Here is a 60,948-nt window from a genome sequence, read left to right on the forward strand (position 1 = left end):
CTCCTTCCCTCCCACCTCTGGTAGCCAGTGGGCCCCCAAGCCGCTGGACAGCTTTTCTACCCTCACGAGCCCAAAGGCTGTTGCCACTACTGGACTGGCAGCTGCCAGAAAGTAAAGTATCGGGCTTCTGGCCCCTTCGAAATTGCCCCCCAGAGCCACCGTCTGGAGCTGCGATGGCAGGTGCCACCCTGCTTCTCCACACATGGTGTTCCCTTGTCCACCCCAGGGAGCTCCAGCCCTTCAGTTTTCTTGTCACCTGTTCCTGCACAGTTCCCAACTTGTGCCCACATTGCGGTGGACCCTGGAGAATTTGGGTGACCCCAGACTTTGGACATGCTGTGTGGGCTTCCTTCCAGGAGATGGATGAGGAGGGCTGGAATGCTGGCTCTCAGCCTTTAGACTCTTTTTCTTCCCCATTGCTCCCCCACCCGTTGCAGCCAAAATGGACGATTGAGCTGAGCCTCTCAAAAGTGACTGTCTCCCCTCTGTTGGTGCACCCAGGACACCTTTCCCATTGGGGACCTTCAGTGGACCTGTGGGTGCCCACTCTGGCAGTTCCCTGCCCACCTGCACCCCCTGGGGCTGCTCGGCCACATTAACAGCCTTATGGTATTTTTTACTGGAGAAACATTTCTACATCCCCTAGAGATTTTCCTATCTCTTAAGTCATCTATCTCCATTTTTCCATGATACACTGCCTTTTTCAAGATAATTTATCCCCACACTTGTCATATGTGTGGCCAAAAACTTTGCAATAGGTCCAGGTTTCTCATATTTCTTTAAATCATATTCTGAAGATAGATTCCCACCGCCAACACTCTAAAGGGGGGTTGGGCATACTTTTTCTGCAAAGGGCCACATAGGAAATATTTTCAGCTTTGTGGGCTGCCACAGCTATCAGACCAGGACTCTGTGGCGCAAAAGCAGTCATAGGCACTGCACAAACAAATGGACAAGGCTATGGTCTAATAAAACTTCATTTATAAAAACAAGTAAAAGGCCAAATTCAGCTCCAGGCCCACAGTGTGCCAACTCCTGCTTTAAAATTCAGAAGTTTGAACTGTAAACCAATGTGGAAATTTTTGCCTAAGGTATCTGGGACAATAGAAAATAATTTTGTAAGAATAAAGCTTACATCTAATCATTAGGGAAATGTCAATCAAAACCACAATGAGATACCACTTGTACCCTTTAGGATTATCCAAAAACCGGAAAATATTAATAACAAGTGATGGTGAGGATGTGGAGAGATTGGAATGCTGGCTCGTGGCTGGTGTGAATATAAAGTGTGCTGTTACTGTGGAAAATGGTAAAGTGGTCTATCAAAAAGTTAAAGATAGAATTATGATATAACCCAGAAAATTCAATTCAAAAGAATTGAATCCAGAGGCCCAAAGGGATATTTGTTTATTACGGTCTTATTCAAAATAGCCAAAATGTGGAAGCAACTCAATTGTCCATCAACATGTAAGTGGATAAACAAAATATCATATAGCTATACAATGGAATATTATTCAGCCAAAAAGAGGAATAGAATTCCACAACATGCTACAACATGGGTGAACCTTGAGGATGTTATGCTATACAAAATAAACCAGTCACAGATATTACATGATTTCACTTATACCAAGTACCTAGAACAGCCCAATTCATAGAGTCAGAAATGGCATGATGTCACCAGGGGACTGACTCCAGGCTGGGGGAGTGGGTACATAATCTTTCATGAGTACAAAGTTTCAGTTTTGCAAGATGAAAAACGTTCTGCAGGTGCATGGTGGGTGATAGTGGCACAACGATGTGAATGTTATGTACTTAACACCACCAAAGTGCATGCTTAAAAATGGTTAAAATGCTAAGTTTTATGTTAGGTATGTAATATTTTACCACAACTAAAAAGCATGAGGCAATTTAAAAAATTATGGCAAATCTGAAAAAAGCTTTAATGTTGTCTGAGGGTGGATTGGTAGCACTATGCCTCTCACAGTGTGTGCAAATGTGTTCTTTGGAGCAGGGAGCTGCTCTGCATGTTCTGCTGTGAATGAGTCTTATGATATGAAATCTTTTGTGCCCGGTGTTGACCTCGTCTATAAGAAGGCATTTTATGGAGCCACAATCTGCATACAAATTACAGATTTCAATTACTGTTAAGTTCAGGGAGAAACTTCAAAAGAATAACAGGCATAAAAAATAGAAAAATTCAGACCTGTCATCACCAAGAATTGTTTACATTTCTACATCAGTTTGTTGCCGATGCAAAATAAATATTTGAAATAGAGACTTGCTCAAGAATTTTCTCTCATTCTCATTGCACAGATTGCCCCCACAGGGGAATGAGAAACAGAAAAAAATAAAAAATCATCAGGGAAATAGTTGGCTTCTAGTATTTCAAAGACTTATCTGAGAGGAGGGAGTTTGATGACTTTTTAGCGTAGGTTGATTTGTAGAACTGTGAGGAATTGAGTTGCATAGCAAAGTATGAAATGTCAGTCCTGTTTTGAAGCCTCCTGTGTAACTGAGAGGTAGAGAAATCCATAGCTCAGTGAACTTTTAATCAGTTGTTCCTTTAGCAGGAGAAGCCAAGTAAAACCAGCTGTGTGTGTGTGTGACCACTCCAGTTACTCAAATTGTGAAATATGCCCTCCAAGGAAGAAACCAGAGTTTTCTGTTTACTTTTTTTATGTTTAGCTCATGTTTTCTTAAAAGCGCAATGCATCTCTATTACATAATTAAAGAATATTTCTTCAAAGATCACCCTGGTTTGCTCAAGTCAACAGATCCTAAGCATGCGCATCTAGTCTTTTCTCAAAAATTGCTGTTACAGGTTGAATTATGTACCTTTCCCTCCTAATTTATATGTGACAGTCCTAAGATCCAGTACCTGGAAATGTGACCCTTATTTGAATACAGGGTCTTTACATGGGATTCAAGTTAAAATGAGGTCATTAGGGTGGACTCTAAAGTGACTTGTGTTCTTATAAACAGGGGAAATTTGGGCCCCAAAATAAGCATAGAGGGAAGAGGGTGTGAAAACACCTTGAGCGGAGATGGCCAAGGAGGGAAACCACAGCAGAAACCAACCCTGTTGACACCTTAATCTTGGACTTTCAGGCTCCAGAACTGTGAGAAAATACACGTGTGTTGTGAAACCCCCCACTCCGTGGTCCTTTGTCACGGAGGTCCAAGAGAATTGATACACCTTCCGATTTGTTCTTTAGGGCGATGCGACATGTAAAAACATATATTTCTAGGGGAAAGAACACACTCATTCGCGTGCCCTCACACACGAGCACATGCACACAAACGTGCCCACTCACAGATACTCACGCTGACATGCACACACACGCTTGCACACACACACCCCACACACGGAGTGCTAGAACTTCTTTTGCTCTTACACTAATTAGCTTCTTCCCGCTTTAGGGGTGAGACTGCAGTCAAAGCTGGTCATGAAAAATGAGGGTGATGTGCTTCTTTCAAATTTTCTCTCTTTCTCTTCCTTAAATTAACTACATGCAAGCTTACATTTTACAATGCTAAAAAGAGACACAGTTTTAAGAAGCTTGTATCAAGAAAACACAGTAAATAGAAAAAGAAAATTCCAGTATACATTTTAGCGTGTGCTTTCAGATCCTTTGACAAAATTGCAGAATCCTTTTCAGGGGCTGAGAATGTGGCGGTAATTCACAAACCGCCACAGTAGCCATCTCTAACTGTCTCTGCACAATTACTGTTAACCACAGGGTGAATACGAAGGAACAGATGAGAAAGATAGCGCCAGAACATTGCATGAAGCTTGGCCCCAGCTCGTCCTGTAGGGGATGCTCCTGTCCTGCACTCCCCAGAATTATAACAGAGCTTCAAAAAAAAAAACAAAACAGTGAAAAGTTGGGGAAATAGGACTGCATTTCTGCCCTTGGTGATTCAAGGTAAAAATAATTTTCAGCATAATTAAGAATGTTATCTGGATTTTAATGGTGTTTCTCTATTCAAGGCTTTGAAGCTAAATGTGTTTTAAAGAACATTCTTTGGCTTTTCTGTTTTTATGTATGAACCCTTTTTTTCCCCTGGGAAACCAACCATAAGTTAAATTATATCAAATTGATGATTTTAATGTCAGTTTAATTTTAAAACGCCCCCACAGCTCCCCTCTGGCGTGCATAGTTATGTGGGATAACAAACAGCGTAGGCCAATAATAATGAGCTAACTAGGTGAAAATGGGATTATTTATCTACAATTGGAAATAAAAGAGGGCAACGTAAAAATGCAGCATAAATAGGAATCCTCTAAGGGGCAATATATGATAAATTTAGGGTAAGAGCCCAGCTTGGTGCCTCACAGCTGTAATCCCAGTGCTTTGGGAGGCCAAGGTGGGAGGATCACTTGAGGTCAGGAGTTGAAGACCAGCCTGGGCAACATAGTGAGACCCCTCTATCTCTACAAAAAATTAAAAAAAGAAAATTTGCTGGATGTGGTGGCACATTCCTATAGTTTCAACTACATGGGAGGCTGAGGCGGGTGGATCCCTTGAGTCCAGGAGTTGGAGGCTGCAGTGAGCTATGATCATGCCACTGCACTACAGCCTGCATGACAGAGCAAGATCCTGTCTTTAAAAAAAACTGAACAAACAAAAAATTTAAAAAATGAGAAAGTAAACAGCAACACTTAGTGCACTGTTGCATGCTTCTATGAATGAGAAAATTCTTCCTTTTTAATGAGGTAAATGTTCTGTCAACTTGCTTGAAAATAATTATATATAACTGAAATTATCGCCCTTGTACTATTCAGTTCTTGTTCTTACTTTAACTATTTGGAACGTTTTTCAAAATATAAATTTTATCGACGAAGGTATGCTGCCATTGCAATTCCATCAGATTTTTGGCTTGTTGCATTTCATATTTATTTGTGTGTGTATATATCTCTCACACACACATACATATGCCATAAATACATGCATATAGAGGTATATACATATTTATCAGATATATTTACATATTTATTCATATAAACTCATGAGTGTATGTGCAAGTAAAGATAAGAATGCAGTTCTCTGTAGGCCTTAGCTATGATAAAAATGACTAAGCTACAGCTTCCTTTTTGTTCACACTCCAAAATACTCCTTCACTACTAACAGACTAGAACCAATGGATTACTGGCATTTATATAAATCTTTATAGTGAGCACTGAGTACTCTAGGAAAAGTTTTGTTTTGTTTTGGGGGGCTATGTGTCAGGCACTATTCTATCTAAGCACTTTAAGTTAGTTTAATCCTCACAATACTGTAAAGGTAGTGCTATTATTGTTCCCATTTTATAGATGAAAAATTTGAGGCACAGAGATTTAAAAATTTGCCTATATCTAGTAAGTACAAGAGCTGGAATACAAAATTAGCAAGTCTCTTAAGCTTAAACTCTTAAGCTTTATACTGTACTCCTCTTATTTCTGGATGTGTTGGTGTGTATATGTGTATACATATGGATATATATGACACGTATTATTTTAGTGGCTGTATAATATTTCATTGTATGGATACACTTTAATTTACTTAATCTATTCCTTTCTGAGGGACCTTTAGGATGTTTCCAACTTGTTTATATGTGTGCTGTGATAATTAGTATGCACTGAAATATCTTACATGCATCTTTACACATTTAAGTATACCTACAGTTAAAATTTTGGTTGGGTGCAGTGCCTCATGCCTATAATCCTAGCACTCTGGGAGGCTGAGGGGGGAGGATCGCTTGAGCTGAGAAGTTTGAGACCAGTCTGAGCAAGAGTGAGACCCTGTCTCTAACAAAAAAAAGAAAAAACATTAGTCGGGCATGGTGGCATATGTGCCTACAGTCCCAGCCATGCAGGAGGATAAGGCAGGAGGATCACTTGAGCCCAGGAGTCCAAAGCTGCTGTGATCTAGGCTGATGGCACAGCACTCCAGCCTGGGCAACAGAGTGAGACTGTGTCTCAAAAACAAATAAATAAATGAAATGAAAAAATTTCTAGAAGTGTAATTACTGAACCAAAGAGCATGCACTTTTAAAGTTTTGTTAGGTGTTGTTAAGTTATCCTCCAAATACTTGTAACAATTTACATTCACACCAACAAGCTATAAGAGTTTGTCAAACAACTGAATTTAAATCTAAACTTGGGAGAAGCCATGTGGCCAGTGATGAGAACTGTCTGTCTTCAAGAGCCTTTGGGGGCACTTATGTGCCTTTTTAGCATTCCCTTTCTCAAAAGCAAATAACTTTGGATTTTGATTGTTGGTTACGTAACTATTGGAAGAAGGAACAGGGTTTCTGTAGTGTTTTTTTTTTTAAATAAAATGTGGTATATGTATACCATGGAGTTCTACTCAGCCATGAAAAAAATGGCAAACTAATATGTCTTGTATTTACCTGGATGGAGCTGGAGTCCATTCTTGTAAGTGAAGTATCACAAGAATGGAAAAACAAACAGCACATGTACTCATCATCTAATTGGAACTAATTGATTTACACTTATGTGCGCATATGGAAGGAACATTCATCGGGTGTCAGGCAGGTAGGAGGGGGAGGAGGGGATGGGTAAATTCACACCTAGTGGGTACAATGCACACTATCTGGGGGATGGGCACACTTATAACTTTGACTCAAACGGTACAAAAGCAATTTATGTAACCAACACTGTTGTACTTCTATAATATTCTGAAATAATAATAAAAATAGTGAAAGTAATCACCATTTTAGCATATTCTTTATTCACATCTTTCTATTTATTGCCTGGGCTACCCTATTCTCTTTTCGTTCTCTAATATTATTTCCTATGTCCTGCTTATGTGGGGCTTGAGTCATTCTTCTCCAATTTCTTAAAGTGGAAGCTGGAACTCACTAATTTAAGATTTTCATTCTTCTTTAAAATAGTAATTCAGAGACATACTAATTTCTAAGTATTGCTCTAGCGTCATCCTACTAATTTGATACGTTGTGCTTTCATAATCATTTTGTTCAATGACTGTGTGACTGCCCTTCTTTGACTATCCGCATAGATATTTTACAAGTGTTATTTATTTAATAGTTTCCATTATCTGTGGATTTTCCAGACATGTTTCAATTATTGGTTATATTTTAATGCCACTGTGGTTGAACACACGCATTCTAGTCACTGGATTTTCTTTCAATTAATTGAGATTGCTTTTAGGCTAGAATATAGTCTCACCTGGTACATGTGCCTGTGTCCATTTGAAAACTTACATGTGTCTTAGAAGTGAGCTCAAGTATACATGTAGGATACAAAAATATTGAAGCACAAACAGGGTAAATTTAACAAAGTCCTGCACCCAAACATTGCCAGTCATGGGAAGCAGTAGAAAAATATAGCCAATACGGTAAAAAGAATCAGTCAATCTAGACCCGGAAATGACACAGATGTTACATTATGGGTCATTGACATTAAGCAGTTACTATAATGGTATTTCATGTGTTCATAAAGTTAGATAGAGACACAAAAGATATATTTAACATCTAGATATGAAAACTAGTGTGAGATGGAAATTGCATAGAGCAGAATTAACAGTAGATTAGTTTGTAGGAATAAAAGTGACTTGTGAATTTAAAGACTTCACAGTAAAAACCTTATTCAAAAAATTTTAAAAAGATACAGAGAAAAGAGATTTAAAAGAATGAATGCGGGATTTATGGGCTGTGGGGAATTTTTAAGTTATACCATACTAATGTTAATCAAATAAAATTTGGTATGGCTGTGATAATGGTTTTTGTTTTACACAATAAAAGGATCAGTTTATCGAAACGATGTAAAGTCCTGAACATTTATGTACCTAATATCAGAGCCTCAAAATGCACAAATCAAAAGCTTATAGATGTGCTAGGACAATCAGAGAAATTCATAAGTTTATGTAGGAAATTTAAATATCTGTCCCTCAATAATTGACAGAAAAAGTAGACAGAGAAATCAGTAAGTATAACAGAGATCTGATTAACAATATCAATCAAAATGACCTAATTGATATTTGTAGGAAAGTCCACCCAATCATAGTTCTTTTCAGGACAACATAAAAAATAATGTGGGTGAGGCCGGGCGCGGTGGCTCACGCCTGTAATCCTAGCACTATGGGAGGCCGAGGCGGGTGGATCGCTCGAAGTCGGGAGTTCGAGACCAGCCTGACCAAGAGTGAGACCCCGTCTCTACTAAAAAAGTAGAAAGAAATTATCTGGCCAACTAAAAATATATATAGAAAAAAATTAGCTGGGCATGGTGGCACATGTCTGTAGTCCCAGCTACTCAGGAGGCTGAGGCAGGAGGATCGCTTAAGCCCAGGAGTTTGAGGTTGCTGTGAGCGAGGCTGACGCCACGGCACTCACTCTAGCCTGGGCAACAGAGTGAGACTCTGTCTCAAAAAAAAAAAAAAAAAAGAAAAGAAATTATAGAATAAATGTAGTACCCCTGATTTCCTACAGAAATGAGGTTTCATACTAACAAGCTTCAGAATTCAGCAAATAAACCCCTGCCTTATGCAACATAAGCACCTAGAAAGTTATCATAAGGCCGACACAGCTTGAGTGTGAAATAAAATTTTACTCTATAATAACATTAATTTTTAATAACACTTTTTCATTATTTAGGTGGAAACGATGCATTTTTCAAGAGGAGATGCTATAAGTAAATATCAATAATAGTTTCCAATACAATACAATGTTTGCTAGTGATATCCAGAAATGGGTATGAAATGAACACATTTAATGCAATTTGCTGCACGCATGGGTTGTGTAAAACATGCTGTTTTACCTCCAAGCTTATTGTGTTGGAGAAAGCACAATGTTTTAATCCAGTTGGATCCCTAACCATGGCCAGTCATGTAGGTATGTTCCTTAATCTCCTTGAGCTAGCTTCCCCATAGGTGAAAGAGAAATAAGATACATTGGATAAATATACCTTGTAGAGCTCAGTTACAAGCCTCACACTTGCTCAAAGAAGAAGCATAACACGGAAAAGATATGTTCTGCGTGGAAAATGGGTTGTCATGGATAATGCAACTGGAGCCTCAGTCCACCATCTGAAGACAGGTTGCAGACAAGCTATGTGGTTACTTAAACTTACCCTATTTGATTCTAGATCACAGAGTGTATGTCAAAAGGATGCAAACTCTGTAATGATCACCTTCAAAGATTTTTTTTCTCTGTTCTATTCCTTTGAGGTATAGAATAAATAATTTTAGAGGATGGGTGACTAATTACTCATGTAGCAATTTTTTTTCTCCAATTTTTCTACACAATGCTATAATTGTTTTCATTGAACACAATACTAAATAAGACTGTGATCAATTGTTGTAAAGCAATGAACAGGTACACAGTTTGTTTATAAGATACATTTTTTAAAGGTGTCTGTTCCCCTTGTAAGACAGTTTGATGAAGAACAACTTTTCTTTTTTTTTTTTAAGTCTGGCTTTAAAATGGCAGAGGTCACTGTTCCTCGAAATGACTCATTGATTTAGGTACATTATTTGCTTTCTGGCCTTACATCTTCATGGAATGCTAATTTTATTGTGGGTGTGTTTATTGATAGATGATTGTCTAATTAGATAAACTGAAAAAAAATGTTGAGTCCAACTTCTCTGCGTTGCAAATATTTGTTTATTCTAAACGAACTGGCTATGTTGCTCCTTGCTTTCAGAAGTGACCAAAACTATCCAGATGAATAATTATATTTTTAAGTAAAACGATTATGGTATACTTGCAAGTTCATATTTGCCCTGGGATGTAATTCAATATAATGTTTCATAACACTTCCAAAAGTAACCCTGATGATGTTTTTCCTTTTGTAAGACAAATTATAATCTGTTTATCATCCCTGATTGAACAAATTAAATCTAATTGAGTCTTCTCTTTAGTCAAGGAAAGATTACGTTGTACTTTCTGTGGGAGAACGATTTTCCTGGAAAAGGTAGGTCAACATAAACAATTACAAGAATTAGTGGTTATGCTGTTTGAATATGTAATTTCAGGCACTGTTTATAGAATTCCCAATTTAAGGGGTCCCCAGTGGCTAATTCATGAGAACATCAAGCTTCAATGAGAGAACTCACTCCTTTATTAAAACAGGGCAGGACAGAAATAAAGATTCAGAAAATAATTACCCCTTTAAATATCTTTACTTGGATAACTCATATTTTTGAATTTGTAAAAATCTCCTGAGGATATGAATGTGTGTGTTCTTTCAATTTTAAATTAGTTTTTGTTGTTTACCTTTGGAGGGATATTTAGTTTACTAGGAGGTTACAAGATGTGGCTTTTAAGTCATAAGTGGGTATATCATCAGAAAATAATAGGCCACCAAAGAAAATATAAACTTTTAAAATAAATTCACTGACATATATATTGTGGATTCTAAAAGCTGACATATTGCATTCTGTTTTGTCTTAAATCTAGTACTCAGGACTTAGGAAAGAATTCACAGTTGTGTTTTACTGAACCTTCTTTTCTACCACTGAAATTCATAAGTAACTTATTTAGGGTGGCTAATCTATCATGGTATGGCACATTTTGCAAACATATTTGACATTTCAAGAGTAATATTAATATATGAATGCTTATAGGCCATCCGGCTACTGGGAAAACTCAATGATTGAATATTCACAAAAACAATGTTGTTTTCCTTTTGAATACATTTATAACATGGAGTGTAGCTATATTTTTTTTCTATAATTTTTTCTATATATTTTAGTTGTTCAGCTAATTTCTATTTTTAGTAGAGACGGGGGTCTCGCTCTTGCTCAGGCTGGTCTCGAACTCCTGAGCTCAAACGATCCACCCACCTCAGCCTCCTGGAGTGCTAGCATTACAGGCATCAGCCATCACACCTGGCCAGCTATACCTTAATTTCTGGGAAATTACTTAAAATTAATCAAATCAGTATAAAGGGACCCAGGACATTCATGCATTTTTCAAATATATAGAAGAAAACTCTATTTTTTTTTGTATTCAATATTCTTTTTAATTAATTTGTAGAAATTTTTAAAATATTCTCTAGCAAGTTCTTTTGTGGTTATATGTTGTAAATATATTCTCCCACTGTATAGCTTGCAGAAGAGAACTGTATTAATGGGAATAGCATCTGGCCCCTTCACACTCTCTCTCCCTCTCTCTCTCATACACACACACACACACACACGTGTGTATAAGTGTATGTGTATGTGTATATGTGTATATGTGTGGGGGGGATATGTGCATATCTTATGTACATAGGATATCTCTTTTTGTTAAAGTAGCATGTAATATAAGATCTCAAATATATAAATTATTTCTATTATTTATTCCTCTGTTGTTGAATCATGAGATTACTTCTTGCTTATCTCTCAGAATAGTCAAAGTCTTAAATCAAATCTCCAAATGTTTCCCAATGCAGAAACAGATGTTGAGTGCTTTGGTTTGTCAGCTCCTAATTCTTTGGGGAATGCAAAATGTCAAGAACAAAGAGGGCGCAAATTGTTTTTTCTTTATAGTAATTTCTAGAATTCAAACCTACGGCCCATACATAACCAATGCCCAATACCTGGTATTCAGGTGCACACATATTCCTTTTGTGACACATCCTGAAATATGAAAGCCAACAAATGTCAGTGGCAGCCCTGTCTTTTGGAAAACCATTGTTCCCCTGACCCTGCAGGCTTTATCTAGAGGAACAAGGACCATATTTCTGCAAATGACTCCTGCAACTCAGTGGGAGCTTCGAGGTAACTTAGAAAGACATGTATTATTTTTCTCCATCATTAAAAGAGAGCCTCAAAATTGGGAGTGGAGAGTACATTATTTGACTTAAATGAAAAAGTGGCCTGGTGATTCTCTCTGTTGCTTTTTTGAATATTATACGGTCCTTACATAATCCAAATGACTTTAGTGATCAGTCTTTGCAACACCCAAATCTGCAAATAATAAGAACCAACTTCATCTATGTAGAGCTTCACTGACATTCACTAGGTTGCAAACACAATACTAAGCATTAAGGAGTGGCATGCGTTTCCGAGAGTGTTTGAAAACGTATAAGACTTGTGTCTTGGTTTGGATGTTAAGATACACAGAAGCTCTGAAGACACCACTTGCAAATACCAGTGTGTTATTCTATGCCATTGCTAATAGCATGATAGAAACGGCTTCATACTCAGCAGACTATTGCCAACTCCACGGCGTTCTGAGAGATTTATAATGTGTGGCATGAGGGAAAGTAGGAAACACAAAAAGTGATGCTTTACCCGAAGAGTCAATCTTAAACGGCACCAACAGCAATTCAGATTAGTCATATTTGCTGGAATATGAATGATGCATTAACCTTTCTTGGGAAAGGTATTCTCCTAAGCCACCCCTTCCAGAAATTTGGCTCAGTTTTGGAGCCTGAAGTCTCCTCTTGATGAATAGAAATACCAAAAGTTAGACCCGTGGGCCACAGGATATCCATAATCCAAGACTGGACACCTTGAGAAAGTTGTCAGAGCTGTAAGACATTAAAGACGGGAAATGTGAGACATTTACTACAGGAATAAATACCCTCCCCCCTTGGAAAGTGGACAAAATAAACAAGTTCGTACTACAGTTGGTGCATCCCTAAGTTGACTATCTAAAATCTGAAATTCTCCGAAATCCTTAAGTCTTTGAGCATGGACACAACACCATAAGTAGAAAATTTCACACTTGACCTCATGTGATGGGTTGCAGTCAAAGCACAGTTGCACAAGGCACAGTTTGTTCAGCATCCCCAAGGGATAAAAGACCCCTTCAGCTGCAATTTATCTTTTCCAAGCATGCTAAATTCCCCACTTAAGCATGCCCACAAAGGGGTAATGAAATGGTACGTGTTCAGACCAAACTCACCAACATGGCTTCCCCATGGATACCCAACTCAGAGCCAAGACCTATGCATTACTCACTCTGGTTTTGTTTTACCTATTCTCTGCTTTGTGGTGTAAAGATACTCTTGAAAATGTGAAAAAGAAAGGAAAAGAAAAAAAAAAGAACAAAAAGTAAATAGCAAGAAATAAAACAAGGAGGAGATATAAATAATCAGAATAAAAGAGACTCAAGATATATAAACGAACCAAGCACAAGGTACAGTTTTTATTTAGATCCTGATCCAAACAAACCAATCATGAAAAATATTTGACACAAATATAGGAATCTAAACATGGACTGGATATTTGTTAATATTAAGGGAACACTGTTAATTTTCTGGAATATGACAATGAAATTGCAGTTACTGTTGCTGTTGTCTGACAGCAGATACAGGTGTTCTGGTGATGCCACTGTGCTGTTCTGATAACCTGAACACCTTGTTTCTTCACTGTATTCATGGTATGCCTTTTTTTTTTTTTTGCCGTTAAGTACTTATTTGTGAATAAGTGTAAGAAAATGATCGCTTACTGGCCGCAGATAAATTCAGAGTCAGGAATGACAATGATTCCAAACCACCACAGATTTTCCACAGAGGTGGCTGAGAGAGTGATATCTTTGCTTTCCAACAGTTTGATGTACACAGACTTAGTTTCATGTGCACAATTATTAAAAATGTTGTATAAAATCACCCTCAGGCTATGTGTATAAAGTGTATATGAAACGCAAATAAATTTCACGTTTAAAGCTGAGTCCATTCCCAAGATATCTCATTATGTGTATGCAAATATTCCAAATCTTAAAAAGTCCAAAATCCAAAACACTTCTGTTTCCCAGCCTTTCACATCCATCATCTACATGTTTATCAATCTCATATGTCCATTGTATCTACAGACACACACACGCACATCTGAGTAGTACTGGGTGTTCAGAGATTGAGAATTTCCAGAGGAGAAGAAAGGAAGAAGCGTGCGAGCCTAGGTCCTTTTGTCTAGCAGTCTGTTTCGCCGTATGTCCATGCACATCTCATAACAGAATGGCTTGGCAAAGCTCTACGAGACAGAGACGTTTGAGTGTTCGCGGCACAGTTAGTTCCTTTTGTTGGCAGAGAGGTAAAGGAAGAAGAGGATATGATGTGTACTTTGAACAGACATGCCACAGGGGCTGCCAAAGGTACTAATTTAGGTTACATCATTTTATCTGCACAGCCCCATTCAATGGAGCTATTCCCCAGCATTTATATTATTTTTTGTTGTCTTGTTCACTGTGCCATTTTCAAATGGGAATGATGCTTATAGAAGCAAATCCCTGTGATTTTACTGAAAGTTTATGATATTCCTTTACCACTGAATTTATGTCTTTTTCAGCATAAGTCTCAGTTATATATTACAGGATAATTTTCAGTAATTTTACTCGTTTTCTGAAAGAAGCACGAGGAAATCTACCACATCCTTTGGTTACCCATCAATTATTTCAGGGTATAAAGATTTGTTTTTCTCTAAAGATAAAGTCAGTAATTCTGACACATGATGGATAAAAACTCAGATGAAACCTATTTTCATCAGCACAAAAGAACCAAAGCACGTAGCCTAAATAATTCATTTTCCTAAAGTAGTTTGATATTTCTGATCCATAAAAAAATTATGACCACCTCTTGATACTAGAATTGATGAAACCTGAATATACTCACTGTCAATTGTATAATGTATTGTTTAAAAAATCCCATACTTACAGAATTGTGCCTCAGTCATATTTCTTTCTAGTTTTTTAATCAATACTGAACACCTGTTTCACATACTTCCTGGCCGCTTCAGCGACTGCCTGTGTAAGAATCACTTTGCTCTCTGGCTTAATGGAGTTGACCATTTTCAACATCTGTCTGCTTCAAATCTCAAATCCAACATTTGTTTTATTTAATGTGTATTAAGAATCACAGAAACAAATACTTTTTAAAAGATTAAAAGATTTTCCTCTGCTTCTATTTTATTTTTGGAATTATTTATGCAATAGAAGAATTATGAATGAAATATCCTAAAAAATAAAAATAAGTAAACAAAATACGGTGGACTCATGGACACATTGGATTAGGTGATTGCTGATTGATTTATCTTTAGGAACAGCTCTGGTAAACTTGGAATCTACTGGGAATATCAATCACTTTCTAAATGCTCACTTGTTGTTTTTGAAAGAGCGTACCGGAAGTGGATGACACTTCAGAGATTTGGGTCCTGGTGTCCTGAACTCCTCTGGTTTCCTGACTCAAGCATGGGAAGTTAGGAATTGTAAACAGGCTTATGTAATAATCAGTCGTAGTTGAGCCCTGACCATCTGCAGTCTTGATAGTGATGGTTACTCAGGATTTGTGATTCCAACAGTGTTGATGGAAGAGGAGAATTGAAGATCAGCAAGTGGTTTTCAGTAAAAGTTTTGTTGGTGTCGGCTGTTGTTATTATAATGGAGTTAAAAAAAATATTACAATGTACTGATGTTAGTTAGGTAGGGATTAAATCTACAGGTGGCAGGTGTAGGTCAGGAGGGTGGTTCCTCGGGGCAGAGAAGCTGGGAACCAATCAGGGGAAGGCACAGCAGAGACACCTATTCATCATTTGGTAACATCCCATCCCTGCTTCACCCAGAACACAGCTGGAAAGTCCAGTGGACCACGGAGGTGGATGGTGGGGCCCTGCCAAAGGGAGCCTTTACCTATGTGCTAAACTCACGAGCATGATAAAGCTACTGAGAACCAGAACTCCGTGTCCACTGGTCATAGGCCTGCCTCTTCTGGGTTTCCTGAGTACAAATAATACCCATCTTTTTATTTAATTAACATCAGTAAACTTGTTTTGTTTTTTGTTTGCCATCTTGTTTTTGACTGGTGAAGACACTACTTTACTTTTTTTTTTTTTTGAGACAGTCTGAGAATTAGTCAATTAGATCCTCCCAGAAGGAGCTGCTGGCTTTACATCTGGTGAAAGAGGGGCAGGCATTTTGCAAGTGTGCATGGGACACACGGGAGAGCCTCTGCTTCCCTCTCATGGCACACATGCCAGCTGCTTGTTCCCCATCCCTTCCTGCCTGAGGAGGTCCAACCGGGCAGCTGAGCTAGAGCAGGGGGAGGGGGAGGGAGGAATGGAGAGGTCCAGACTCCGTGTCATGCCTCCCACGGAGGCCTGGCCCCGAGTGGCTTGGGCTCTAGGGCATCTCCCCATTATCTTCTTAGGGAAGATTAGAGCAAGACAGAGGGACCTTGCCCTCTATGCAAGGTGACAAGAAGTAAGAACCCAGGAGGATCAGCCACTCACAGGAAGGAGGAGGAGGGTTGGAAGGGGCAGGACAATTGTTTGGTCTTGCTGGACTTCGGGGGGCCTTTGCTGTCCTCTGCTACCCCTCGCCCTGGACCTGCACTGTGCACCTCAGCCATACTAATCCTCCCCAGTCTGAACCTCACAGGCCACCTTGGGGATGGGGACGGGGATGTGAGAAGTGGCAGCACTACCGGAGAGCCTGTATCAGAGCCGAGAGGCTCAGGCCAGCTGTACCGCTCAGAGCTGGGAGGCCGTAAGCCAGGCACTGTCCTCCACAGCCCAGTTCTCATCAGAACCACGAAGGGACTGGGCAATGGTCGTTAAGGTCCTCTACTACTAACCCACTGAGGTTCCAAGAAAGTCACTTCCCAGTGTAAAAGTCCTTCAACTGGAGCAGTTTAGTGAGTACATTCTCCATGAAACTGGGGGCCACAGACTGGCATCAGAGGAAACAGGATCCTAAGACCTTCCCACCTCTGAGATCCTGAATCCGTGAACCTCATCTGTGCTGGGTTTTCCAGGTGTGTGTCTTTTTGTGTATTAATTCTGACCTAATTAAAAATTAATAGACTTTACTTTAGAGCAGTTTAAGGTTCACAGCACACTTGAGTGGATGATACAGAGATTGCCCATACGCCCCCTGCCCCCACATGTGCACAACCTCCCCCTTGTCAACATCCCGCATCAGAGTGGCCGGCACGTTTGTTAGAGTGGATGAAGCAACATGGATGCATCGTTATCTCCCAAAGTCCATAGTGTACACTGGGGTTCACTCTTGGTGTTGTGTGGTCGATGGGTTTGGACAAATGTACGATGACGTATCCACCATCCCAGTATCACACAGAGTAGTTTCATTGCCCTAAACAACTATCCATCCCTGCCTCCCCCAACCCCTGCCAACCGCTGATCTTTTTTCTGTCTCCCTAGAATATCATATCCTTGGGATCATACCTATGTAGCCTTTTCAGACTAGCCTCCCTCACTTAGCAACATGTATTTAAGGTCCCTTCATGTTATTTTGTGGCTAAATAGCTCATATCTTTTTGATTCCTGAGTAATATTTCATTGTCTGGACGTGCTACAGTTTGTTTATTCATTCACCTGTTGAAGGACACCTTGATTGTTTCCAATTTTAGGCAATTATAAATAAAGCTGCCATAAACATTCATGTGCAAGTTTTTATGTGGGTGTAAGTTTTTGACTCCTTTGGGTAGACACCAAGGAGCAGGGCAGCTGCAGCATCATGCTGCTCTTTTATACACAGCCCACGCCCTCTCCCAACCCCCGCTGAGAACCATGGAAAGCCACAGAATGTGTCTTGCCCGCCTCTGTCTCCAAGACTTACACCTGAGGTCCTCAATAAATATCTATTGAAATGAAAAATTCAACTAGACAGTCACATCTCAAATTTTCCAGAACACTTTAAATTTCATTTTATTTTATTCTTTGCAACAAAGGTGATTTAATGTAAACACAACCAGATGAAGACTGCAAATGCTGTGTAAGGCTTTCCGTAGTTAAACATTTCACAAACTGGTTTGTTAAAGAAGCCCTTTGAGAGATGTTGATTCCTGCTTTGGGATTCCCAGGATGCAGTCGCTGGAGGGACGGTGAAAGGCACCTAGAGCTGGCAGCAGGCCTCGGTCAAGTCCTTTCCCACACGGGCCCTTGGTGTCCCCTGTGAAACAAACACAGGGGTTGGACTGGCTGACCTCCAAGTTCCTTTACATGAGGCTGTTCCAGGAAGGCCCCTTAGATGAGCCCCCGTCTACCACGCTGGGAGAAGACAAGGGCTAAGAAGGCAGCTGTGTGGGGAGAAGGTCTCCACCAGCGACGGTGCCACTCGCAGGGTGGGGCCCCAGGCCCTGGCAACAGGAGGGAAGAGGCTAGGAGCACCCTCGCCCCCTTCCACTGCAGATGACCCCTTGTACCTTTTATTTTTGCAATCTGTTCATTTGAACATATTGACCGTAAGAATATTCACGGAGCACTTACCAGGAGCCCTAGGCTCAGTGCTCTTAACGGACTGATTTAATTCTTATACAGCACAGTGATGGAGGGATTATCATCGTCCACACTTCTAGATCCAGTGCACCCCACACATATTTAGTGAGTGCATACCATACGCCAAGGCTCTGGCTTAGGGCTTCAGTAGTGAATAAAAGGGGCAGAGTCCCTGGCCTCGCACAGTAAGCCATCGAGATAAGTGAGCAGAAGGTGAAAGTGTTACTGAAGAAACAGAAGGGGAGCAGGGAGGGCGTGGAGAGTGGTGGGGCAGAGTGGGGCTGACTTCCATGTGAGACACGGTAGCCAGGGTGGGCCTTGCTGAGAAGGTGAGGGCTCAGCAAAGGCTGGGAGGAGGAGGGAGAGAAAGTTAGCTGAGTGGGTTTCTGGGGAAAGAGTCTTCCAGGCAAAAGGATCAGCCACAGTGAAGGCCCAGAGGGGACTGTGTCTGGCACAGAGGAGTGGCGGAATGGGGACCGATGATGGAGGGCCTGGTGGGCCGCTTAAGAACTTGGGCTTTTCTTAGCCACAAATGGGGGGCCAGGCAGGGTTTGAGCAGAGTGACACCATCGCCCTGACTTCTCTGTCCAGAGGGGACTATGCAGAGGGACGGAAGAGCAGACACGCAGAGGCCCTTTGCATGCAGGCTGCCAGAGTCAGCCAGCAGAGACGGGACCAGGATGGTGGCTGGGACCTGCCGGTAGCAGTGGAGGGGTGACAAGGGGTGGGATTCGGGGTCTGCTTGAATGGTAGAGCCACCATGATTCCCTGAGGAAACTGGCACTGACTGTAAAGGCCTAGGACAGAAGCCCTTCCCTAAGCCCTGTCCTTGGGCAGCTCTGTGGGTGGCCCTTGGGAAATGGGGGTTCCAGGTCAGCTGCGTTTCCAGGTAGGCTGGTGATGCTGGGCTGTCCAGAGGTGGAAAGCACCCCACTCAGCTCCCCGTCTCCGGACTGCATGGTCCTGAATCCCAGTTCCACTTAGCCTTACCATCAAAGGCACCAGGGTGGTAACTTCCTACTGCACTCCCGGGAAGGTGACTTCCCAGTCACCTGGCCCAGCATTCCAGTTAAAGAGGAAGCAGGCAGAACCGGAAGTGCATTCGTGCCCAAGCACCCCCATACCCAGCCAGGAACTGGGGCCTGTGTCGGGGTACAGGCACAGAGCAGAGAAGGGGGCTCCTCTTAGCGCCGCTGAAGTAACGTCAGCCTACCCACCGAGCTAGCCGGTGTCGGCCATGCAGTCACAAGGCCAGCCTTTCCTGGACACAGCACTGGCGCTGCACTCCGAGATCTGGGTAACGGAGTCCTGCTCCGCAGTCCTGAGCTACCTGAGGATGAGCACATCAGGAACCCGGCCAGGCCTCTGCTGCATCATTTTTAAAATGGAGACAAAGGGGTCTATCCAAGAGAGCTGAAAGGGAGCGCACATGTGAAAACCACTTTATAAACTAGAAAATGCCGCACAGAGGTCAGGCGAATGCTCACAGCCTACGCCCTGGGGTGAGGGCATCAGACACAGTAAGGATGCCATGCTGGCCAGGTGGGGAAGTGACTCATTCTAGCCAAGGGGGACAGATAGAGGCCTCAAAGACAAAAAGGGGTCTTGAAGAATGGGAGGGATTAGCTCAAATAGAGAAGAAAGGTATTCCAGGTAGAGGGAGTGTCATGGGTAAAGGCACAGTCTACAGCTGCAGGGAGGCCACCAGGAGCTATGGAAGAGTTTTGAGCAGGGGAGTGGCAGAATCTGATTTCTTTAGAGGTCACCCTGGCTACTGAGGAGAGTCAGAGTGGAACTGCTAGGGCCCAGCTGAGCAACACTGAGGCTTGGGCCAGCTGCACTCTCAGGGGAGAGGGGAGCCTGCCCAGGTCCCTGCAGTCAGGCTCTGTGTGGGGAAAGGCAGGGGGAAGTGAGAAGCTGGGGAGGGGGCAGCCCAGGCCAGGCTGCTGCTTGTCATGCGGCCTGGATTTCCAGCTATTGACACAGACTCTGACAAGGAAAGCAAAGGCCAAGAGAGGCAGAGACAAAGGGGCTGATTAAATCCTTCTTCCAGGGGGGTTGTTCAGCCCTGCCCTGGGAAGGCTGGCTGGAAAACCTGGACCACAGCCCTTTCCTCCAGAGGTGTAGGCCCAGTTAGAGGTGGGGCTTTGAAAATGGCTGAGGAGTTTCTGCACCCGCACCCCACCCCAGCTGACCCAGCTCTCAAACCCATAATGTTTTACTCCTCCCTTTACAACCAGCGTCACTTATAGGACCACAATTTGAGACTCAGTTTTTCATTTTCTAGAAGGAGGGCAATGATAGTACCCACTTCATCAGGTTTGTTATAGGTCAGGTTCCCTAAAGAACACACTCTGAGAAGGAGCTGAGTCGCCAGATAAATATAGGACATCCAGTTAAATTTCGTGGGGGCTTGGTTCTTCCCGTGTGTCCTGCCTCATTCCCGAGTTAGAAGTTCCAAGCCTGCAGCTGATGAGGCTGGAGAGAGCCTTCTCATCACTGGCTGCAGGAGGACCCTCGCATGCCAGCTGTGCAGGGCAGCCTGGTCCGGGCTCCCAGCCTCTCTGCATTTGGCCTCCACAGGGACAGAGGCTGCAGGCAGGTGGCCAACGGCCGCCCCCATGTTTGGCCCTTGCTGGCTCTGGATGAGCAAGACCCTCACCCTCTCACTGCTCTACACACACATCTGTGTCCCACTGAAATCTCACCCACCCTGCATGCTCCTTTTTCAAGGACTCCAAGGGCCCTCTGATTAACACTGACTTTTCTGGTAGCTGGGCCACAGAGCACAAACCATTTTCTGTGTTCTCTGGAATGTGCTGGCTGGGCACCTTTGTTCCTATCTGAAATTCTCTCTTCCTCTGGACTTAGCTATACCCAGGGCCACCCTCTACAGGCAGGTTCCCTGTCACCTCCACCCTTCTAGCCACTACTACTGCCTACACGACTCTATTTAGCTCTTAAGGCCCATGTACAGCTTGAAATTGGAGGGAGGGAGTCTGGCCTTTGCATGTCCCAAATGCAAGGGCTTCTCTTAGATTTCCGTACCTCCACAGGCATCCTGCATAGAGTATGCTTTCTGTAAACGCTCTCCAGGTATGCAGTCAGGTGCCATTTTATTCTCATTGTACCGATGTGGAAAGTGAAACCCCAAGATCCTGCAGATCCTCAGGCCTCCTGATGCCAGGCTACGCTGCCACGTAGTACCGATGAGTGGTCTCCTCTCTCCTCACCGTAGTGGCATCCTTCGTAGGAGTCTGAAATGGGAGTGGGGTGAGGGCAGGGGTCTTAGAGAAGCAAGCTCCTAGCTTTCCTCCTCAGGGAGCAAAAGCACCTTGTCAGGTGGCAAAACAAAGAAATGACCCAAGGAAGACCTTGGTTCAGGCCGTGGAAGGAGGAATGGGTTGTTACAAGTATTTTGTCATCTTGGCCCACTGGAACTTCTGTCCACCCTTTGGACTGAGCTCAAGCTCTGCCCTTTCAGGAAGTCCTTCAAGGACAGCCCTTCTGACAGTTGTCTTCTCCTCTACTTCATGCTTATACACACTGACTTCTTGTGGCTTGTAGTCTCAGAAATGCTATGGACTCTGCTGTGGTTGCAGACAGGTCTCTCTCTGCCTCTACCCCCCCCCCCCTAGGGTTTAGCTTTCAATTGCCCCTTCCCAGTCCTTCCTTCCCCCAACACTTACCCCAGGGGTCCTTGGGCAGTAGGTATGTCCAAAGTTATCTGAGGATGAGATAAAGAATGGGAACTCCAGAGGGTGAAGGGACCACCCAATGACCTCAGGAGGACCTTCCTGAAAGCTCAGAGGACAGGAGTGGGGTGTCCCCACCTGGGCTTAGCCACAAATATATAGAATACAGTTTGGACTACTTCCTGATTTACTTCCCCTTAGGGCTGGGACATGAGACCTTTCTAGCCTTTACAGGTACTCAGAAAATGTTTGAGGAGTTGAATCACCCAGATGGTTCTACATTATCATCATGGCCACCATAGCTAACAGTTATTGGTCACTTACTATATACTCGGGATGAAGACAGCCAGGTTACTGTCAGGAGAGATACAAATACAGTTGACCCTTGAACAACACGGTTTGGACTGTATGGGTTCACTTTTATGCAGGTACTTCCCGATAAATATAATGCAATATTTTTGGAGGTTCACTATAACTGGAAAAATCTTGCAGATGAACCACATAGCATAGAGATAATCAACAAAATTAAAAAAAAGGTATGTCATGAATGCACAAAATATATGTATTATAGGTATTAGTCTATTTTATCATTTACTATCATAAAATATACACAATCTATTATAAAAAGTATACATTTCTCCAAATTGGGGCACACAGGCTACATGGTGCCATTTGCAGTGGACAGAAATGCAAAGAAATGTAAAGATGCAATATTAAATCATAACTGCATAAAACTAACTACCGCATATATTCTACTACTGTAATAATTTTGAAGCCACCTCCTGTTGCTATTGCAGGAAGCTGAAATGTTTCAAATATCCACTTAAAATGCCACGTGACACTAATCATCTCCAGCTGAGCACTCTGTCTTTCCAGAAAAAGTCATCTCTCATGGTTCTCACGCATTTTTCACCATTGTTATTGCAATACCACAAACTTTGACTAACACCATGGGACCTATATGAAATTCCATTATGATGCTGTAAGTGCTCCCAAGAAGCAGAAAAAAAGTCATGACACTACAAGAAAGAGTTGAGTTGCTTGATAAGTATCACAGATTGTGGTGTGGAGCTGTGGCTGTCCCCCATTTCAGACAGACATTCACCTTGTAAACAGAAGATGTACACTGATATCAACAAATACAGTACATTAGTATATGTATATTTCCTCTTCCTTATGATTTTTGTAATATTTTCTCTCTCACTTACTTTAGTATAAAAATATAGTCTATGGTATGCAGAACATACAAAACATATGTTAATTGACTGTTTATGTTATCGGTAAGACTTCTAGTCATTACATCTTTGGGGAGTCCAAAGTTATATGCAGAGTTTCAACTGCACAGGGGTTCAGTGTCCCTAGCCCCCACGTTGTTCAAGGCTGAACTGTACTGAAAGGGAAAAGTAGAATGAACGCTTCAGAACTGGAATTGGAAATGTCAGTAAGAACTCAGAGTTTTCAATACATTTTGATACAGAAATACAGACTAATGTAAGCATGCACGTGTATTTGTGCATACACATGTGCTCCCTGCTTTGCTCACGGAGGAAGCTTGTGAGCAAGGATGACCCCAATAGCCCAAAGCACACCGGCCACAACACGTGTCCAGATCATGGTTTCCAAATATCATTCTCCCTTAAAAGGAATCAGGGCTTCTAAAAACATGGCTGATTCCAGGGATAGGGCAGAGAAAATACAACATAAGCTTGGAACATTGTTTTCTGCCAGAAGGTACGGAAGTACTCGAAGAGTAATGGGGAGAGACCAAAAAGACATGAAGTCAGCTTGAAATGGCTACACTGACCAAATCTGGGGGCATTTGCCTACCAAAATTGTAAGATTTCCCTTCACCCCTCTTTGTCGATTTTATTTATTAATGCATAATATGAGGAATGAAAGAATGAGAAAATAATCATTTGGCAACAATCACCATAATAATTTACTCAGGCAGGAATCAGCAATGAATGAAATGTTCAATCTAGGGCATGAAATTCTGAGCAGCAGCCAGATATTTACAGAGCCTCCAAGTACCTTCACGCAAGAGCTTTCTGAAATGCAAAGGGCAAATAGCAACTTTGCCACAGACAACCCCAGCACATCCTTCTTCACTAAATAATCAGAGTCAACATTGGCCAGTCATGACACCAAGTGACAACATCTTCTTCCAGATATGCTGCATTGAGAGGAACTCGGCATCACTTCTGTGACATTCCTGCCTGAATGCAGCATAACCTGAATCAAATCATGAGGAACCTTCATAGGAACCCAAACTGAGAGAAAACCTACACAATAACTGACCTGTGCTCTGCAAAAATGTAAATGCCATGAAAATCAAAGACAGACCCAGGTACTGTCCCAGATTAAAAAACTCAAAAGACCTGACAAATGGACGCAACACATCATGGATTGTGACAATCCCTAATCTTGAATTTTCTTTGGCTATAAAGGATATTGAGATAATTGGAAAAATCTGAATAAGGTCTTATTAACTAAAAAAATATACAATGAGGTTTATATACTTAGAAAAAGGAGAGCTTTATATCTCATGAAGTATTTTCAACCTGCAGCGGTCATTCTGACAGGCTGGGAAACACGGCTGTCGCCTCAAGCCAAGAACACATGTTTCAAGGGATGGACAAAAGAAACACGATTTGTACTGAGCTGGATGGCTAAATATACATATTTAACAAGCTATTAGAAGAGTCATGAATAGTAATGAGAAGACCTGTGCATGTAATTGTGCTTTACACCTGCCATCCCATGATGGCTGGGGACTCAGTTTTAAGGTTTTTCTGGAGTCCCCTTGGCGAGAGGCATCTGTTCAGTTAGCAGGAGCCTTAGGATTTTATTTTTAGTTCCCAGTCTGTAGATGAGATGTTAATATTGAACCAATTTTAATTTCTAGATTTCAACAATTATGATAAAGCTCTATAAGATCATATAAGAAGATAATTCCTTATTACAGGAGATACACAGTGACATAGTCACAAAAAAAGACAAATCAGGTCTGCAACTTACAAAGAGTTCAGAAAAAAGTGTATATTATATATTTCTATAGGTAGAAAGAAAAGAGAAGGCAGAGAAAGGATAAAGCCAATGTAGTCAAACGTTAACATTTGAGGGACGGTATCCAACCAAGAATTCTTTGTACTATTGCTATAATTTTTCTGTATGTCTGAATTTTACAAAACAAAATACTTATACAATGAAAAATACATTTTAAATATCAACAAATTGTAAGCCATGGAATAAAATCAACCATGAATCCATTTTGAAAAAAGTAAATGAATCAATTGAAGGTTTCATGAGGAACAGAGATATTTACATATCTCAAATTACCAAGCCCACAAAATCCTAATTAATTACAAGGTGAAAAAGTAACTTTACAGATGAGAGACTGGCAGATACCACTGTTACTGATCAATGCTAACACCGCCAGTAATAGGACAAGCCAGATTGTAGGTCACATGACAGGATGCAACGAGAACCTCACAGGATCACTTCTGTGATACTCTTGTCCAAAATGATATGGTCTAAACCTAATCATAATGAAAGCTCAGAAAACCCAATGGAGGGACACTCTACATTACTGGACTTTACTCTTCAAAAGATTAGAGGTAGTGAAGGTCAAGAAAAGACTGAGGAGCTGCTCCAGACTGAAAGAATCTAAGAGACAGGACAACTAAATGCAATCCATGGATCTGAATGGGATTCTATGGTTACCAAGGACATTATAGACAATTAATAAAACTTGGAAAGAATCAGACCATTTAATAATTGCATGTATTCATGTTAACTTTCTGATTACCAAGACTGTATTGCAGCTACGTGGAAGGTCCTCACTTGTAGGAATACCCACTAAAGTAATCAGGGGTGATGGCACAATGCCACCAATTAATGCTCAAATAGTTCAAAAACAAAAAGCTCTCTGTACTAAAACTTGGAACTTTTCTATAATTTTAAGAATATTTGAAGAAGTTAATAAAAAATAAACAAATAAACAGATAAAGTAAGAAACCTTAGGCAAATTTTATTTTTCCATGAGGAATAAGTCATATAAATCAGTGCTTAAAATTAAAATTCTGCCAGTTCAGTGGTACTGTAACAACTGTTATAAATGCAAACATCGACAGTGACCACAGTCCCAGTATGTCGATATGATGTCTGTCTAAGCATACAGTGATGTCTGTCACTATATATAGTGATAAAAACTGGAAAACAGAAATTAGCCATCAATGTATGCCACTAATGTATTCTTGAAAACTTGCTTGTTTGGCTGATTAAGCAGCAGACACTTGGGCAGCCTGCATATGCTCAATGATACTGGTTTTCATTTGTGAGGTCTCCTCGAAAGTCTCCCAGTACAATATAATTTCTCCTTAACATCAGTACACATCTTCAGGATGCTTTTCAAATTAGATCTTCATGCAGATCTGACTCATCAGAAGATCCTAGAGCAGCAGCTCTATAGGATCTAGATTCCAATTCAGCAGCATATGGAAAGAAAAAGAAAGAATTACATTCTTTCCCTAAAGATTTAATACTAAGTGTAAGTCACTAAAAATAAGTTGAGAACTTTATCAGGGTTAATAAGAATGAAAAATATGTATGTATGACTACAAGACAAAATGACTATTAAATATTATTTGCCCACAGTAGCACACTGAATTAACTGTGATTGTGGTTAAGTGTCAGAGCTCTGGTTTTCCCATTCTTCATTCACTTATTCCACAACCATGCTGAGAAACAGGCAGTTTCCACACAGAGTCACAGATACCACGACACGTATAAAACTGGACACTATTGGAACACACACAAGGGCCATCTGTCCAAGTTTTGTGTCAATACTGTAGACTTTATGTGGAGATGAATGTAGGTTGAAACCTGAAGGACAAGGACAAAGTGTGCCAGACAGAAGGAAGTGGCAAACGCAACCAGCTGGAGCTGAGGAAGGACTTACTTCTAAGTCCTTCTTAGGACTTCTAAGTCCTTGTGCACTTACTTCTAAGTAGTCTAGTTTGGTGAGATGCTAGAGCAAAGGGGGAGAGGAGGGCAAGTGGCAAGAGAAAAGGCTGAATACCTTGACAGGGAGCAAACTGATTGGGGAGTTTTTATCCCGTGCCAAGGAATATGCAACTTTTTCTGAGGGCAAAAGTAAACCAATAACATAGGAAATGACTGATTTAAAATGTCACCTGTCAAGTGATTGCTTATGAACTGAAACGGCTGTCCCATTTTGGCCATAAACCTGAGAAGTTGAGGAGGGTTTGGTTATTCTGTGAACAGTTTCAGCCTGCCTCTGGACACTTCCACAGGGATGCAGGAATGAAGTATGGAGTCTGAAAAAAAGCCATACAGAGATGTCATGAGATGTTCTTAAGGCTATGGAACATGACGAATTCATGAGGCATAAGTATGCTCTTCAGTACAAATGTTTATGTTTTCACATCTTTTACTAGATGTGTCTAAGAAAAAATACTAAATGTAGTATCTATTAATCAAACAATGGAAAGGGATATCATTTGCTATATAGAGTTATATTTTCTTCTAACTCCTGCTGCATCTGAAATAAGTCTAATATTATTTAGAATGTTTAAGTAAACAAGAGACATTATCATGGGAATCATATCTCACTTACAAACTTTGGCTTTTAATACATGTCCAGACTAGACTTAACTTGAGGCTTGCTTCAACACAAAAATAATCCCATAAATGAAATACAATTCCTACTTATTTTACATTTACGTAATAGAAAATATATACGTATAATGCTATTTAATCTCATAAACATGCAATTATTATGGCTCTATTCTTGGATATCCATCATTCCAAAAGGGTGATGTTTTCTCTTAATTGTACAAACGTTGGACGATTCAAGTCATATTCTAAAATGAATATCTAATTCTTAGCAAAACCCTGCCTTTTATAAAAGGTTAAACCATTTTTCAGTGTAATGGATTTTTCCTTAAAATCGACTTTCCATTTTCCACTATTATAAATTTAAAATTTTAAGAAATGTTCTACGCTATTAACTTTTCACCGCAGAATCTTAAATACATCCATGAAGAAGGTGCTACTGTCACATTATGTGAAAATTCCATCGGCCAAGAGGAAGTAAAATTATTAAGCTATCTGTATTAGGACTAACATTTCTTTATTCATATGGCCACAAAGACTGCAGAAAATTTGCTTGAAAAATAGATAAGTATAGGTTAGAGCCAGTTTTCAAACTTAGTTTCTTTGATTCATGGCTCTCTAGAATTAGAAACAGGGAAAATAATATACAGCTCTTCCAACCGTAGCTGCGATTTCTTTCCAGAATTGGTACCAACTAATTGAAACATCTAATTATAGCTGTATTTATCTACTTAATTATGAAATGGGTGGGAATATCTCAAACTATATTGCAAGCATCCCCCTCTAGAGGGAGGGTTCTTACTGAAATCTTTTGTAGGAAAGGTATTTTCTCCCTGAATGCCCAGAACCGGGTCTGAAATAGTATACTGAATATAATAAATACTTTCTGATGATAATGATAATATGATATCCAGTGCCTGTTCAAATTTTTGAAAACAGGTTTCCCAATATTTTGAGAGACCGTTTTCCATAACATTTCTGTGACAATAACATTACAGACAGCACTTATAAACTGAATAATGTGACCAGACTATTACTAGCCAGGTCTTGTAAAATAACTCAAAACCAGATAAAAGGAGAGGGACTTAACGAAAGAATCTTACATAAGCATTAATAAACACAATGTCAACTGCAGGTTTTTACATGAATGACTTTAATTAAGGAAATACTACTGTAACTATCTCTTCTGGGGTTAGAGACGGAAGCTCAGAGAACAAACGGACAGATCCCAAATGCTGGCAGGAGCCACTCTGGAGGGGCCCCCAGAGGCTGAAAAAGAGGGTCTGGAGTGTTGATGGCTCCACTTTTCTCCTGGCTGGTGGCAGGCCGGGGGAGGGGGGAGTGTTATCTACATACACAAGTGAACATTGGCCAACATTAAAGGACATTTTAAAAGTTCTTTGCATTTTATCCTTCCTTTTCCCTGAAATCACAGATTTTCTTCTTAGTTCCCTTAAAAGAAGTTCAGACTTATTGTCCTCAATGGAATGACAATACAGTGTCTGGCACAGATTATGGAAAACAAAAGGACAGAAAAATGTCTTGGGGACATTAATCCCTGTCCTATTCAGTTAGACAAGGGTTCCATCCGTGGCTTTTGAGGTGTGTAAAGCAATAGCTTAGGAGAAACTGAACACTGCCAGGTGAAATAAAAAAAAAAATTCAGTTAAGCTTATGCATAATACTAATTCAAAAACCATGCTAGCTTCTTCTGGAGTAAAACACATATTTTTAATAAAAGTGCTTCTGCTTTCCCTGTGGCCTCTCTCTGTTTGTCCAGGTGGGGATTATGTCTCAGGTGGTAGAGGTGGGTTCAAGCCCAACATTAACAAGGCAGCACATCTACACCTTCATTTGTATCATTCCATTCTTAAAAGTATAAGGTGAGAAAATTACACGCACGTGAACAATATGCCGGCATTTTTTTGCTAATTGGAAGGATTCCCTCCTAACTGGTGATTTTCAAACTATGTCCCACAGAAATCTGAGGTCCTACAGAGGACACTGCAGGGTGAAGGGATACGGAAGTCACAACTTCAGAGCCCCCAGCCCTCCTTTAACTAGACAGCTCTACTTCTATCTGCCCTATGTGAAACAGTTTCATGCAATTTCTCTAAAAAAATGACAAGTTATATTTCTTACATAATCTTTTAAAAATGTCTGAAATGCTGTGATTTAGTCAAAGTCCTTAATATTACATAAAAGGCAACAGGGGCTCAGAGAGATTGCAGCCTGCCTGAGCTTTGCTCTGCTCTGATTTCTTATGACATGAATTCAGGTAAAGAAAGAAGGTTGAGGCCTCATTTAACACAGGTCTATGTTACTTTTCTCCACATTAAGGAGATAACAAACACAGCATCAAAACTAAATGGCAGGGTACATGGACTGAAATGAATATTTTAATAACAATGATACACAATGAAAACTAGCTGTTATTTTTGATGGATTTTGGTTCAAACAACTGTTTGAACAAAATTTTTTTTGAAACAATTTTTTTTGAGAGAGGTCCTCGCTGTGTTGCCCAGTGGAGTGCTGCAGCTATTCTTAGGCACAATCATGCTGCCCTATGGCTTTGAACTCCTGGGTTCAAGTGATCCTCCTGCCTAGGCCACATGAGTAGCTGGGAGTACAGGCATGTACCGCTCTGATTGGCTTTTAAAATTTTCTTCCTAATCAAAAATGGTCAAACATTAGACGAATATCTTCAACTTGGTTAAGTATAGTTCAACTGTTTTTTTCCTTAGCGTTCTGCAATTGATACAGCTTTTCATTGTTGAATTCATCTTGAGATCCTCAGAAGTGGATTCTTAACATGAGTGAAATCACAGGGTTGGAGTGGAAGGTCCTTGTTACATCTTCATGAGAGCTGGGGACCATGTTGGCATTATACAGTATTCTGAGGAGGAAGAGTATAAGGAAATCTGTTTGGTTGTAGTCACTGTTTAAAGACTCTTGATGTCATTGCCAGCTTAGTCATCAATCATTCGAGTGAATGCCATTTTCAAAATTTAAATAGTTCCTTGATTTATCTATTTTAAAACTGCTGCATGATTGCCCTGCAGTAGGTACAGTTTATAATAATTGGGATAAAAATGCTGTAAGATAGCAATTAAGGATATATTCTTATGTAGCAAAATGACAAACTTTTAAAAACAGAAATTTATCTTTTTTAATATTTGGGAGTGTTTATTTCATAAAACTTATTTATCTGAGCTTCCTTTAAATAATAAACATGCATATGTGGTTAAGTATCTGGATGCCAATCATTCACTTATGATTAATGTTGGAAAACTTGAGATGGTGCAGGAAATCTTTCAAAGCGTTATCAACCACAGCCAAGCTAAAGTCAGATAGAAAGGAAGCAAAAGCACCTGTAAACATACTTTAAGTTATTAGTCCATAATATTCAATTTCTAAAATCTAACTTAAACACAGCTTCTAAGGAAATTTAAAATGTGCCAGTTTAGTTTTGTTTATTGAATAACATTAACAAATGGGTATCTGTTGAAAATAAGAGCTGTAAGGACTTCCATAAAACTATAAAATTTATCTTTCCTCTCTTTATGAACACAGATAATTATGACCCTTTACTTAACAAGCATAAATCAATTAAACAACTCAGTATTTCACCAAATTGAAAAGAAGTATTCTATCAGAAATCTGAAACCCAAAGGAAAAAGGTGACATAACTAACTGTGATCAAGTTGTTCTTCATGTCATTATTTGAAGTTCATGGGCAGGAGGCAGGGACCATTAAGTTTTCATTTGGAATCAATTCTCTGTCAAGACCTAAACCGTTATTAAGAATGCCACCACGAGCTGGCGGTATGACTGGCCTCAAGGCCTGAGTGGTAAAAGCAGATCTGGCTGCTATTAGTCTACAAGGAGTTTGTTACTGAGCTCTGCTGGTCTCTCACTCATTCTGGGAGATTACAAAACACAAACGCTCACTATTTCATTTTTTCCTAAATGATTGTACTTTTTAAAAAGTTATCTTCAGAAAATGGAATTTCCCATTAAACAGTGTTGTAATTCTGAATATGTGTCAGAGAGCAAGTCTAGTGGATGTAGTTATAGTTTTAAAATTGCTCTGAACAAGTACACATATCCCTACGGGAATTTTGAAGACAACAAGTAACTCAAACAAAGTAAGGAGGGGAGGGAAATGGCTATCGATGATGTATGGCTTAACAGGTAATACTTGCTGCCTTCTGGAATAGCTCTACTTGCAAGATTCTTGAAGATGCCATTAGAAATACTTGTATTTAAAGGGGAAGTGAGATGATGCATACATTTGTTTGACTATAACAGCCATTTCAATATGTATAAAGATATCAACACATCATGTTGTATTCCTTAAGTATAGATAATAAAAGACTAAAAACTAAAAAAAAAAAAAAAACTAGAAATATTTGTATTCAGTAAACCAATTTAGAGATTTAAGAAAAACATCCCTCAAAGACATTTTCAACATTTGCTTTCACCACCCTTGTGCATTTCACTCATCATGTGGGGAAAATCAAGCATTTGGCACTGAGGAATAATTCAGAGTACCAAGTCCAAGGGGAGCATGAGATAGTGGAGCTGGTGATCAAAAAGAACTAAGGCAGCTCCAAAGGCAGTGAGCTCCTCACACCATTACCAAGGCCTCAGAGGGGGGGCTGCCCTTTGTCATCCATACACCGGACCCTCAGACTGACCAAAGGATTATTTTTAACCACCTGATGAATTATACTTCCCTTCTTCCCTATGTTAACCATTCCCCATTTCACACACATGACTTTATCTAGAGTGGAAAAACTATAAAATATTGCTGGTCTCAAGGCACCCTCTACTGATAATTCCAAAGATCACCATCAAGGAAGGTTAATGTACCGAGTGCCTGAAGCTGCCAAGAGCAGCAGGAGGAGGAGGAGGACTTAACCCTTTCAGTTTATGTGGTCATCTCCCAAAAACCTAGTTAAACTTATTAACATTTCTAATGAAAGGAATGGTGAAAAGCAATTATAGAACAGTTATCACTGTCTCAATTATAAAGCTTCAAAAATACTTAGCTGAAAGGCTAACAGACTAGGTTAACTACATGAGAATAATAAGGGGTTTTAAAATCAGAAGAAAGTGAGAGCCAAAGAGTCCTGGATGAACATTTTAAAGGTAAGTTCATTTAACTGTATCATTTTCCAGAATTATAGTGTCTAGTTAGCTGTCACATCCCGCCAATCTCATGAACTTGTCCCACTAAAAATTATGCTTTCAAGTCAAATTAATGAGCTTACTTTCTATGATTTCATATTTTGACTTACGTTTCTGGTCCACATGCCAAGGATTTTTTAGCTTCTCCTTTTAACTTCATAGAGTAGCTTATCTTTTGCAATTCAACATTATCAAATTCTTGATACATTTTCATTTTGTGGAGTTTAGATTCGAGAAATTTAACTTTCAGTTCCATCTCACGCTTTACTGCAGCCACTTGTTTCTCTCTTAATTCTTGTCTCTTATCTCGTTGTGCTGCATAGGCCTGAAACAAATTTAAATGATGCAATATTGATCATTATAACCTGGACAATTATTATATATTTCTTTCCTTTGCTTCAGAGTCAGTGCTTCAGAGAGTATTTTATTCATTTTATTTTATTTTGTCTCCCTTTTAGAAACATGGTCTCCCTTTGTCACCTAGGCTGGAAGAGACAGCTCATGGCAGCCTCCAGCTCCTGGGCTCAGGTTGAGTACCTGGCACTACAGGCACATACCAGGTAGTTTTATTATTTTTTGTAGAGACAGGGATCTCACTATGTTGCCCAGGCTGGTCTCAAACTCCTGGCCTCCAGTGACCCTCCTGCCTCAGCCTCCCTAAGTGCTGGGATTACAGACATGATTCACCACATCTGGCCTCAGAGAGCCAAAGAAGCTGAAGTTTAAAATATTTATCATCAATATCAACTAAATGGATTATTCTATATGGATTATTAAAAAATTCAGGGGGAGAGGGAAGTCGGCTGACTAGAGACTTCAGCTGCCAGAGCATCCCACAGGGAAAAAACTGTTTCAGATAAAGGAGAAGAAGGAAAAAACACAACTCAGATGTATTTCACAAGGAAAAGTGCCAGAGTCTGTCAGAGATTTCACAGGAAGTAGTTGCAGAAAAGAATAGAAAGGAAAACGATATCCACAGAGATCAACCCAGGGAAGCTCAGAGCCCAGTGGAGAGTGCAGGTAGGGGGTTTCATTTCTCCTTCCCTCACACCTATGGTGGTCAGCGGTCCTCCAAGCCCCTGGAGAGCTTTTCTACCCTCACGAGCCCAAGGGCTGTTGCCACCACTGGACTGGGAACATCCACAAAATAAAGCATCAGGCTTCTAACCTCTTCTGGATCACTCCCCATAGCCACAAGCTGGAGCTGAGATGGTGGGTGCCACCCTGCTTCTCCACACATAGTGTTCCTTTGTCCACCCCAGGGAGCTCCAGCCATCCAGTTTTCATGTCAGCTGTTCCTACACAGACAGCTCCCAACTCCTGCCCAGACTGCAGTGAGCCCTGGAGAATTTGTGTGATCCTAGAGCCTGGAAATTCCCTGTGGGCTTCCTTCCAGGGAGCCAGACATGGTGGGCTGGAGTACTGGCTCTCATCCATTCAGACTCTTTTCCTCCCCCTTCTCTCACTGATTGCAGCCCAAAGGGGTGACTGAACTGAAACTCTCAAAAGCAGCTGTCTCCCCTCTGTTGGTGCACCCGTGACACTGAGGTGTCCACAGACAGTGGGGCCCACACCTTTCCCCTTGAGGACCTTCAGTGGACCCTTCAGGGGTGCCTACTCTGGGGGTTCCCTGCCCACTTGCACTTCCTGGAGCTGCTCACCAGCACTTGTTGGAGCCGCCCACTGGCACTCAGCAGTGAAGGGTGGACCCTGAGGCAGAGGGGTACCTAGCCTGCTTCAGCACTTCATGGATAACTCGGGACCAGCACGATTCTCTCTGGCACGGTCAGAGAATGAACTTGGAGCTCTAGGGGAAAGGCACGCAGGCCAGATCTCATGCCCTGAGGACTAGATCTCATGCCCCGAGGACTAGGACTGTCTGGGGGCACTGAGGGGAGATCTGACAACTAACTTCTGGACGCAAGTGAGCCCACGTGGGCAGAACTGACAACAGAGTGCAGTGTGGGTCAGAACTGCAGTGAACTGGCGGAGCACCCCTGACCCCACAGGAAAGCCACACTTTCAGACTGAGGCAGGACCTCAGGCAGTGAAGTTCCCAACCCACGGCACCACTGCTCGTGAGCTGAGCAAGTTCGGCCTCCCGTTTGCAACCATATGCTGTAAGGAGATGACCAGGACAGAGAAGGAGGGAGAAGAGTGAAACCCACTCCCACAGCCAGTCTGTGATTCCCAGATGGCCCCTCTCCTACGAGCAGCCTTTCTAGTTTGATAACTTGCTTCAGCCCCTTCCTAGTGGCTTTATCCAGCATCCTGGGAACTGACCTTTGACACCTGCCTCTGCTGAGCCTGAGGCAGGCTCTCTGACTCAGCCCTGTCCAGCCTGGCTCCTCCACCCACTGCTACTGTCATGGAGAAGAAGGAGTCCCCTCCCACGGCCTGGCGCATTTGAGAACTTCTCTGAGGGACTTGAGCCAGCCACAGGCCCCAGAGAACAACTCTGCAGCTGGCTCTTTCCTAGAAGCACCACCTACTGGCAGGGAGAATAATTTGCACAGCCCATGACAGCATCTACTGATTCAATCAAACGAGGCTTGGTAGACTCTTATTCACAAGCAGCACCTACTGTCTCAGAAATTAACCTGGGTGTCCCAATATAATGTACACTGCTGGGAACAGGGAAAGAGGGAGAATAGAAGCAGCCTGTGTGGGTGTTGCTTTTAAGCAGCAGATAAAAGTTGCAGGTGGCTTGACCCGGGAGGGGACTCCCTCCACTACTGCAGACCTGTAGACTGATGGGGAGCTGCAGCAGAGTCTGTGCAGAGACACTGCCCTGGAGAACAGGCACAGCAAAGATGTGGTGGCTGCTGATCCTGGGTTTCTATAGCTTACACCACTCTGAATGCTCAGGTGCATGGAGCCAGGTCTGTTCAGGACTCAGCTTTCCAGCAGGAGTCTTCCCATCACTCCTGCTGGGCCAGGGAGGGAGCATACAGAACCGACGCTTCCCTGTGCCGTGCCTGTGTCAGCGAGCCGAGTGCCCCACTCCCCAGTGTGAGTTCTGAGCATAGGAGGAGCCTCAGATGCTACAGGAACCAACTGGGAAGACTTGGACAACTGCCTTGGTGGGATCTAGGTAGAGGGGGAGAACCTCTGTGGTCCTTCAGCTGGGACAAACCCCTACCTAAGTGGCTCAGCATCAGCAGTCTCCATGCCAATCGGACAGTCCCCCCATCTGTGCACCTCTGCTCCGGCGATCCCCAGACCCAGCTCAAAGGCTCTTGCTGTACCTAGGCCTGAAGCTCTGCCCAAGTGGCTCTAGGGCCCTGGCCAGTCCTGCAACACAACCTCTGAGATTACAGAGTTGTGCCTGGGCCCCAAGAACAAACCCCTGAGTCTTCACCACTGCCAGTGAGCTGGCAGAACCTCCCCAAGGTCCAACACTTCATGAGGGATCCCACAGCCTTGAGCACCCATCACTCCTGGACTGGGATCAAGCAAATGTCCAGAGCCCGTTCACCCAGGACACTGCCTAGAGAGCCTCTCCAAGCTGCCACTGTCACCTCTGCTGGGTGAACCTCAGTAGAGCAATCCCCTACAGCATCAGTCTCTGTGGAGAGGGTTGCATACAGCCCCCAACTCAAACTTCCATCAATAAGCTGGGGAATAACTCACCACCCCATAGGAAGATCATACAGTACCACCCTGAGCTGAGGCCATCGCAGGGGAATGGGTCAAAACAGAACAGCTGTTCTACAGGCTCTCAGTGCACCCACCCCTCTCTGATGGGTCAACATTCAAGACTAGGACACAAAAGCATCACCTAGGGTCCACCCCTTCTCCTAAGTAAACAGCAGAGTTCTCAGCAAAGGAGAACAGGTACCCTGTGAACCTATTAGCCCAGAGCCGAGTGAAGAGGAGTCAAATGAGAAGAAATCACCAACAGAACCCTGGCAACAGAAAAAAATGAAATCGTTCGACACTGCCAGGCAATCACAATGGAGCTACAATACTGGACTCCAACCAGAATGTAATTTGCCAAAATGACAGAAATGGATTTACGAATGTGGATGGCAAATAAGATGGATGGAATTGAAGAGAAAGTTGACAACCAACAAAAATCAGCCAAGAAATATTTCAGGAAATCAATGAAAAAGTCGCTTAGGAGACAACACAAGAAAGAATGTAACAGAACATAAAGAAGTGAAAGAGTTATTTAGGGAATTTTAAAAAATAGTAGAAAGCTTCAAAAACAGAAAGAAAGAAGGAGAAGAAAGAATCTCAGAGCTTGAGACAAGGCTCTGGAGCTAATCCAGTCATTCAAAAAGGCAGAGAAAAGAATAAAAAAGACTGAGCAATCAGTGAGATAGATATGAGACAATGTGAAGCAAACTGACATATGAATTATAGGTATTCCTGAGGGAGAAGAAGAAAGAACAAAAAACATGAAAGTCTATTTAAGGACCTTATGGAGGAACTTATTGGTATTGCCAGAGATTCAGACATCCAGATATAAGACAGTCATCAAACACCATGAAAATTCACAGCAAACAGGGCATCTCCAAGAAGTGTAGTAATCAACCCGCCCAAAATCAAAATGAAGGAGAAAATTCTGCAAGCAAGAAGACAAAAGCCAACAACTAACCTACAAAGGGGAACTCATCAGGCTAACTGCAGACTTCTCAGTCGAGATTTTACAAGTCAGAAGGGAATAGGGCCCCATCTTCAATCTTCTTAAACAGAACAACTGCCAGACTAGGATTTTGAATCTTACAAACCTAAGTTTCACAATGGATGGAGAAATTAAGTCTTTTCCAGACAAGCAAACACTGAAGGAATTTGCCCTGGCCAGACCTGTCCTGCAGGAAATACTCAGAATTGCATTGTATATGAATCAGCATAATAGATACCCACCAGTGTAAGATCACCCAAGAAAACCTAAAACTCACAGTTCTTATAAAATAACAGCACAAGAGGGAAAACTAAACCATAAGGTACTACCCAAAATGGCAAAAACCCATCAGCAACCCAGATATCAATTCTATCACTCAACATTAAGAGTCTGCATGCTGTACTCAAAAGACATAGTCTGGTGAAATGACTGACAAAACACCACCCAAATGTCTGCTGTCTCCAGGAAACATATCTAAACCACAGGGACACATACAGACTCAACGTGAAAGGATGGAAAAAAAATATTCCACATGAACAGAAACAAGAAGAGAGCAGGTGTAGACATTTCATACTAGATAAAGTGGACTTTAAATCAACAAAGCTATAGAATGACACAGAGGATCTTTATATAATGGTAGAGGGAGCAATTTAACAAAAAGACATAACAATCCTAAATATAAGTGCCCCAATACAGGAGCTCCCAGATACACAAAGCCGATTCCACTAGAGCTAAGCAAAGAAATAAACAGCAGCATTGTACTTGCCATGGTCTTCAACACCCCACAGTCAGAGCTGGACAAATCATCAAAGCAGAAAATAAATAAATCAACACTGGACTTAAACAGGACTCTAAAATACACGGGCCTAAGAGACCTCTACGTAATACTCTACCCCAAAACTACTGAATATACATCCTTCTCATCAGCACATAGGACATTCTCCAAGACTGATCATATCTTAGGCCACAACACATGTCTTAAGAAATTCATAAAAATTAAAATCATACCATGTACTTTCTTAGACCATAGTGGAATAAAACAAGAAATCAATCACAAGCGGAACACTCAAATCTACACAAAGACAAGATAATTAAACAACCTGCTGTGCAATGATTATAGGATCAAGAATGAAATTAAGATGGAAATAAAAGGTCCCTTGCACTGAATGACAAAGGGGACAGAAGCTATCACAAGATATAGGATTTTCCAAAAGCATCCCTCAGGGGTAAACTCATAGCTTTCAATGCCTACATCAAAAAGACAGAAATATCACAAACTAATAAGCTAACAGCACATGTCAAGGAACTAGAAGAAAAAGAGGAAACCAAACTCAAAGCCAGTGGAAGAAAAGAAAGAACAAATGTCAGAACAGAAGTAAAAGAAATAGAAAATAAAAAAAAATATATATAAAGAGCTAGAAAAAATAATTCTGCACTTCATTTGGAACCATAAAGGAGCCCAAAGAGCCAAAGGAATCTTAAGCAAAAAGAATTAATCTGGAGGCATCACATTACCAGCCTTCAAACTATACTACCAGGCTATAGTAACTAAAAGAGCATGAGATTGGTACAAAAAAACAGAGACACAGACCAATGGAATGGAACAGAGAACCCAGATATAAAACCATCTACCTACAGCCAATTCATCTTTGAAAAAGCAGACAATATACACTGGGGAAAAGCAGCTCTATTCAATAAACAGTGCTGAACAAACTGGATAGCCACATACAGAAGAATGAAACAGGACCCTTTGCTCTCACCACTCACAATAATTAACTCAAGATGGATAAAAGGATTAAGTGTAAGGCATAAAACCATACAAAATCTAAAAGAAAATGTAGAAAAAACACTTCTAGGTATCGGCCTGGGCAAACAATTTATGACTAAGACCCCAAAGGCAATTACAGCAACAACACAATAAATAAATGGGATTTGATTAAATTAAAAAGCTTCTACATGCCAAAGCAAATAAGAGAGAAAACCAACAACCTACAGATTGGGAGAAAATATTGGCACATCCTACATATGATAAAAGGCTAACATACAGAATCTACAAAGAACTAAAACAAATCAGCAAGAGGCAAAGAAATAACCCCAAACAAATAACTCTAAAGGGGTTTCACACCGGAATTTTACCACACCTACAAAGAAGAACTGATGCCTATCCTGCAGAAATTATTCCGCAACATCAAGAAGGATGGAATCCTCCTCAACACATTTTATGAAGCCAACATAACCCTGATACCAAAACCAGGAAAGGATACAACAAAAAAAGAAAACTGCAGACCAACACCCCTTATGAATATAGATGCAAAAATTCTCATCAAAACCCTAGCCAACCGAATTCAGGTGCTTCTCACAAAAATAATCCATCACAACCAAGTGGGCTTCATCCCAGAGATGCAGGGATGGTTCAACATACACAAATCTATAAATATAACTCACCACATAAATAGTAGCAAAAACAAAGACCATATGTTCCTCTCAATAGACGCAGAGAAAGCATCTGACAAAATTCAACACTCTTTTATGAAAAGAATGCTTAACAAAATAAGCATAGGCGGGGCTTACCTAAAAATGATACAAACCATATATGACAAACCCACAACCAACATCATCCTGAATGGGGAAAAATGGAAAGCATTAACACTTAGAACTGGAATCAGAAAAGGATGCCCACTGTTCAACATAGTGCTGGACATCCTTGCTAGAGCAATTAGACAAGAGAGGAGAAATTAAGGGCATCCAAATGGGGACAGAAGAGATCAAACTCTCACTCTTTGCTGATGATATGATATTATATATAGAACACCCAAAGGATTCAACCAACAGACTCTTGGAATTGATAAATGAATTCAGTAAAGTCTCAGGATACAAAATCAATACACACAAATCAGAGGCATTCATATATGCCAATAACAGTCAACCTCAGAACCAAATCAAAGACTCAATACTCTTCAGAGTAGCAACAATGAAAATAAAGTACCTAGAAATATATTTAACTAAGAAGGTACAGGACCTCTACAAGGAGAACTATGAAACACTGAGGAAGGAAATAGCAGAGGATGTAAAATGGTGGAAAACCATACCATGCTCGTGCATTCGCAGAATCAATGTTGTTAGAATGTCTACACTACGCAAAGTGATCTACAGATACAATGCAATCCCTATTAAAATATCAACATCATTTCTCACAGATCTAGAAAAAATAATTTAACACTTCGTATGGAACCAGAGAAGACCCCATATAACAAAAGCAATCCTATGCAAAAAGAACAAAACAGGAGGCATCAATGTACCAGACTTCAAACTATATTACAAGGCTATAGTAACTAAAACAGCATGGTACTGGCACAAGAACAGGTACAGAGACCAGTGGAACAGAATTAAGAACACAGATATAAAACCATCCTCATTTAGCCATTTAATCTTTGACAAAGCAGACAAAAACATACACTGGGGAAAAGAATCCTTATTCAATAAACTGTGCTCAGAAAACTGGATAGCCACATATAGAAGACTGAAATAGGATCCACACCTTTCACCTCTCACAAAAATCAACTCACGGTGGATAACAGACTTAAACCTAATGCATGAAACTATAAGAATTCTAGAGGAAAATGTTGGAAAAACTCTTATAAGACATTGCCCTGGGCAAAGAATTTATGAAGAGGATCCCAAAGGCAATCACAGCAACAACAAAAATAAATAAATGGGACCTGATCAAATTAAAAAGCTTCTGCACAGCCAAAGAAACTATCACAAGAGCAAACAGACAACCTACAGAATGGGAAAAAATATTTGCATGTTACACATCTGATAAAGGGCTGATAACTAGAATCTATTTAGAACTCAGGAAAATCAGCAAAAAAAGATCAAACAACCCTATCAAAAAGTGGGCAAAGGACATGAACAGAAACTTTTCAAAAGAAGACAGAAGGATGGCCAATAAACACATGAAAAAATGCTCAACATCTCTAATCATCAGGGAAATGCAAATCAAAACCACAATGAAATATCACTTATCTCCAGTGAGAATGGCCTTTATCAAAAAGTCCCCAAACAATAAATGTTGGCGTGGATGCAGAGAGATAAGAACACTCATACAATGCTGGTGGGACTGTAAACTAGTGCAACCTTTGTGGAAAGCAATATGGAGATACCTTAAACAGATACAAGTAGATCTACCATTTGATCCAGCAATCCCATTACTGGGAATCTACCCCAAAGACCAAAAGACATTCTGTAAAAAAGACATCTGCACTCGAATGTTTATAGCAGCACACTTCACAATTGCAAAGATGCGGAAACAACTCAAGTGCCCATCAATACATGAGTGGATTAATAAAATGTGGTATATGTATACCAGGGAGTACTATTCAGCTATAAGAAACAATGGTGATACAGCACCTCTTGTATTTTCCTAGATAGAGCTAGAACCCATTCTACTAAGTGAAGTATCCCAAGAATGGAAAAATAAGCACCACAGGTACTCACCATCAAATTGGTTTTAACTCATCCACACCTAAGTGCACATGTAGAAATAACATTCATCAGGCATCGAGCCTGATGGGAGAGGGGAGGGGAGGGGTATATACATACATGATGAATGTGATGCGCACTGTCTGGGGGATGGACGTGCTTGCAGCTCTGACTGGGGGGGGAGGGGGAAGCAAGGGCAATATATGTAACCTAAACATTTGTACCTCCTTAATATGCTGAAATAAAAAAAGTGGGCAGAAGACATGAACAGAAGTTTTTCAAAAGAAGAGAGACCAATGGTCAACAAATAAAAAAAAATGTTCAACATCACTAATCACCAGGAAAATGAAAATTAAAAACACAATGAGACATCACCTTACCCCTTTCAGAATGGCACTCATTAAAAAGTCAAAAAAAGCAATAGATGCTGGCTTGGAAGAACAGAGAGAGGAACACTTACACATTGTTAGCAGGACTGAAAATTAGTACAACCTGTATGGAAAATAGTATGGAGATTTCTCAAAGAACTAAATGTAGACCTACCATTCAATCCAGCAATCTCAGTACTAGGAATCTACCCAAAGGAAAGGAAGTCGTTTTTTTCAACAAGACACCTGCATTAAAATGTTTATTTCAGCACAATTCACAATTGCAAAGAATCAACCTAAGTGCCCGTCAATTCCTGAGGGGATTAACAAATGTGGTATATATATATGTGTGTGTGTGTGTGTGTGTGTGTGTGTGTGTGTGTGTATATATATATATATATATATACACACATACATACCATGAAGTACTACTCGGCCATAAAAAAGGATGAATTAATGTCTTTTGCAGCAATGTGGATGGAGCTGGAGACCGTTATTCTAAGTGCAGTATCTCAAGAATGGAAAAACAAACATCACATGCATTCTCTAATAAATTGGAACTAAATGATGGGCACACATGTGCACAGAGGGAAGTAAAAGTCATTGGAAATCAAGCAGGGGAAACCGGGGATGAGGAGAGGAGTGAAAACCTACCTAACGGATGCAATGAACACTCTTTGGGTGATAGGAACACTAATAGCCCTGACTCAAGCATTACAAAAGCTATCCATGTAAGAAAAATATTTATATACCCCTAATATTTTGAAATAGAAAAAACTGGCAACTTTTTGGAATCAAATTAGATTACAATATCATGTAGAAAATAGATAAGTACATCTACCACCCACATTGTACTCAGTAAATCTGTGGATACTTGTAGACAAAAAACTACAATTATGATAAGTATAAAGACAATGTTTTTCAAAGAAAAAAATTGGATCATTCTTAAAAATAGTACGCATGTAATCTGATAATCCAAAGAATTATAGAATCAATTTAAAATTGTAAAACCTGAGCAATATAACTTAAAAACAGTTCAAGAGTATGGGATAATTTCTAAATCATAAGTTTTTTTTCTTTTCCTAATAATCTTGTTTTATGACAACTGGACTTAATAATCAAATGACTCTAAGGAGGAGAATCATTACTCTGAAAGACCGTATTAGTTCTAATGATGATGGAAACAAAAATTTAAAGGGAGAAACAGATGGCAATTTCCTTCTAGAAATCTACAAAGTAAATTACCGTAGGGGAAGTAGAGGAAACACATACAATGTATATATCTACGATATAATCTGCAATGAAATAAATGAAAGTGCATCACAGGTAAATGAACCAACCTGCAAAAACAGATTGATTTTTTTGAATTGTTCTGCAACAGTCTGTTCGGCTTTTGCTTTAATCTCCCGTTTATACTGGTCAGCTTGATGACGGTCTACCATATTCCTTTCCATGTAATTTTTGAGGTCTACTATTGCTTGCTTCAACCTCATATTCTTTGTCTGTAATTTCTCATATCTTTCTTGGATTATTTCCTTAGGTAACGATTCCGGCTGAACAACTTGATTCTTTGCATATTGACGTCCACATTTTGAACATGGAAATTCCAGTGCTTGTTTTTGTTGATCAATCTGCAAGAACAAAATAATATAGTTTGGTAACGACGTAGGCTGACAATAACCTCACAGAAAACTAATAACACATTTTGAAATAAAGTTAATTGCAAGAAAATTTTATCTATACTGTACTAGATTCCTGAAATACAGACACTTGAATTGCTCAGGAAATCAAGACCAAAGTTAAAACCACCACCAATCACAAAAACAGAGTCTTTAGTCTCATCCTCTTTGCCACACAACATTTGCACTTGATCTTAGATTTTTCTATGCTTGATTCAATTCTTTCATCCTTGAAATGGCTCGTAATAGAAAGTCTCATGCCCCTTCTTGCATGACTATTCCCCAAAATATCTAGAGAAGTCTCAGGGATATCTTATTGAGTTATTTAGGCCTGAGTCAATAAATGGCTCCCAGAAAAAGACTTTCAAAGTAAGACTCAGATTAATGAATCCTGGACATATGCATTCTAATGTCATAAGCCTTTTTCTGAACGGCAAATGTCTTAGGATCATTTGAATTACATTCCCAGGAGTGATGATCCTTGGGGTTAGGAAGCAATCATCTCCCACTATAAATGTGACAAAATCCATTCATTTGAACAAAAATGTCTTTATTCAATAGCACTATATTATAATCTTTTGATTCTTTAGACAAAATAAGGGAGCACATTAAACAACCACCACCACCAAAAATACTTTGTAGAATTTCAGCAGTACCGAGTTGGAATAAATGATTTTCCTTTAGCTGTAATGATTATCTGATTTTAAAAAAGTGAGTGAAGTGATAGTTTTAAAACATGTCTACAAACTGCTTGACATTTCTGCCGTGAAATTCCCTCTCCTGAAAATGAACTGACTTTAGCAACTGGTTTCTAGTGACTATAACATGGTGGAACTGCTGTGTGACTTGTAAGCTTAGGTTAGAACACATAATTTAGCTTCCACCTGACAGCTCTCTCTAGGGAAGCCTATCCATGGAACACGGTCACCATATTGTGAGGAAGCCCAAGCCGCATGGTGAATCCTCCTGTAGCTCCAGCTGAGCACCCCAGCCCCAGCTAGAGTACCAGCCACAAGGCAGCTTTGACTGCCAGATGTGTGAACAAACATGCCTTTAGGTAATTCTAGTCCCCAGTTTCACGTCACCCCAGCTGTTGCCAAGTAAGAGAAGGAATGAGCTGGCCTCTCTGAGCCCTGCTTAAAACTGCAGATTGTGAACAAAATCATGTTGTTTGGAGACACTGAATTTTGAGGTGGGTTGTTACACAGCAATAGAGAATTGGTACAGACATGGATACTAAATAGGGCGTGCTGACATTAGACAACTAAAACATGTAGGATCCCTTGGGACCAGGAGGAAGGAGGATGTTCCAAGGACCTAGACAAGAATAAGAATGAAAACCAAAAGGTCTTCCAGGAGACTGTTAGTGGAAGTCTGAAGGCCCTGGTACAGGATGACAGGGAGGGTGTCAAGGCCAGTGAAGAAATGATACTGAAACCTGGAAGAAAGCGCACTGCTGCTACACAGCAGCTAAAGTAAAATCAACATGAGAGATAAGCTAAAGAAAATTAAATAGCAAGGATCCAGGGCTTCTTGGGTTCAAATATTAGTTTCCCATTTTCAGCCTGTCCACGTTTCAATTTACGATATGTAGATGGTCCCTGAGTTAGGATGGTTAAAATTATAATTTTGTAACTTTACAATAGTGCAAAAATGATATACATTGAGTACATCCATCTGGAATGGCAGGTCTTGAGCTTCCAGCCTGTGTGTAAAGCCACAATCAATGACACTTCTGGGTGTAGTGAGTAGGAAGTGGTGTGTTTTTGAAGTGGGAGAAATGTAAAAAGCATGCAGCCAGGGGGTAGATTGTCCTGGCTTAAAAACGTTTCCATACCTTCTTTCATACTCATCCCGTAGATAGAGATGTCATCAAGATGGCTGATGGAGGCACCTAGCACTTGACTACTCCACAGAGAGGGACCACAGAACAAGTAGCTTAGATGCCTTGAAGAACTCCTCTAAGAGACAACACTGGAATTCAGCAGGGACCCTCCTAAACAAGGAATGAAAAGGAAGCAAAGCAGCCAGGCTGGCAGGATCAGCTCAGAGCCAGGACAGACTCCCCTATCCCCAGCGATGCACAATCCCCCAAGGGCACCTGCAATCCTAGCCACGGAGAGCCCTCAGCCCTTGCAGGTCCTGAATCTAACAAAGGGAGCTGCCTGGAGCCCACACAACCGGGCTGTGCCCAAGAGGCAATTCACGCTGAGTCGCACTCAACCCTGAGACCCAGCTGCTGCAGGATATTGCACTGTAAGCACCCAGGCCCCACCAGGCTAAGCTCCACCTACCCTGTGGTCCTGCAGCCCCTGCATGTGCACATGCCTGGAGCCCCGCTGACAGCTCCTTACATTCTCCTAGAGGGTTATAGCATCGTGCACCACCTGGACCAAGAGGCGTGGCTGGGTCCCCAAAACTCTAGCTCACATAGCACCCTCTATCTCTAGGAATAGGTGGTCTGGCCCACGAGAGAATCTGCCCAAGGACAAAGGGAACCTAGGTGCATGCTCCCCAGAGCCTGGGGGCCACCTGACTGTGGCCTATGACGGTAACCCCACCCCCTCCACGGCAGGGCCACCATGCACCTGTGCACACCTTCAGGTGACGTGAGGACTGGCCTGCTCATATGTACCACACCAAATCCTGTGGACAAGCCTACCTGACATGCTGCGGCTGGTACCTGCATGCACCACATGAGAACCTGAAGACAAGGCCAGCCTGCCTGTTTTAGCTGCTGCCATCACCAGTGCCCACATGCACAAGCCAGGTTCCTGAGGATCAGCCCGCCCTTCCCAGGCCGGTGCACCTTCAGGGGCCTGAGGACAGTGCTACTGCCCACCCCCACCCCCACAATCTGGGGTCTGGAAGATAGGCCTTCCCAACTGGGCAATGCTGACAGCTCTTTCGCCTGACCTTCCCCTGACCTGCCCACCACCATCAGTGCACACACAAATGTGCCACCCAGGGGCTCAGGACTGGCACACCATTGCTACTGTCACAAACGGTGCCACATGTGCCACCTGGGAGCGTGAGGACCAACCTGCCACTGTCATCACAGCTGCTGGGCCACACTACCTGGAGGCCCAGGCACCAACGCACCCAGCCACCCCACTGACACCACTGGCACCCATCTACACCTCTGGGGTACATGTGCTAAGAATAGGATCAGTGCCAGTGTTATACTAAAGAACCAGGTACCAGGTGGAAAGAGGGGCTACTGTGAACTGAAAGATGATGGATGAACTTAATTTCCAATGAGAAAAGCTGACAGCTCAGACCTAATCTTCTTTCTTAGATATAAAAATCTACAGATGATTCTCTGAATTATAATGAGTTGATAAAACACAATACAATAAATAGCAGACTCAGTCAGCACAGCCCATGACCAAGAACTTATGGAAATGGGAGTGAAGAGGGAGGCTCTGGGTGACAGATTAAAGGTTTGAGTGGAGAAAATTGAACGAACGGACTCTGTCTTTGTAAGCCTGATTTCCACTCAAGTTGTGGAGTCAGCAAGGCATAAGCTGGCCATAAGCTCCTTCGAAAAGCAAAAAATGAAGACATTCAATACATTGACTTTTTACTATTACATAAGACAACTGGTAATATGCAACAGATTGCAAAAAATTTCTCATGAAATTTGACTGGGTACTGACATAAGAACAGACACAGAGCAACAATCTGAATGGTTAGTTCAAAATTAAACCCTTGCCTTTATGACCAATTGATTTTCAAGAAGGTTAACAAACCACCCAAATGGGAAAAGAATCATCTTTGCAACAACTGGTGCAGGGAAAGCTCTACATCCACATGCAAAAGACTAAAGGCAGACTCCCTCCAATTTCCATGTCTAAAAATTAACTCCAAATAGGAGAGCTAAATGGAAGAGCTAAAACCATAAAACTCTTAAAACACAGAGGCATCAATCTTTGTGACTGTATTTGGTGGTGATTTCTAAGACAGAACACCAAAAGAAGAAATAGATTCACTCAACTGTATAAAAATTTAAAACTTCTGTGAAAGTGAAAAACCAAGCCACAGAGTGAGAGAAAATATGTGAAAATCATGTATTGATAAAGGCCTTGTATCCAGGATATACAAAGAACACTTATAATTCAGAAATAAAAAGACAAACCAATTTAAAAGTGGGAAAAGAGTAGACATTTCTCCTAAGAAGATATACACATGCCTAATAAGCACATCCAAAGATGCTTAAAGTCAGTACTCATTAGGGAAATGCTAATCAAAATCACAATGAGGTATCACTTCACACACTAGGATGGAAAGTTTTCGGGCAAAGAGATAGAAAATATGTGTTGGCAAGGAGGTGGAGAAAGTAGAGCCCTCATACAATGCTGATGGGAATGGAAAATGGTGCAGCCACTTTGGAAAACAGATTGGTAGCTCCTCAAAAGATTAAGCGGAGATCATTAATCTCTATGCTGGATCTAATTTCCTATGATCCAGCAATTCAACTCAGGAGTATACAACCAAGAGAATTGCAAAGATACGTAAACACAAACATTGAACATGAAAGTTCCTAGCAGCATTACTAATATCATAATAGCCAAAACATGGAAACAACCCAAAGGGCCATCAAGTGATGAATGGATACATAAAATGCCTGTGTGTCTAAACAACGGAATATGAATCAGCAGTTAAGACATTAAGAACTGATCCAATTGTTTTCAAGATGGCTGACCAGAAGCATTACCAGCACACGTTATCCACCTAGACGAACCAAAAGAGCGTGTAGGCAACCACATCCTGAGTATATTATCCAAGAGGCAACATGAGAGTTCAATAGAAAAGCAAAAAAAATACTCCAAATTCTGGGAAGGACAAGAAAGATAAGCAGCTCACAGGGCCAGGAGTGGCTGAACACGGGGAGTGGATCCACGATGCAGGTGAGGATGAGTTTCTTTCTGAGCTCCACATTCCCGCTGGGGAATCATACTGTCCACACCAGGAGAAAGCACCTTGACTCTCCCAAGCCCTGAATCTAAGCTAGGGAGTGGCCAGGGAACTCTGAGAAAAAGTAAAAGCAATGTAAAATTAAGAGCTAGATTGTTCTGCACAGACTAGACCACAAGTGCTGAAGTGTAAAGTCAGCAAGGGAAAGCTTCACAGAGAAGGGGAAATTGTGTGCTGGGTCTGAATAAATGAGGCTAGATGAACAGAAACTGAAAAGGCAGAAAGGATGGCATGAGTGAGGCAGAGAGATGGTGACTCCAGCCCAAAGAACTCTGAGGATAAAATCCTGTGGCAGGGAAATGACAACATATGTCCACATAGTAACTAGGAAATGAATCTTCATAGCTGCATTATTCAAAACAGCCCCAAAGCAGAAGCGACATAAATGTCCAGCAACCGATGAGTGGGTAACTGGTATACCATACAAGCAAATAGTACTCAACTAAAATAGAAAGGAAGTATTGATATGTGCTACAACACACACGACCCCTGAAACATGAGGCTATGGGAAAGAAGCCAGTCATGAAGTATGACACATTCTATGACTCTATGTTTATTAAATGTCCACAACAAACAAGTTGGCAGAGACAAAAATTAGAAGATGGTTGCCTAGGAAGCAGAAGGTGGAGGGACATGGGTGAGTGGCTAAGGGCTATGGAGTCTCTTTTTAGGGTGATGAAAATATTCTAAAATGGACTGTGGTCATGGTTACACAGCTCTGTGGGGATACTGAGAGACAGTGACTTTTATTCTTTAAATGAGTGAACTGTATGGTATGTGTATTATATCCCAATATTTCCTTAATTCTCTATTTTACATGTGCATACTATATATGATCTTAATATTTCTATGCTTTTTAACAATGTTTTTCTTTTTATATATTTAGGGCATACATGTGTAGTTCTGTGATATTGATATACTGTGTAGATATGAATGAAGTTTGGGCTTTTAATGTAATCATCACCTGAATGGTGTTTATTGTACCCATTAAATAACATTTCACCCCTGACTCCCCTCAATCCCTTCTGAATCTACAAATGTCTGTTATTCCACTTTCTATGTTTACGTGTACACATGATATAGTTCCCACTTACAGGTGAGAACATGTGGTATTTTTCTCTTATTTCATTGAAGAGAATAGCCTCCAGTTCTATCCATGTTGCTGGGAAAGACCTAATTTCATTCTTTTTTTCTTCTGTGCTTTTACAAACCATGTAAATGAAAGGAAGGTGAAGGAAATGTCTACGTTTTGAAACAGTTTGTAAATCAGCCTAAATATTTGCATTTTGGAGAACACTAAAGATAGCCTTTCCATACAAGTTATCCTGAAATAGGCCGGGTGCGGTGGCTCATGCCTCTAATCCTAGTAATCTGGGAGGCTGAGGTGGGAGGATTACTTGGGGTCAGGAGTTCTAGACCAGCCTGAGCAAGAGCAAGACCCCGTCTCTACTGAAAATAGAAAAACTGAGCTGGGCAATTAAAAATAGAAACAAAAAATTAGCCGCGGCCGGGCGCGGTGGCTCACGCCTGTAATCCTAGCACTCTGGGAGGCCGAGGCGGGCGGATTGTTTGAGCTCAGGAGTTCGAGACCAGCCTGAGCAAGAGCGAGACCCCGTCTCTACTGAAAATAGAGAGAAATTATATGGACAGCTAAAAATACATATAGAAAAAATTAGCCGGGCATAGTGGCGCATGCCTGTAGTCCCAGCTACTCAGGAGGCTGAGACAGGAGGATTGCTTGAGTCCAGGAGTTTGAGGTTGCTGTGAGCTAGGATGATGCCACGGCACTCACTCTAGCCTGGGCAACAGAGTGAGTCTCTGTCTCAAAAAAAAAAAAAAAAAAGGGAAGAAAAAAAAATAGCCGGGCATTGTGGCAAGTGCCTGTAGTCCCAGCTACACAGGAGGCTGAGGCAGGAGGATCGCTGGAGCCCAGGAGTTTGAGGTTGCTGTGAGCTATGCTGATGCACAGCACTCTACCCTGGGTGACTGAGTGAGACTCTGTCTCAAAACACAAGCAATACAAAAAAACCCAAGTTACCCCGAAATCCATGAAAGACATATACACAGATCCTGTGTCCATTCTCAAAACTGAAAATGGGAAATCAGAAAATATTATGGAACATTCCATGAAACATTATCCTCTTGGTTAATCAGGCTTCCCTCACCATAGCAATAGTGAAATCACTAAAGATCACAGTTGAACAACAACAACAAAAAAGACTCTCAACTTCTGTGAGGAATGATGTTTAATTCTGAATTTTCCTAAAGATGTTATAAGAAAAACCATATGCAATTCGAAGAAAAAATGGCTGAATGACAGAGTTTAGAAAATAAATGCATGTAAAGATATATAACTGTAATAAAATCAATTATAATAAAAATACAAATGAAAGCTACACACTGAAATCACTATCATAAACACTTTATGTTACTTAACCAGCTATAGATGAACTGTTGACATGTTACATTTCATACATACTTGACTTTTGATTTGATCTATTTTCTTCTTTGAACCTGTCCCATCTTCTAAATTAACGTGACACGGTGAAACCTCTACAAAAGCCTCTGGCCTTGGTTGTTTTTTCAAGGTAGTAGCCAGTTCTTGTAGATGTCTCAAAAGTACCTGATAAGATATTTTTCTTACCTCATTTTATAAATCACCTTATTATTAAATCACGTTAAGAATATCTAACTCTAACATACATACTTTGAAAAATATCACCACATATACTGATTAACCTTCTTTTCCTCATGTGTACACATTCCTGTTTATGACTGAATTCAGTTGAGATCACAGAAAGTGTCAGCTTCCTGCCAAATTGCTATCCTGTTACTTAATCAACAGATTCAGCCCACTAGTCACTTGTCCCCTGAGGAATTTGCAATGTTCCACGATCTAATGAAGTCTCAAAAAGAAATGGGTATGTGGGAGGGACCGATGGGGGTAGGAGATTCTACATTGTAAAATGCTTTCCTTCTTTTTTATCAGAAGCTTAAATCAACCTCAGAGTTCCTCACATATTCAATTGCCTGCTCAAATCCTTCCCATAGATTCCTTTGTCAGAGTAAAAGCAAAATTCCAACAGCCTTCAAGGTCCTAGCATACCTGGCCTCCACCCTACTCCCTGACTTCAGCTCCTATCTCTCTCCCCTACTCACTCCATCCCCACTAGATGTGAATCCTGCCACACCTCATTAGTCTGAAAATGGGGATCCAATGCCAAACTCACAAATCACAGATAGCTATAGTTATCTTTATACTAGACAAAGTTATTTCCAAATCATAGTGATTGAGCTTTGAAATGACAATTATGAGCAAATTATGTGTAAAAATATACAAAGCAAATAAAAAATAACACTGAGAAGAGTAAATCAACTATGGTTTTGCTAAAATTAAGTAGTACATTATGATTTTTTTTTAAATTTCAGAGTATTACGGGGGTACAAATGCTGTGGTTACAGGAATTACTTTTGTGCAATTTGAGTCGAAGTTATAAGTGTGCCCATCACCGAGACAGCGTGCACTGTACCCTTTAGTTGTGAATTTACGTGTCCCCTCCTCTCCCCACCCGCCTGATTGGTTTCTGCTGAGTGTTACTACCATCTTATGATTTAATAAAAGTAAACTGCTGTTGAAGAATTGATAGGTCATAAACAGTACATCATTTCAAATTGAAATATTTTCAGATATAAGTCAAACAGACATGAATTAAAATAAAATTATGCCAACTAAAACATATAAAAAGCTACTGAAGTCAAAGTATTACAAGATACAGCAGTACATTTCAGTTCATCTCTGGAATCTAAATTTAATGGTCAGAGTAACCCACTTCACTGAATCTTAATTTCATAATACTCATTTCAGGTATAAACATTTCCATGTATCTGCTTCATCATGGTGTTAAAATGGGGCAACATAAAGACATTGAAATTGCATTTTACACAGTGTAAGTCTGCACTATTAATGTTAGTCTATACTGAAAATTTGTAGCTTAACCTCTTAGAATTTCGAAGGTGACTTGATGTCTTTCCTCAAAGAACAGCATCTCTCCCATCTATTTGCTGGAAACAAGGTATGTTTCTACGCTGACAGAGCAAATACTTTTATCATTCTAGATATTTTTGAATCCAGCTGGATTCAACATTTACCCATAATGAAATATTATTTGCAATTTTCTTTCAGGAGATTTGAAAAACATTTACCATTCTGTGTACTTACTGTTCTTTCTGCAGACTCTTTTTCCAAATGACACATTGTTTCTTTTAAACGATCACATTCATTGGTGAGCTCCTGAAGTTTTCCTTCTAGAAGCAGACTTTGCTTGTCACTGCCAGCTTGACTTTGTTTCACAATATCCTGAAGCTGGTCCTGGATATTGGTTACTGTCTCGTCTTTCTGGGCAGCTTTGTTGTGAGCAGCATGTAGTTGCTGTCGAAGCAACATATTTTCTCTTTGTAGTTCACAGAATCTCTGCTCTAGAGATTCCTGCTTGCCCATGTGTGGATTCACTTTGCTTTGGTCACTGCCATACGTTTGTTCTATTTCCTTCGTTTGGCACTGTGTTTGCCTTAGGTCTCTTGGTACAACTTCTAAAAACAACGTTTTTTCTCGGAGGAGCTCTCTTGTGTGATGGAGCTCTGTTTCCAGGCTATCGATCTTACTTTCTGCTTTAGAAAGTTTTTCAGAAAGAATCTCATTGTTTTCTTTTAGATTCGACATGTAAAAATTCATTTTGTCTTGTAAGTGATCCCACTTGTGTCTTGCTGTGTACAAAGCAAGCTCTAGGTGTTTTCTTGATGTCTCACTTTCATCAAGATCACGTGTAGCGGCAGTCAGTCTGGAATGGCATGAGGCAAGTTCTTCTTCCAGTCTTTCCTTGTTTTGTGTTTCACTCTCCAGTTTACACTTTAGCATTGCATTCTCAGCTGTGAGAACACAAAGCTTCTCACCATACTGAGACACAGTTTTAGTTAATGTTTCCAAATTCAGCAGTAGAGTCATGTAAACGTCATCATACTTTTCTTTCATAATTTCCATGTCCTTTAGATATTTCTTTTCATTTTCTTCATTCTGACTTTTAATTTTGTCTCTCTCCATTCTCACCATGGCAAGTTCTTCCTGCAACATGCGATTCTTATGGGGTAGATCTTTTTCTCTTTCTTGGCTATGAGAAATCTATGGAAAACCAAGGAAGCTTTTAGCTATCTCTCAATACAAGGACCTATCTATCATGATTTCCTCTGAAATTAAAAGATAACCTGTCCATTTATACAATGAAAGGGTTGCAATAAGTGGATATACAACTGGAAAAGAAGTTGGAGCAAACCCTCCAACCTTATAGAGCATAAATTCCCACAGGATCAAAAATTTATTTGAAAACAATTAATCCATGAAAGTAAAAAAGAAACCACTACCGGATTTTTAAGGATCTCAGAACTGGAAAAACCTTTCCCTGAATTACAACAAACCCAAAGGCATAGAATGAAAGATTCATAAATTTGACTACATTTAAAAATTGGGTTTGCACTCTAATATCTAACCTTATACTACCCCCATGGTGAGAGCCTTAGGTCTGCCTATCTTTGGACAGATAAAATTTCCCAAAGTACTTTACGTTCCTTTTTCCTGGGAATATTCTATAGATACTCTACTTTTCTAACATTTGTATAGTCTTCTTTTGCTGTCACCTAGATTTTCCACTAAATAGCCAGATTTAGAGAATGTGACCTTGTGGGGCTTCATGACGACAAAGGAAGCTTTCCCCCTTCTGCACTCAGCTTATTCTTTTCCCTACTGCCTTTTATCATTCTACGCTTATCTGGATCCTGGGATCTCAAAACAAATGATGGTGTTCACTGAAATATATCAACCAAGTTTGCCACAACACAAGGGGCAAAGTGTAACTGCTGAGTTGCCAGTGCGGAATTCTGAAAAATGAGATGCTCCCCAAATTCCATATTCAATAGACATAAAAATTTATGGATGGAGAATGTACCGCATGAGTAATTACCTGCTTCACCTCCCTTATCTACTGATAATGGCAGTAAAACCAAGAAAGATGAAATGATTCCTCCAAAAGTGGTATTCCTAAAGTGGTATTACCTAGCATTTTATGGCACCAAAAGAGACGAAGCGATGCCATCATGCTGAGTCACATAAATTATCAGAGAAATTCACCAAATTTGTCAGATAAATTAAAGGTGTGACTTTGTCAAAGTAATATAATGCCTTGGACGTAGAGGGGCGGGGTGGGAGGCCTCTTCTACTTTTACTTTTAAAGAAGAAATGTCTCCAGATTTTTGTCTACCACTGAAACTCAATGTCGAGAACTCAGCTTTCTACCCTGGAGTCAAATACTAAATTTTTGGCTGAGCATTTATGCTACTTATAAAATCATATATGAAAAATCTAACCATACTTCATTAAACAACATAATATAAAGTTCCTATTCAACAGAAACATTTGAGAGTGGTGATTTTGAAATAAATATGTGGAAGTTATGTGTATTTATTGTCCAAAATATTTAAAGTGGTCATGATGGAATTATAAGCTCCAAAAGTTTGACTTAACTGATCAACTTGCACACATAAAAGCACGTTCAGAGATCCATTGGGCTGGCCACATTTGTTGCAACTCTCAAGGTTAGACACAGTTGTATCTCCTCTCAGTCACTGCGTCCTTCCCAATGTATTCCCATTGTGTTCTTTCCATGAATGCAATTCATCTTTCAGTCAATGGGGTGAGGGGGACCCTAGAGCTCATTATTAATAGATAGTTTTATCAATTTTCTTTATGCTTATCCTGGTGCAGGTGGTCACATGGTATACCGTCAAATTATTAGTAGTTTCCCAGTCCTTATGCCACCTGGGAGACTGATAGAGGGAGTTAGGTTGATGAAGAAATAATGATTATGAGAAACTTTTCCTGAAATCCAATCATGTACATAGCAGAAATAATCTATTTCTACACACAATTACATATATGGAAAACCCTATTTTACATATGAGCTTTTCATATCATAAGTAGAAAATCAAAATGGATCAAGAACTGATCAAGAGAAAAAACAAAGAGTAGCAGTAAGTGAACCCCTACCTCTTTTTCAAGCAGACCTTTTTCTTTCTCCACAGACAGTAATTCTACTTGTAACATGTCTACCTCATTCTTAAACTTTTGCGTATCTTGCCGTAATTCTTCTTTTAGATATACTTTTGATGCTCTGTCACTGTGTGGTGAAGAACTCAAATTTTCATGATATGAACCTATGAAGTCACAACATTTTGCATGACATTAAATTACATCCATGGATAGCCGACCGTATCTGCTTGTATTGCTCTATGGTAGGGAAAAAGGAGCTCTGCAGGATCATGGGCCTCAACCATCAACGCCTTCACAACAGGAGGAGGACAGGTAGAATGGGAAAATTTTGCTCTACTTCTCTGTCAGGTTTTGGCACTGGACGCTCACTTTATATTCGTCCCACCTTTCTAATCCCCTGTTCTTCCATTTTCTGAAGAATTATTTTATTTGACCACTTTCTTTTACATCCTCCTTTTTCTCCTTCCTTCGCATACTCCCTGTACTCTTTGCCTTCCTCAGTCTTCATTCCCTCTTTGACTCCTTGCCTCCTCCTTATTTCCTGATTTCCCCCAGGTCTTAGACCATCTTGAAATGGAACTAACGATTCAGCTCCTTTCACTGACATTCTCAATTTCATCTGTTGCTAGCACCTGAGAAGATCTACAATGTGTCACCATTTCACTTCTCCTTTTCCTTACTAGGTATCTTAATAGGTGATTTTTTTTTTTTTTTTTTTTGGCCTGGTAGAATAGATCAGGGCTCGTGTTTTTAAACAAATGTTCTCCAAATGACTTTTTTTTTTTTTTTTTACAAATATGGTTCTTACCTTCTATTTGTCCATTTACTGTATTTCTTCCTTTTTGATCTACAGCCCAAGATGAAGGACCAACATCCTTCTGTAGAGGACTCTTTGAGATACTCTGTCAAAATTTATATCAATAATGAGTTTCAATAAAAAAAAAAGAAGTTTCATCAAGACTTCCATCATGTTCTAAAAAAAAAAAATCTGAATCTCCTATTTTAAACCCAGTCAGATCTAAAAGGAGAAATATCTATTGAAAATTAAAACGTTTCAATAGAATACTTCATCTATGCTCTCTAGATAAAGTTTACCTCTCATCTTCATATGGGATATTGACTCTGTAATCCAAGCACAGAATGCCAAAGCAAACAGATTTCTGGACAAAATATTAACTCATGTGAATATTTTAACAAAGAACTAACTTCAAAATGCCTAACTCGACTTTGCATTCCCCACCAAAAAAGTCAACTAAAAAAAAAAAAACCATATGTATATACATATATATATATATATATATATATATATATATATATATATATATATATAAAACACATTTGCTATAATACACTCTGCATTAAGCATTTAAAATATTTCTAATTCTAGAAACATTTTAGTGTTAAAACAGAACACTTGGCATGATATGAACTTTGGAATACGTCAATAAAAATGATGATGATGATGGTTACCCTCTTCCTGCTTCCTGGTCATTCCAGGATCCTACAGGTAAAATGATGAAATGTGATCCACTGATTTCTGTACACAATGTTGTCCTCCTAGACTTTCACATGGCTGGTTCCTTCTTCAACCATGTGAAAGTTGGCCATTTAAATGTCACCTTCAGAGAAATCTTCTCTGACTACAGAATTACACTCTCACTCCCAGCTCCACCCTAACTACGAACCTCTTTAATATTGTCTAACCTAACCTTCTCTGTTTTCTTTATATGGAGCACTTAATAAGGACTATCAAATGTTTTTTGCTTACTACCTTTTCTATTCCTACCACTGCAGTAACAGAGTTCATCTTGTACATTCAGCATCTAACCACTAAGCACATAATCTGTACTCAATAACAGGAATTTATTCAAGGTCAACACATGTAAAATCCTATCTGGAGGGTTATCAAGTGCCAAATCACTATATTCCTATAGCACATCTCCAGTAATAGTCTGCTGAAACTTAACATACCCCAGACTAACAAGCCACATGCCCATTCTAACTTCCCCATTCTTTTCTGGATGCTACTGCTTTCAGATTTACAAAAAACACCCTTGATATTTATTAACTCACTGAACACCAGTGTGATCATTTGATCTTACGTTTGTATACACACTTTCAGTTAAAAACTGTTTTCACATTTCTTATCACAGTTATTCATCACCCATACATACAAGGTAGATATTAATATGACTTTTAAGAATGAGGTCACTAAAGGTCCAAGAGGATGAATCATTTTTTCCACTATTCCAGGGACAGTATGTGATACAACCAAGATACTAACCTATCTTCTGACTCCCACTCAGTGCTGGTACCACTGTGCAACAACTGCTTCTAAGAGGTCAGGCCATTTCCACCTCTTTCCACACTTGTGCCCTTACTATACATTGTCATTATTTCAAGCATGGGTGCCACAAATATATTCAATGCATTCTATTCTTGAAAATGAATTCTACATACCTGAACATCACTAAACCAAAATGTTACTATGATACTCCTATATTTACTATTACCCATACATTTCCTTCTCCTGAAATGGTCCTTGCAGACCGAAACTAGAATATCCAAATGCATTAAAACCTTCATGTATCAAGTATTATCATTTGAAGTTTCATGTTGCAAAAAATTCTCATCCAAACTGTTTCTCTCTGAGGGTCATTAGGCCCCTCACACATCCAGAAGAACCAAACAATCTTACATCGGGCCATGGGGTGACCTGGAATTTTTCGAAAGGTTACAGATAAACATACTTCACAGACGAAATTGATTCCCTGTCACTTCTAAGCCTTACTTGTTGCACTATACTGCCTTCACAAAGGAATGCTATAAACTGGCAGAATTGCATCATGCAGCCCTAACATACTTACAACACAATTACTTTCTTAATAATGAGGTGAAAATGTAAGAAAATAATTCCTTCTATATATATATACAGAGGTGAGAGTGAAAAGTCAGATCATCGCTTTTTAAGATTTAACAACACTCGAAGCTGCCCTCAGGGAACTGGGAGCTTCCTGAGCACAGAGCACAAGGCCGCTGGCACCCTGGAGGTCCTTCTCCCTCCCCACAGACCACAGCCCACGTGGTGGGCACCATACTGCTTTCGCACCCATTGTGTGCCTCTGTGCTGCCCAGGGAGCTTCAGCCCTTCAGTTTCTCATTTCACTGGAACCGACACAAATGTGCTACACAACCCACTCAGACTGCAGCAGCCAGAGGGCACCAGTGAATCTCGGGGACCTGAGCGATCTCACAGCTGGCACATTCTGGGCAGGCTGCCTACATGTGAGAGGACAGCACCGAATCCCAGAAGGGCTCCTTGAGACACAGGTGTCAAGAATGACAGGTCTCATTCTTGTAGACCCTTCTCATCTTGCTCCTCCCTCCCTCTTCTGTCCACCGCTGCTGGCACAGCCCTGGCAGTTCCCTCAGATTTCATGCCTAGTGTAATCAGTGACATAACCAGGATGCTAACGTGTCACCTGACTTCTCCTCCGTCCAGGTACCACTGTGCAGCAGCTGCTTCTATCTAAGAGGTCAAGCTCTTTCCACAGCTGTCCCCTTACTATATACGGCGTCACTAGTTCCTACCTACCCTTGTAAAAGCACAGCAGCCACAAATCTATTTAGCGCATTTTGTTTTTGAAAACAAATTCTACTCATCAAAATATCACTAAATAGAATTGCTGTTATTAAACTCTCACGCATTTACTATTCCTCACACTTTTCCATCTCCTCTTTCCTCAACATCTTGACTTGACTACCCAACATTTTAAAATCTTCAGGTTTCAGGCACTATCTTTGTTAATTCCAGCTTCCAAAACATGCTACTCCAAACTCTTTCTCTTTGAATGTCATTGGACCTTTCACACGTTCACATGTACCATGCAATTTAACGTTTGGCCACGGCTTGACCCGGAAGAATTCTTTAGCTTGTAGGTCAGCATACTTCAAAGCCCAAATTGATTCTTTCCCACTTCTAAGCCTTAGTTTTTACCCTACAGTATGATGGCCTCTTAAAACTATGCAGCAAACGAGCAGAATTATACTGCACAGCTGTCATGTCCTCAGCACACCCTTATTTTCTGACCTATAAGCTGAAAATGGTAAGACGATCAGCCCTTTTATGCAAATGCAGAGGTCAGACTGTGACATCACACTACCCCTTCTTGGATTTTAACTTCACTCAATGCTTAGATTTTAACAGCATAACAACAACAACAACAAAACACAGTACCTCCGAATCCCAATCCCAAGGTGACGACGCTTCCTGTTCCTTCGGTCCAGACGTTAACAAGGACATCTTAGCTGTAAAATGTCATTCACAGAGTCATTTATGAGAACATGTGTGACTGTATGTTTCAAATACCTACACAAGTCTACTGCCATTCACTTTTATTTAGATGCAATAAAATTAATAGCAAAAAATTATTTCAGAATTGATGCAGATTAAAAGAACAAAAGCTAGGCCGTATGAAGGAATACAAGAAAAGAAAACTAATTACAGGAAATGGTGCTTACATTTGAAACCACATACATTAACTGGTGCCTTTATAACAGTATTTACGCATGGAAAAATCTCAGAGATATTCACTGATTTACCGCTTCTGCTATTTTCACGCGTTACAGTATAACTGACATTACTTTTTTGCTCTCGTGGAGCATTTTCAATAATACTCATACCATTTTCCTCTCTGAAACCTGCTGGCTTTGTTGTCTCCTCCTGTAAAAAAAAAAAAAAAAAGAAAGAAACGCACTTCAGAACACATTGTATTTATTCTCTCACTCACCCACTCACTCAGTCAGATAACACACAGTCACTGTGTCTGCCAAATCATGGGCAACATTCTGGGACAAAGCGGAACATATGAACAGAAGGCAGATTCTGCCTGATATTCAAGCGGGACTTGAGATGTACGGAAGCAAATAAGAAGACAAATGGGTAAGTCACTAAGTCACCAGTTCGACAAACGGACTGAACAAAGTCTAGTGAGGGCACAAAGGAGCGAACA

At 40.5% G+C, this 60,948-nt stretch overlaps 1 protein-coding gene across 1 annotated transcript; it reads right to left on the reverse strand.

Moving 5' to 3' along the window:
• Positions 1 to 17,578: 17,578 nt before the first annotated feature.
• Positions 17,579 to 60,207, reverse strand: CCDC144A (coiled-coil domain containing 144A). Its single transcript, XM_045569624.1, has 10 exons — positions 60,174 to 60,207; positions 56,745 to 56,838; positions 55,934 to 56,100; positions 53,060 to 54,016; positions 43,525 to 43,815; positions 32,815 to 33,029; positions 27,123 to 27,213; positions 21,869 to 21,906; positions 21,228 to 21,436; positions 17,579 to 17,853 (listed from the first exon to the last, which is right to left on the reverse strand). The coding sequence occupies exons 3-9, from the start codon at positions 55,988 to 55,990 to the stop codon at positions 21,409 to 21,411; spliced, it is 1,677 nt and encodes a 558-aa protein (XP_045425580.1). The 5' UTR covers positions 55,991 to 56,100; positions 56,745 to 56,838; positions 60,174 to 60,207; the 3' UTR covers positions 17,579 to 17,853; positions 21,228 to 21,408.
• Between the last annotated feature and the right edge of the window lie 741 nt (positions 60,208 to 60,948).

The sequence above is a fragment of the Lemur catta genome, chromosome 15 (genome assembly GCF_020740605.2).
Source record: "Lemur catta isolate mLemCat1 chromosome 15, mLemCat1.pri, whole genome shotgun sequence".
Taxonomy (NCBI): Eukaryota; Metazoa; Chordata; class Mammalia; order Primates; family Lemuridae; genus Lemur; species Lemur catta.

Excerpts from the sequence above, each read along its gene's own strand:
- CCDC144A (XM_045569624.1), bottom strand. The coding sequence starts at position 55,990 with ATGTTACAAGTAGAATTACTGTCTGTGGAGAAAGAAAAAGGTCTGCTT. Across the intron at positions 43,816-53,059 it reads AAGAGTCTGCAGAAAGAACA|ATTGATCAACAAAAACAAGC; the intron begins GTAAGTACACAG and ends TTGTTCTTGCAG. Across the intron at positions 21,437-21,868 it reads ACTGCCCAAGGACCCCTGGG|ACTCCTACGAAGGATGCCAC; the intron begins GTAAGTGTTGGG and ends CTCCCATTTCAG.